The 60,948-nt window shown below is 38.4% G+C and overlaps 2 protein-coding genes and 1 non-coding gene across 4 annotated transcripts; 1 reads left to right on the forward strand and 2 right to left on the reverse strand.

Moving 5' to 3' along the window:
• Positions 1 to 3,557: 3,557 nt before the first annotated feature.
• Positions 3,558 to 3,749, reverse strand: LOC111565025 (U2 spliceosomal RNA). The gene has a single exon (XR_002745842.2). It is a non-coding gene; the product is annotated as a U2 spliceosomal RNA (small nuclear RNA).
• A 31,758-nt stretch (positions 3,750 to 35,507) lies between these two features.
• On the forward strand, positions 35,508 to 45,991 carry LOC118469405 (NLR family CARD domain-containing protein 3-like). 2 transcript variants are annotated; one of them, XM_055008297.1, is made up of 8 exons: positions 35,508 to 35,754; positions 36,692 to 36,754; positions 36,867 to 37,143; positions 39,332 to 39,498; positions 39,814 to 39,899; positions 41,128 to 41,410; positions 41,985 to 43,827; positions 43,905 to 45,991. In XM_055008297.1, exons 6-8 carry the CDS (start codon positions 41,137 to 41,139, stop codon positions 44,095 to 44,097), a joined length of 2,310 nt encoding a protein of 769 aa, XP_054864272.1. In that variant the 5' UTR covers positions 35,508 to 35,754; positions 36,692 to 36,754; positions 36,867 to 37,143; positions 39,332 to 39,498; positions 39,814 to 39,899; positions 41,128 to 41,136; the 3' UTR covers positions 44,098 to 45,991. The 2 variants fall into 2 exon arrangements, with proteins under 2 accessions (XP_054864272.1, XP_054864273.1); XM_055008298.1 differs by having other exon boundaries at positions 35,513 to 35,754; positions 41,985 to 44,025.
• Positions 45,992 to 49,947: 3,956 nt separating this feature from the next.
• LOC129348233 (uncharacterized) lies at positions 49,948 to 54,783 on the reverse strand. Its single transcript, XM_055008105.1, has 2 exons — positions 53,646 to 54,783; positions 49,948 to 52,139 (listed from the first exon to the last, which is right to left on the reverse strand). The coding sequence occupies exons 1-2, from the start codon at positions 54,781 to 54,783 to the stop codon at positions 50,416 to 50,418; spliced, it is 2,862 nt and encodes a 953-aa protein (XP_054864080.1). The 3' UTR covers positions 49,948 to 50,415.
• Between the last annotated feature and the right edge of the window lie 6,165 nt (positions 54,784 to 60,948).

Raw genomic sequence — 60,948 nt, forward strand, 5'->3', positions numbered from 1 at the left:
CACTCCCACTGGGAAGATCAGTGAAGGAAGGTCCACCCGGCTGGTCCAGAAGCTCCTGTCCAGCAGAGCAGCATCAGGATGGAGACGTAACCAGGTGAGTTAACTAGAGAACCGACACATTCACACTGACAACTTCCCTCCAGATCACACTTTATGTCTTCAACTTGGACTGGAGATCATTTGTTTGGAACTAAACTCTGCGGGGTTCTTCTGTAGTTGATCCTTTTAATGGAATCAGAGCTCAGCCTCCTGACGTCCACATCAGTCTCCTTCAGTATCCCAGCATCACCAACTCCCAGAACAATACAAGAATAATTCTCTTCATTTATGAATGGGGCAGTTTTCAAAATCCAAGTGACAAAGTCCTTCACAAGATCAGCAAAAGGAAACAGAACAATCACAAAATCATTAGAATTAGAAAAAAGATAAAAACTATTTGGTTCAATATGGTTCATTTATGTTGGTTCTTTTAAAAAGGAAGAATAAATTGATTTAGATGAAATATCACGATGTTCAGTTTAGATTTGAATAATTCTCCTGATGGAACTGAACATCACAGATGACAAGTTCAAGTCCCATAAGAAGGCTGAAAATCCAACAATTCCTTCTGTTTTTACAGGTTGTGACTCTGGTAAATGGTGTCATTTTTTAAAGACAACAGCTGGTGGGTTTTGGATTTCAAAGATTGAACCTAAGTGCTTTTCTTAAACAAACTACTGAGCTGCTGCACAGTGAAATCTTTGAGTGGAGCTCAGGATGAAGTTTTCACTTCTCATGCTTAAATGCAGAAATATTTGCAGTGGTGGTTTTACTGCAAGCATCTACTGATGTCACCAGTAAAGTGAATAAAAACAGTCAGTCTGTGAAAACAGGATTTATTTCACTTTACACCTCTAAGTGTCTGCAGTTAGTTTAGCTGAATCCATGCAAAGATGTTTCTATTTTTCTACATGACAGGAATTTCAGTGAAATATAAATAATAATAAACAACTGATCTGCCTCGTCACAGATCCCACTTTAACCCATGAAGAGCAAATAATATTAATATTTTATAAACAAAATATAAAGCGACGAAATAAACAACTAGTATGCAAAAAACAACCAGTGCATAAAAATACAACTTGTTTGAAAAAATAAACAACTAGTGTGACAAAATAAAGCCAGTGTGATAAAATAGCCAGTGTGATGAAATAAACAGCCAGCGCGACAAAATAAACAACCAGTGCGACGAAATAAACAGCCAGTGCGACAAAATAAACAACCAGTGTGACGAAATAAACAACCAGTGCGATAAAGTAAACAGCCAGTGCAACAAAATAAACAACCAGTATGATAACATAAACAGCTAGTGCAACGAAATAAACAACCAGTGCGATAAAATAAACAGCCAGTGTGATAAAATAAACAACCAGTGCTACTGGGTTAAAGCGCAAATAAAAACATGAAAAATATTTTGTAAAAGTGAGAGGTCGGTAGCAGCTTTAATTTTTTCTTACAACTTATCGGTGGCCCTCCCAAAATATCTGTTGTGCCCCCCCAACTAAAATTAATCTGGATCCACCCTGTCTATAGCATCAGATTATTTGTTTCTAAAAAATATTTCTCCACCGATATGCACAGTATTAAAAACATACGGAGCCAAAACTTACGTTAAACAACCAGTAAATGAACTGTATCCTATAAGATCAGCCTCTGATTGAAGGCTAGTAGAGCCTATATCTAGGAGTTCAGCGAGAGGCTCTCATGTAAGCTTGATTTTTTTTCTTCTTAATTCTTATTTTCATAACCAAGAAAAACCCAGTTCCAGGAAATTACTAGCTTTTGCTTAGTATTTTCTGACATGAAACATTTCAGCTTCAAACAGGAACCAAACCTCTCATGTTTTGTAAAAAGCTGTACACAACCACATTACAAGTGCTTCTTCATATCTTACCAGCAAACTGTCTGATTTGCGGCGGCCGGCGAACACGGACCCACAACCTCCTTCTCTGAGCTGATGCTGCTGCTCGTATTTGCTGTCGAATTGGGCTGAACAGACACAGATTTAGTTTTACTACAACTGTGAGGGATATAAATGACACAAATCTTCATTTTTCCACCACATCTCTTCCTGCTGACCTCTTTGTTCCTCTTCTGACAGCTCTACTCTGTCCTCCACCAGTTGAAGACTCCTCTTTTTAGTTGGAGCTTCAGCAGCGTCAGCAGCTTTCCTCTTCTCTCCTCACTGACTGCAGCCCTCTAAAGGGTCGCTGATGGTCTCTCACAGGACAAAGTTACAGGACAAGTGCTTGATTTGTTTGTGAGATTTGTTTCCACAAGTGTGGAGACACAGGGAGGCACAAAATCACCCATATGGGACAAGAACAATCACATAAAACCATATAAAATGACTGAAGTGGGTAAAATGTCCAACATGGAAAATTAGAATCCATGAACACATGCAAAATGACCAAAATGGAACTAAAAACAACATGGAAAGATAGAAAAGGATCAAACTGAGAAACAACATGGCCAAAATTAAACACAAAATGATCAAAATGGGATATAAAATAAACAAAATATACAACAAAAGTAACAAAGTAGAACAAAAAAGGTAATTAAGAGGTGCGAAATGGCCAAATATGAGCCACAAAATTATTAAAATGGACAAAAAAATCAAGAGGTAAATTAGCAGAATGAAACATGAATAGGCCAAAATGAAATACAGAGATGTTAAATGAGACAGAAATAGCCAATAAGTGAAACAAAATTAACTAAATAAAACAATAAACAACATAAATAGATGGAAAATAAAATAAACCACAAAATGACTCAAATAAAAACATCCTTAAAGACATACAATACAACACACTGAAGCTTCATCCAATCAGCCTGACACTGTGGGAGCCCAGTGATACTCAACAGCGGGCCACCCACAGGTCCGCAGGACGTCTAGCCACATTTTCTGGCCACTTCACTGAACTCAACTGAGTCAAGAAAGAACGTTTCAAATGTAGCTTTCACACAGGATAACTGCCGTGAGCAACGCTGTCCTCAAGGAACAACCACTGCTAGGGTACGGACAAGGAATTTGCAAGAATGATGCTTGCTTTGTTGTGCGCAACGTGACACCAGGCTGCCTTGTCCTGTACTGTGCTGCATTTGAGGAGCCATTTTTCACTTTCACCGGTCTCACCATTGTGTTTCCAGAATTGTGTGGCTGTGTGTGTTCTCAGTGCTGATGGTGGAACGGCCACGAGCCACCAAGCAGCTACTTTTGCACTTCCACCCATTGTGAGACCATAGTGTGACTGAAAGCTCACCGTTCGACCCTTCTGTTCTTTCTCCAACTCGCTGAAACCCGTGCAGAAAGATCTGACTTGGATAGTGTGACTGAAGACCTTTGCCGTCCGCAGCCAAGAGGAAAACCACTCTCTCTTCAAACTGAGTTGCATAAGCATGACGACGCCACAGAAGCAGCTGGTGCTGCTGGCTTTGTTTGACAGCTTTGGTGGTCACTGCCCAATCTGCCAGAGCGTTGTTATTAGCTTGTTTTACTTCCATTCTACAAGGCCAGAGAAGGATGCACCGTTCCTGGCAGCACTGCAGTACCAGGTCGATGCGTGGAGTGAAAGGAGCAAACCCCTCTTTCAGCTCCCAGTGCTAAAAATCCATTTAATATATAGTCCTCACATTGGAGGACGTATCAGATATTAAACTGATAAGAACAGATACTACACTTGATCTTAGCCAAAAGGCCGAGAAGCGATGAGCCCTGACCTTTTGCTGCCCGGGCCCAACCCCCTGGCGCAGTCCTCACTGACTCCGCCCACAAGCTCCACTGAGCACCACCCAAACCCCCGTCAAGCACAGATCCTCTGCTTTCAACAAATAGATACGACTCTGCCAGATATATATATTTATATAACGGGGTTACACCTTTTAAATGCATTAGCATGTAGATAACTTTAATTTTGCAGCTGGTAAAGCTGAGGCTGGCTTTAATTTGTATTTATTTTACATCTTGTGAATTTCCACTAGGGGAAAAAAATGCATCTAATAATACACCAGAACTTATATTTTGAATTATTAATCTGAATCTGTAAAGTAGCTCTTTAATACGTTATATAATAAACGTACAATGTCCTCTAAAATGTGCAGCTCAACTTGGTTTTGTGTAAACAACTTATTAACCAGGATGTAACTCTAAATGTAATCTGGAAATAATCTATAATGATGTTTTATTTATTATAATGAAGTTTTATTTTTGAGGAGGTCTTGATCCAGCCCAAGCTCTCTATGAAGACGAGAAAAAACTCCCCATGGAAGATGGGAAGAAACCTCGGGAAAGGCAATTCAAAGAGAGATCCCCTTTCCACGGACGGCTGGATGGAGGCTGCAGGAGAGAAGGAAGAAAAAACAACATGAGTTCTTGTGGTTTGACAGAAAACAGCATCAGAGCAGCATTAAGTGGAAAATGATAACAGTTGCTCTGACAGACTTTCAAGAAGTCCACAAGAGTTTGGGAAGATGATGGTACGACACATACGTTCAACGTCGGCGCGTATGTTAGGTTTGGAATGTTTCGTCAACTTCTCAAGTCTACCAGAGTCTGTGCAGACTTCAGAAGATGGAAATACATCTTGTATTTTTTTGAGAAAGCAAGTATGAGTCAGTGTGAAGTAAATTTAAATGAAGGGAAATTTTATCACGTTAAAAAATGCCGAAAGTTACGTTACATGGATTTCCTCGTACTCAGTGATGCAGACAACTGAAGTCGTACCGTCCTCTTCCAAAGATTTTTAAGAGTTTGTACAGACTTTGGGAGAGGACGATAGGATGTACACTTCCTGCGTCTACGAGTACAAATGAGTCCATGTAATGTAACGTTCGGCATTTTCCAAAGTCTACCAGAATTTGTGCAGACTTGGTAAGATGACAGTACGACGTATACCTTCAACACTGGTGAGTACTTAAGAATTCATAAATTTCATCACCTGCCAAAGTGTACAAGACTTTGAACAGACTTGGGAAGAAGACTTGTTCTTTCTGCATCGGCGAATACATGAGGGTCCAACTGAAACTTCGTGATCTCCTCAAGTCTGTGAGAGTTAATGCAGCCTTGGAGAGATGCGAGTCCCTAAATGTAGTCATTTTGAAGTCACCAGACTCTGTGCAGACTTGGGTCGATGACAGGTCGACGTGTATTTTAAAACTTTACTTTATACAAGTGAGTCTGCTTAACGTAAGTTCCTTCATTTTCCAAAGCCTGCATGAGTGGCTCAGACTTAGGAAGATGATGGTACCATGTATACTTCTAACATTCGTGAGGACGTGAGGTTTTGTAAACTTGTAATAAACAGTTCAGAATGTTCTACTGTGAGGTAAACTAAAACCTCAGAAACAGGATTCTCCCAACAGCCTACCTTGGCCTCCGCCTCCTCCAGCAAACCTCCGCTGCCCTCCGGAGGGAACCGGTCTCTCCAGAACCAGGATCAGCCTGAATCCACTTCCTGCCACTTCTATAAAGGCGCTTCCCATTCTGAAACATGAAACATAGTGGAGGGTGAAGTTCTGAAGCTCCACAGGAGAACGTTCCCACCACTCTGGATAACATTAGCTGCAGGTTTTAATCATGTTTTAGTCTAATGTTTAAACTACGTTTTACAAATATTTTCATTTTCAGAAATGTTCCTGTAAAGTTAATATGATTCTTTTAGCGTCAACATTCAGAAGATGTAGTCAGGAACACAGATTATGTTCTATGATTACAAAGTAGGAACGTTCTCAAAACAACATTTAAAGAGTGTTTTCCAATTGTGAGTGAGGCCTCTGGTGATTTTTATAAAATGTTCATCTAATATGATATATTAACAAAGGTGGAACGTTCTGGCCACAATGTGTTTCAGTCATGGAGATGTTGAGGAAAAGCATTATTGAGTTAATTTTTATTGTATAATAAATTTAATTTTATTAATTTTTATTATATTGTTAATTTCTGTTTATTTTTTTTGTTTTTATTGAATTGTTAATTTCTGTTTATTTTATTTGTTTTTATTGAATTGTTAATTTCGGTTTATTTTATTCATTTTATTGTACTGTTAATTTATATTTTATTTCTTTTTATTGTATTGCAAATTTTTATTTATTTGGTTCCTTTTAATTGTAGGGGTTGAAAGCCTTTGACGGATGAAAATTTTCGCATTTTTACTTAATACTTTATACTTTGCGAATCAGCAAGTACGCCGTGGTTTGAGATATAATTTCTACAAGTTCGAGACGGTTCGTGTCACATAAATTCCAACACTCTTTTATTAATTTCTATTGTATTCTTAATTTTTATTGTAATGTCAATTTTTATTGATTTTAATAATTTTTATTGTATTGTTTTTTATTTATTTTAATAATTTTTATTGTATTGTTAATTTTCATTATTTCATTAATTTTTATTGATTTTATTCATTTTTATTGTACTGTTAATTTTCATTATATTATTGTCAATTTCTGTTTATTTTAATGATTTTTATTGTATTGTAAATTTTTATTGACTTTATTCTTTTTTGTTGTATTGATAATTTTCATTATTTTTGTCATTTTTATTGTATTGTCAATTTGTGTTGATTTAAGCAATTTTTATTGTAGTGTTAATTTTCATTACTTCATTAATTTTTATTTATTTTATTTATTTTTATTGTAATAACTTTTATTTATTTTTATTGTATTATTAATTTTTTCAGTTTAATTTTTATTGTATTGGTAATTTTTTTTATTTTATTCATTTTTATTGTTTTGGTAATTTCCATTATTTCATTAATTTTATTGTATTGGTAATTTTATGTATTTTAGGTCCTTTTTATTGTATTGTCAATTATTGATTTAAAACAATTTTTATTTTATTGGTAATTGTTTATTTTATTTTTATTCATTTCATTGTATAAAAAAAGAATAAAAATGAATGAAATAATGAAAATTAACATTTCATTATTTCATTCATTTTTATTCTTTTTTTTCATTTTTATTGTAAATGTTAGTTTTCATTATTTGAGTAAATGTTTTATTGTATTGTAAAATTTTATGTATTTTAATCATTTTTGTATTGTTATTTTTATTGATTTTAGATAATTTTTATTGTATTGCTAATTTTCATTATTTCAGTAATTTTATTGTATTGTCAAGTATTTTTATTGAGTTTTAAGAATTTTTTTTGTATTGTTAATTTTCCCTTGATTTAATGATTTTTATTGTATTAGGTAATTTTATTATTTTTCGGAATTTTTATGGCATTTTCAAATTTTTATTGGTTTTAAACAATTTTTATTGTATTGTCAATGTTTATTGATTTTAATATTTTTTTTATTGTATTGTTAATTTTCATTAATCATGACTTTTTCTTGTATTATTATTTTTTCTATTTCATTCATTTTTATTGTATTGTTAATTTTCATTATTTGATGAATTGTTATTGTATTGTCAATTTTTATTGATTTTAATCATTTTTATTGTATTGTTAATTTTAATTATTTCATTCATTTTTATTGTATTGCTAATTTTCATTATTTCATTAATTTTTATTGTATTAGGTTTTATTTACTTTATTCATTTTTGTTGTGTTGTTAATTTCTAATTATTTTATTTATTTGTATTGTATTGATAATTTTTTGTTTAATTCATTTTTATTTTATTAAGTTTTATTTTATTGTATTATTAATTTCTCATAATTTCTTGTATTATATTGTTAATTTTATTTTTTATTTTATTTAGTCATTTTATTGTATTGTCAATTTTTTCTATTTTATTAATTTCTACTGTAATCAGTTTTATTTTATTCATTTTTATTGTAATTCTAAATTTTTATGTTATTTATATTTTATTATGTTTTATTTTTAATTGTATTATTAATTTCTAATTCTTACATTTATTTGTTATTGTTTTGGTAGTTTCATTTATTTTAGTCATTTTTTTGTATTGTCAATTTTTTTATTTTAATCATTTTTAGTGCATTGTTAATTTTTATTTATTTCATTCATTTTTATTGTATTGTTAATTTCTAATCATTTTATTATTTGTATTGTATTTACAATTTCTTTATTTAATTCATTTTATTTCATTAATTTTATTTATTTGTATTGTATCAATAATTTCTAATTATTTAATTTATTTTATTATCTGGTTAATTTCATTTTTTAATTTGATTTTATTGTATTGATAATTTTATTTATTTTAATAATTTTATTGTATTGTCAATTTTTATTGATTTTAATAATTTTTATTGTATTGTTAACTTTCATTATTTCATTAATTTTTATTGTATTAACAATTTTTATTTATTTTAATCATTTTTAGTGTATCGTTAAGTTTTATTTATTTCATTAATTATTATTGTATTGCTAATTTTCGTCATTTCATTAATTTTTTAATGTTTCCTTTTTGTAGTTATTAATTTCAAGTTTATTTTATTGATTTTAATTGTCTTGATACTTTTTTTAGTTTTATTCCATTTTTATTTTGTTAGGTTTTTATTTTAATTGTATTATTAATTTTAAATTTTTATTTTTATTTTATTATATTGTTTATTTTATTTTTTATTTTATTTAGTCATTTTTTATTGTATTGTCAATTTTTTATATTTTTATTAATTTTCTAGTTGTAATCAGTTTTTAATTTTGTCCATTTTTATTGTATTGTTTAATTTCTCATTCTGTTATTCATTGTTATTGTAATTCTAAATTTTTATTTTATTCATTTTATATTTTATTACATTTTATTTTTTGTATTATTAATTTCTAATTATTACATTTATTTTGTTATTGTTTTTGGTAGTTTTCATTTATTTTAGTCATTTTTATTGTATTGTCAATTTTTATTGATTTTAATCATTTTTAGTGCATAGTTAATTTTTAGTTATTTCGTTAATTTTTATTGTATTGTTAATTTCTAATCATTTTATTTATTTGTATTGTATTTACAATTTTTTTATTCAATTCATTTTTATTTCATTAAGTTTTATTTATTTGTATTGTATCAATCAATAATTTCTAATTTTTAAATTTATTTTATTATCTGGTTGATTTTATTTTTTAATTTAATTTTATTGTATTGATAATTTTATTTGTTTTAATAATTTTTATTGTATTGTCAATTTTTTATTGATTTTAATAATTTTTATTGTATTGTTAACTTTCATTATTTCACTAATTTTTATTGTATTATTTTTTCTGTTTTATTACTTTTTATTGTATTGTTAATTTTCATTATTTGATGAATTTTTATTGTATTAACAATTTTTATTTATTTTAATCATTTTTAGTGTATTGATAATTTTATTTATTTCATTCATTTTTATTGTATTGTTAATTTCTAATCATTTTATTTATTTGTATTGTATTTACAATTTTTTTATTTAATTCATTTTCATTTTATTACGCTTTATTTTATTTATTTTTATTGTATTATTAATTTCTAATTATTACATTTCTTTTGTATTTTTTGGTAATTTGATTTATTTTAGTCATTTTTATTGTATTGTCAATTTTCATAGAATTTAATCATTTTATTGTATGGTTAATTTTTATTTATTTCATTCATTTTTACTGTCGTTAATTTTTATTATTTCATTAATTTTTATTGTATTGTTAATTTTCATTCTTTCATAAATTTTTATTGTATTGTTAATTTGTACTTTTTTTATTCATTTTCATTGTATTGATAATGTTTTATTTCATTCATTTTTATTGTATTAAGTTTTATTTATTTTTATTGTATTATTAATTTCTAATTATTTCATTTATTTTCATTATATGTTATTTTCTTAATGTAATTTTATTGTATTGCTAATTTTTCTTTAGTCATTCTTATTGTATTGTCAGTTTTTATTGATTTTATTAATTTTTATTGCATTGTTAATTTTCATTATTTCATTCATTTTATCGTATTGTTCATTTCTAATTATTTTATTTATTTGTGTGGTATCGATAAATTTTTTTAATTTATTCATTTTTATTTTATTAAGTTTTATTTATTTCAGTTATTTTTATTGCATCATTAATTTCTAATTATTACATTTATTTTTATTGTTTGGTAATTTGATTTTTTTTTAGTCATTTTTATTGTATTGTCATTTTTTTATTTTGATAATTTTTATTGGAATTTTAGTTTTTTATTGATTTCATTCATTTTTATTGTATTGTTAATTTTCATTATTTCATTAATTTTTATTGTATTTTTTTTTTTTCCTTTTTAATTCATTTTTATTGTATTAGGTTTTATTTGTTTTATTCATTTTTACTGTATTGTTAATTTCTAATTATTTTATTTGTTTTTATTGTATTGATAATTCTTAAAAACTTATTCGTTTTTATTGTAGGTTTTATGTATTTTTTGTTTATTTTTATTGCATTATTAACTTCTAACTGATTTATTTAATTTCATTGTTTTTGTAATTTTTATTTTCAGTCATTTTTATTGTATTATTAATTTTCATTATTTCATTAATTTTATTGTATTACGTTTTATTTATTTTATTTCTGTTGCATGTTTAATTTATAATTATTTCATTTATTTTTACTGTATTGGTAATTTTTATTTATTTTAATCATTTTTATTGCATTGTCAATGTTTATTTATTTTAATCATTTTGATTGTATTGTCAATTTTTCTGTATTTTTTAATCATTTTTATTGTACTGTTAGTTTTCATTTATTTTATTCATTTTATTGGAACATCAGTTTTTATTTATTTTCATCATTTTCATTGTATTGTTAATTTTGATGTATTTTAGTTATTTTTATTGTATTGGTAATTTCTAGTTATTTTTTATTGTATTGTTCATTTTAATTTATTTTATTAATTCTGATTTCCGTCGAGTACGAACAAGTCTGCATGTTTTACTCATTTTCCGAAGTCTGTGAGACTCTGTGCAGACTTGGGAAATAACGGTGTATTTCCTGTAACAGCGAGTTTGTGAAGTTTCGTGTTTAGTAAGTTTTATCATCTTTGTATTCTCTACAACTGCCAGTACGCGGTGGTTTGATTGAGATTTTGTCATCTCTCCTTGACGAAATTAGTATACATTTTCTACTTTTTAAAAAAAAAATATGAAGGATAATTAAGGCTTTATCTGTCATGTGATGTTTGTGTTGTGTCTGAGTGGTGTTTCTATCTCAGCCATGGATGATGCAGAAGCTCCATCAGTTTGGGTCGACGTTCAGGGACCATCGTGAGGCACTTCTTTAAGAAATCCTGGCAATCTGCAGAGAAAGAAGCAGAGAAAGATGAATGATGGAAATGAGACTAAATGAAAAAAGCAACCTTAAACTGATGCAAAATGACTAAAATTAAGACAATAAAAATGACCAAAATGGTACAAAAAACAACATAAAGAGATGCAACATCACCTGAATTAGACATCAAATGACTAAAATTTTATGAAAATAACACAAAGAGATGCAAAATAACTAAAATTAAGACAAGAAAATGACCAAAATGGTACAAAAAACAACATGAAAAGATACAAAATGTTTAAAAACAGACCAAAAGATGTAAACTGACCAAAATTAAACACATAATGACACAAAATGAGCAAAATGAGTCTCAAAATGACCAAACTGATCCAGAAATCTTCACTTAAATTCACCAAGCTGTCTACATTTATTCTATTCAATACTATTTAATATCATTTACAGTCTGATTTAAACATTTTTTCTTAAAAACATGCTGAAATGAACAAAATTATCAAAATTTCTAGTAAGAACAACCCTAAAGACATAAACTGACCAAAATTAGTGACAAAATGAACCACAAACTGAACAATTTTAAACAAAAACAACCTTAAAAACAAACAACATCCAAAATAAACGACACAATAACCAAGATGGTACAAAAAACAACATAAAGAGATGAAAAATGACCTGAATTAGATTAAAAAATGACCAAACTTAGCCTCGAAATGAAAGAACTGATCTAGAAATCTTCACTTACATTCACCACTGTCCAAATTTATTCTACTCCATATTCTGAAGGTTTTACAGAGATGTTTGATCATAGATCATTTAAACTCTGATTTATACAACTTTCTTTCTCTAAAAACATACTGAAATGCACAAAATAAGACACAAAATGGAACAGAAAAACCTTAAACGGATGCAAAATGTCCAAAATGACGCACAAAATGATCTAAATGAGACACAAAATGATCTAAATGAGACGCAAAATGACCAAAATGGAACAAAAAACGTTTTAAAGACAGAAAAATGACAAGTAAAAATAATCCTAAAGACAAAAACAGAGCAAGGTTAGAGACAACATGATCAAAATGAGCCACAATGAGACACAAAATGAGCAAATGTTGGTTGTCAGTGTTGTGAAAACTTCAATGTAACATGTCAGTGTGTAGTTTGCTGATATTTGGGGCTGAGTTGCAGCTCGTTGTCTGGACTTCTGTCTTACCTGAATGTTTCCTATCTGGCTGAGGAGGCTTCATTTTTCTCTCACAGTCTTTCTTCATAATGTCTTCACAAGTTTCACACTTGAAATCTTGACCACAACTCTCCAATATCTCCAAGGTTTGTGTGTTCAACTGACTTTCTCAAGTCTTTCAATGTTTTTCTTCAGAATATGGAATGTGGTAACAGTTGTTAGGAGTTCTTCTCACTGACATCACAATGGACTTTTAAAAAAAATGCATTTACTGTCTTAGTACTTGTTCTCTGTGCAATGACAGCAAAGTTGAATCTAATCTAATCTAGAAAATGACCAAAAGGAGACACCAAATGGACAAAATTTTACAAAAAAACTGCCTTGAAGACAAAAATTAGCTAAAAAGCAACAAAGTGGAACACAAAGTGTCCATAAAGACTTGTAAAATGAGCACCAGAAAAGCACAAATTTGAAAAACAAAACAACAATAAAGAAATGCAAAATGAGACAGGAGTGGCAAATATCAGACACAAAGATGTCAAAAGTTTAACAAAAACAACCATAAATAGGTGCAACATAAACAAAGAGACACCAAATGACCAAAATGAGACACAAAATGTCCTAAGTGAGACAGAAAATGACATAAAATTATGAAAATGAGACACTAATGACCAACATAAGACACAAAAGCTACAAAATGAGACACAAAATGAGACTGAAAATGACCAAAAGGAGACAATAAATGACCAAAATGAGACAGGAAATGACCAATATGAGAGAGAAAGTGACCAGTATGAGACAGGAAATGGCTGAAATCAGACGTTTCCATGACGTTTCCTGGACAGTTCTTCATGCTTATGGCTCCTCCCACACATCTGCAAGTTCCTTGGAGAAACTAAACTGTGTTTCCTCATTGTTTGCTCCAAAATATTAAATCCTCTTCAGTGACATGAGTCTCTTGTAACAAAAACACATTGTGCCTGTAGTCCTTTGTAAAATAAAAATACAGCCTTTCTCTTAGTGCTGTCTTTAAGTCTCCTGGTATTGAAGGAAATAAAAGACAACTTTGAACATGTGAACATAATATTCAGTAACAATAAGTCACTTCACTAAGGCTGTGAGTTTGGATGAAGAAAGTAACTGTTATGTTGATCCCTGGAAATAAACTCTGAGTCTCATTTGGCTCTATTCAGTAACCAGAACACATATTTCCATGTCTTTTCATTTTCTATGGGAATATGTGGACTCCTTCTATGAAAGTTTGCTCTCTTCCCCTGATCTCTGGCTTCTTTTATCTTCGTCCACATCAGCTCCAGCGTTGCTCTGTCTTCTTTTCTTCAATCTTCTTCATCTTTTTTCCACATCTCACAGCCTTTTGACAGCATCCACATTTCATTTGTGCATCACGCTTCCCAAACTGAACCATGAGCTGCCTGCTGTGATTTTGCTCTTTCTTCCTGATGTGATGAACGCTGTCCACCATGTTTTGCTGTTCATGTTGACGGCTGGTTCATTGACGTTGTTGCAGAGTAGTCATGATCCATACATCCACAAAGGAAGAGAAAGTTACTCTCCTTTCTTTTAAAAGTCCTAGACTTCATTTTTTGGAGACTAAACTTCAGATGAAACAAACTATGAGGGACCGTTTGAAGATTTCAGGAAAGTGTTGCTGCTCAGAGATCCATCTAGCTGGAAGTCTCTCTCATCCAACTAACAAGTCAGGACTCTGTGGATTCAATCTGGGAAAAGTCATGATGTTGATCGACCACTAGATGGCAGCAGAGACTCAGACACAAATCTCTGTCCCTGCAACTGATCAATAATCAATAATAAAACTGATACATTATGAACCAATCAATAATCTGACCCTCATCAGACTGAATGTCCTCATTATGTGGTAGCTTTATCTCATATTTTACTCATTTCATACATATTTGTTTTAGTTTTTTTAATATTTTGGTCATTTTTTAAATATTTGTGGGAGTTTTATCTCATATTTTGGTCATTTTATACATATTTGTGGTAGTTTTATTGAATATTTTGGTCATTTTATATATATTTGTGGTGGTTTTATTGAATATTTTGGTCATTTTATACATATTTGTGATAGTTATATTGAATATTTTGGTCATTTTATACATATTTGTGGGAGTTTTATTGAATATTTTGGTCATTTTATACATATGTGTGGTAGTTTTATTGAATATTTTGGTCATTTTATACATATTTGTGGTAGTTTTATTGAATATTTTGGTCATTTTATACATATGTGTGGTAGTTTTATCTCATATTTTGCTCATTTTATACATAGTTGTGACAGTTTTATCTCATATTTTACTCATTTTATACATATTTGTGGTAGTTTTATTGAATATTTTGGTCAATTTATACATATTTGTGGTAGTTTTATTGAATATTTTGGTCATTTTATACATATGTGTGACAGTTTTATCTCATATTTTACTCATTTTGTACATATTTGTGGTAGTTTTATTGAATATTTTGGTCAATTTATACATATTTGTGTTAGTTTTATCTCATATTTTGGTCATTTTATACATATTTGTGTTAGTTTTATTGAATATTTTGGTCAATTTATACATATTTGTGGTAGTTTTATTGAATATTTTGGTCAATTTATACATATTTGTGTTAGTTTTATCTCATATTTTGGTCATTTTATACATATTTGTGTTAGTTTTATTGAATATTTTGGTCAATTTTTACATATTTGTGTTAGTTTTATTGAATATTTTGGTCATTTTATACATATGTGTGTTAGTTTTATTGAATATTTTGGTCATTTTATACATATGTGTGGTAGTTTTATCCCATATTTTCATCATTTTATACATATGTGTGGTAGTTTTATTGAATATTTTGGTCATTTTATACATATTTGTGTTAGTTTTATTGAATATTTTGGTCATTTTATACATATGTGTGGTAGTTTTATTGAATATTTTGGTCATTTTATACATATGTGTGGTAGTTTTATTGAATATTTTGGTCATTTTATACATATGTGTGGTAGTGCAAGGCCAGCTACAGGAAGCAAATGGAGGATTAGCTGCAGAATAACAACACTCCTCTCCAGATCTTTCTTCAGAGCAGGACAGAGACATAAAGGTGGAGCCTGAACCTGGAACAGAGACTGAACCAACAACTTAAACCTGTTTTTGTGTGTTAGGTTTGGCAGCTAGTTCCCTCTGTGAAGTGATGTTGTCAGATCAGGTAGAAATCTGTTTCCTGCTTCGTTGCCCTGACAACAGTGATGTCACCGTTCTACCTGTTCCTCAGGTTAGTTCTGCTTTTACCGTCTTCATGTCGCAGCTTCTTTTCTCCGTCTGAATGTGAGTAAAAGACACTTTAAACTGGTTTTTATCTTTTATATATCTATAGAACATAAAACTGATTGAATCATTCGTCATGTTTTAACTCAGAAACAACGTCATTGTGGAACAATTAAAACATTAAATAAGTCTTTTTTCCTAAAACTATGTTGGGGTGTTTCCAGCCATCAGGAGTTATCAAACTGATGCAAATAGTGCTGAAATCAATGTGTGTGTGTGTTGTTTTGGGTTTTTTTGTTTTTTTTACCATTTTGTGTCTTAATTTGTCTCATTTTTACCATTTTATGTCTTATTTTGTCTCATTTTTGTCATTTTGTGTCTTAATTTTTCAAATTTTTTTGTACCATTCAGTGTCTCCTGTGTGTCGTTTTATGTCCTAATGATTTCAATTTCTCTTTTTTCTGTAGCTTTGGCCTCAATTTGTCTCATTTTTACCATTTTGTGTCTTCATTTGTCTCATTTTTGTCATTTTGTTTCTTAATTTTCTCATTTTTGTCATTTTGTATCTTAATTTGTCTAATTTTTTTACCATTTTGTGTTGCCTTTGTGTCATTTATGTTATTTGTCTCATTTTTGTAGTTTTGTGTATGTTGTCCCGTTTATGTTGTTTTGTGTCTTAGTTTGTCTAATTTTTGGAATTTTGGATCACAATTTGTGCCATTTTTGTCATTTTGCATCTTCATTTGTGTCATTTTTCTAGTTTGGGGTCTCAGTGTTCAGCAGGTTTTACACTCTTTGAGGAGTTTATTCTAATTAACACTAAAACCCCTGAGTGTTGAGTATAAATAACACTAAGAGTGTAATTTCTTCCATAGAGTAAAAGTTGATGAACACTACTCAGTGTAGGGTTGTGTTCATCAAGTTTTACACTAAATACAATATTAGCCCTTACAGTTAAATTAACTCTGAAAATTCAACACTATCTTCAGTGTAACTTTAACACTGTGTGGGCTGGAACCACATGTTCACTGACTTAGTGTTGAAATGAACTCTTTGACTGTTATCTGTACTCTGGAAATTTTACTATGCAGGTTCTCAGTAGTAAAGACATTAAATGATCCTTAAAACAAAATTTACAAAGTGATGTTGTGGGTCTAGAGGCTCAAAGTGTTACGTTTTAACTCACTACAAACTGATCCATCAGGTAGAAATCAGTTTCCTGCTTCGTTGCCCTGACAACAGTGATGTCACAGCCCCACCTGTTCCTCAGGTTAGTTGAGTTTTACCTGGTGAGTCTTGGTGTCGCAGCTTGTTTTCTCTGTGTGAAGGAGAGTAAAAGACACTTTAAAGCAGGAGTCACCAACCTTTTTGAACCTGAGAGAAACTTTAAGGTTACTGAGTTGTACGAAGGACAACTAGTTTGATATAAACCTCCTCAATAGCAAACTTGCATCATCACCTTTTAATAATAATAATAATAATAATAATATGTAAAGAGACTGATCACATTTCTGTTAATTATTCCTTACAATAATGATTAACAATGATTTCCATAACAATGATGGTAGGAAACAGATATATAGAACTATGCAACATTATTTATTTCTGTTAATCTGTTCTGACATTTGAAAATCAGAGGAATCTCATCTCTGAATGTTTTTGTAAATATCTTTCTTGGCAGTTTTGTATGAATCAGCATATTTGCAGCATTTTGTTCAAAATCACACCAGTTAGATTTTTGTGTAAATTATCACTTCTAACATTTTTAAGAAATCATTAAATGTTTATCTTAAAATCATGCTTCATTTGTACAAACCACTACCTTTGCAACATTTCTGAACAATTCATGAACTCTGTTCCATGTTTGTACAAATTATCAGTTATGTCAGAAAAAAATCAAGTCTTTCACATTTTGAAATGAATCCTATTAAATTCATACTAATCACCAAATCTGTAGCATTTTTATCAGATCATAACAAATCACTACATGTTTCCAACAAATTATTTTTCACGTTTTTGTGTAATGACTCAGTGTTTTGAATGACAGCATTTGTCATCTCTTTGTGTGTCTGTAAATGTGTGTCAGTGGGAAGCCTGGTGTTGCATTGTGTTCATCAAAGGACTGTAATCTGCTGTAGAATCTGACACTGCAGCTCTGACAGAGTCTTTAGATGTGCATCAGTGAGGCCTGTTCTGTGTTTGTTCTTCATGAAGTTCATATGAGAGATAAGTTGAACCAAAAAGGCTGCTGTGCAAACACCACTGTACTTTTGTGTTTCCACAGCGCACCAGAAGTTTGGTGCAGACTGATGGGTTTTGAGGTGGAGGTCATTTCCAACGTTAGGACTTCCATCTCCACCTGTCCAGCATCCAGGCTGAATACAGCACTTAGATCAAGGCTGTCAAACTCACTTTAGTTCAGGGGACACATTCAAAAATAAGTTCACTTTCAGCAACATTCAGCCTCAGTTTATCATTTCCACATTATAACTTCCAGATCACAGAGTGTCGACAAAGGAACACAACATTTAGTCACCTGGAACTGAACCATAGAGGATTTTCCTTTATGATCAAAACTACAAAAGTCAGACAAAAAGAGACAAAAACAAGACAAAATATGACAAAAATGAGACGCAATATGACAAAAAATGAGACAAATGACATGAACAAGACAAAAAAGATACAAAAAATTAGACAAAAAAACTTTAAAGTGACAAAAATGGACAAATGACAAAAACAAAACAAAAAATGACAAGTGAGAAACAAAATGACACAAAAAGCAGACAAATGACAAAAAAGTTAAACAAAACAACAAATAAAGCAGAACACAAAATGACAAAAATAAGATAAAATATACAAGCAAGACAAAAAGGAAACAAAACGACAAAAACATGAGACAAAAGTCAGACAAAAAACAACAAAACAAGACAATATTACAAAAATGAGACGCAATATGATGGAAATGAGACACAAAACAACAAAAATGAAATAAACGACATGAAACGAAAGAAGAGACAAAAAATTAGACAAAAATTTTACAAAGCAACAAAAAATGGACTAACGAAAAAAATGAGACAAAAAATGACGAAATCGAGAACCAAAATAACAAAAACATGAAATGAACAACAAAAATCAGACCAAAAAAACAATAAAAATAAGAAAAACATTCTAAAAATGAGACACAAAACGATAAAAGAACCATGTGCAAACTAGTATTTTACTTTATGATCAAAATTACAAAAGTCAGACAAAAAGAGACAAAAACAAGACAAAATATGACAAAAATGAGACGCAATATTATGAAAATTAGACACAAAATGACAAAAAAATGAAATAAACGACATGAAATGAAACAAAGAGAGAAAAAATGGACAAAGACAAAAATGAGACAAAAAATGGACAAATGACAAAAATGAGACAAAAAATGACAAAAGCGAGAACCAAAACAACAAAAACATGAAATGAACAACAAGAATCAGACCAAAAAAACCAACTAAAACAATAAAAATATTCCAAAAATGAGACACAAAACGACAAAAGAACCAATCTAGTATTACACTTTATGATCAAAACAACTTGTCATGGTCTAGAAATCATTTTAAATTTATACTTTTACTAATTTTCAATCTGCAGTTAATGTCTTCTCTGATTGGACCCTCTGGAGGGCCAGTTTTGGTCCACGGGCCGCACGTTTGACATCCCTGACTTAGTTGCTCAGCAATGCATGTCATGTCTACTTGCATGAAACGATTTGAAAGGAATTCCACACATGGCTCAAGTTGATCAAAGTCACAAAACCTGTTCTCTAACTCTTGTCTCAGTCTGTTTGTGACTTGGAAGGACTTTTCCACTGCTGTGTCAAAAGCCCCAGATGCAGAATTATTGTCATTCAACGATGACTGTACGGAGGGAAAGTGCAGCACTTCTTTCCTCTGTAAATGCACAGAGAACATGTTCATCTTAGCTGTAAATGTGTTTACAGAATCATCATGTCAGTGACAGTCTTACCTTTACCTTGTAGCTCACAGTTCAGATGGTTCAGTTTCCCAGTGATGTCCATTAAAAATGCAAGGTCAAGAATCCACTCAGTGTCCTCAAGCAGCGAGATGTCTTCCCTTTGGACTGCATCAACTCTTTGATTTAGGCCAACAGTGACAAAAAATGCTGTAAAACTGGTCCCCTGCTGATCCATGGCGTTTCTGTGAGTAGTAACAGGTCACCATGTTCAGCTGACAGCTCCTCTAGCAGCACCTTCAATGTCCTGGTTGTTTGGCTTTGGAGACATTTATGATCTTCACCACAGGAATCATCACATGATCTGCTGGTGAATGCTGCAGTGGTAATGTAGGAATGTTGGGAAGTCTGGATCACCTCTGCATCGTACAATGAAGCCTGCATGGCGACCCGTCATGGAGGAGCCCCGTCCGTCGTCACTGAAACAAGTTTTTCTAATGCTACGTTTTATTCATGAAGAAACTTTTCACCGCGCTGTAGATGTCAGTTCCCCTTGTTGTTGTCTGCAGGGGCTAAAGTGTCAGGAGTTCTTCTTTAGTAGAGAAATCATCAAACACCATTCAGATGAACATCAACAGCTGAGCTGTACTGCTGCTGTCCACGGACTCGTAGCACTGAATGCTAAACCACCTGCACTTAGCCAGATCCCCGTCCAGCTGCTCTGTCAGGTTTTCACATACAGCAGACATTCTTCTAACCATCGTACTTGTCCCCAGTTGGACATGGGAGGGAGTGGAGATGGCATCTGGACCATTCTTATCATCTTTGAACACAGTGTTTGCAACTATCATCATTGCTTCTTTCAAGACCTTCCCGTCCGAAAAGACTTTGTTCTTTATCAAAAAATCTGCAGCTCTAAACGAAGCCTCAGTTGCTTTTTGTGATTTTATTGCTGGTCTCATGAAAATAGGGGGTTGTTTGCCCAAATCTGCCTTTAAGTCCCAGGCTTTTTCTGTCCGTAGTGCACTACCAGGTGGGTAGTTAGCATGGAAGCTTTGTGACGGGTCCAGTAGAGACTCTCCTCATTGAGCCGCTTTGCCGTCGCAATAGTCGCCTCACAAATGAGACACGCATTTATCTGTCACTGTCTTAAAAAGGAACTCTTCCTCCCAGTTATCATTAAAATAAGACAAGGTCAAAGCTCATTTACACCAAAGACATTTTTGTTTTTAAAAAATTATTTTAAATGTTTTCATTTAAAATCTGCATTACTGTTAGTATTTTTTATTCAAAAAGAACAGCGACTATATATATTTTAGAAGGAATATCATGGTGACTAGTGTTATTCTTAGAACATGTGTAGCGGCTACCTCTGCTTTAAAGGGTTTTCTAGCTGTTAGTTTAGTTCCAGCAGCAGAAATGTGGCTCCACAGCTCCGTGTTCGCTCCTTCATGGCACTAAAAAGTTGTCCGTTAGCGGCTAACATCTGTGATGTGTGTGAAGTTTGAGGAGAAACGTCCCTAAACTGATGTAGTTCAGATGTCTTCAGCTGTACAGCTCAGTTATCGTTAACCTGCCAAAGTGTGAGAAACAAACGATGTTTTAAGTCGTCGTTAAAGACCACAAACTGCCCCATTTAGCTAATGGAGGCTGCTGCTAAACCAACTGTTAGCTTGTTAGCTTGTTAGCTCATCTCTGTCAGGAAGCCATAGACAGCTCTGTGTTGGTGGGAATTAATTATAGCGAGGACATGAATTAAACTGAAGAGGACGTGTGTGTGTGTGTGTGTGTGTGTGTGTGTGTGTGTGTGTGTGTGTGTGTGTGTGTGTGTGTGTGTGTGTGTGTGTGTGTGTGTGTGTGTCTAAAAAGTGAACTATGTCCAGTTTATCAGATGTATCAGAGCCAATATTTTATTCTGGCAGCATTAATGTCAATATTCCAAATAGAGAAAACATTGACAGGTCAGTAGATTCATCAGTTTTTAGTTCTTTCTAAGGGAGTGGAAGCTAGAAGGAGCTGCAGGTGAATGATTTGTGCTAATCAGGTCCAATAAAGGATCTTTCTGATGTGTTTGAGGTGTTTCAGAGTGACGGCAGCCTGCAGACACAGAGGACCAGTGACGGAGAAGCAGCCCAGGATTTTCTATGTTTCTGCTCAAACCCAGACAGCAGAGATCTGTACTGGTGGGAAGAAGCTGAGTAAGTAGAACTTTGATTGATTGCAGTCTCTGAGGTTCCTCCTTCATCACCAACAAACACAAACATGAGGCTCAGTGTCTTTAAAAGCAAGTGTGCAGACAGAGAGAAGTTTTCTTCCAGAGGACACAGACATCTCATCAGACTGAGGACTGGACATTTCATGTGATCCTGTTTTATCCTCAACACCAAACTGGTGACTGAAATGTGCTGTTTAGTGAGACTCAGTTTGTTGTTTGGACTCAGTGGCGTCATTAGAGCCGGACATCCCAAGCTGTAGCCCCCAGTGTTTTCTGAAGAGCCCCGGATCTGGTTCATGGATCATTCCAGTCATTAAACTCCCCCAAAATCAGAGCAGAGCACTGATCCAGCTGGAGCTGATGTTGTGTGTCATGTGTTTTGTGTTGTTTTCTTGCTCTGCTTCATGTTCCAGACGGAGCGCTTGTTAGAAAACTGCTTGATCTGCTTTAGCTGGCAGGGTTTCTGCTTTTGGATCCTTCAGCCAATCACTGAGTGAGAGGAAATGTCAGGTGTGTGCATGATGTTGATTGTGCTTGTGAGAGGTGTGTTTAGTCCCTGGTTTGTGTTTCCAGTAGTTCAGCTGTTTGTCTTGTAGTTGTGTCCGTTGTCTGGGGTTTGGTGACGTCTCTTTGGATTGGAGTAGCGTCTCCTGTTAGGTTTGGCAGCTAGTTCCCTCTGTGAAGTCCTGTTGTCAGATCAGATACAAATCTGTTTCCTGCTTCGTTGCCCTGACAACAGTGACATCACGGCCCTACCTGTTCCTCAGGTGAGTTCCGTCTTTTACCGTCTTCGTGTCGCTGCTTCTTTTCTCCATCTGAATGTGAGTAAAAGACACTTTAAACTGGTTTTTATCTTTTATATTTGTATAGAACATCAAACTATTGAATCATTCGTCGTAGTTTAACTCAAAAACAACGTTGTTGTGGCACAATTAAAACAATAAATAAATCTTTATTCCCTGAAACCAAATCTTCAGACATGTTGGGGTGTTCCCAACCAGCAGGAGTTATCAAACTGATGCAAATAGTGCTGAAATCAATGTTTGTTTGATTTTTTTTTTTTTTTACCATTTTGTGTCTTGATTTGTCCCATTTTTGTCATTTTGTGTCTTAATTTGTCTCATTTTTGTCATTTTGTGTCTTAATTTGTCTCACTTTTGTCTTTTTGTGTCTTAATTTGTCTCACTTTTGTCTTTTTGTGTCTTAATTTGTCTTATTTTTGTCTTTTTGTGTCTTAATTTGTCTCATTTTTACCATTTTGTGTCTCAGTTTGTCTCATTTTTGTTATTTTGTGTCTTATTTGTCTCATTTGTACCATTGTGTGTCTTAATTTGTCTCATTTTTGTCATTTTGTGTCTTAATTTTTCTAATTTTGGCCATTTTGTGTCTTAATTTGTCTCATTTTCTGACCATTCAATGCCTCCTTTGTGTGTTTTATGTCCCATTTCTTTCAATTTCTTTCATTTTTTTCTGTCGTTTTGACCTCAATTTGTCTCATTTTTAGCCTTTTGTGTCTTAATTTTTCTCATTTTTGTCATTTTGTGTCTTAATTTGTCTCTTTTTTTAACATTCTATGTCTCCTCTGTGTTGATTTATGTCTTAATTCTTTCAATTTCTGTTATTTTAAGTCTTTCCTGTGGTTGTCTAATTTTGTCATTTTTAGTCATAATTTGTCTCATTTTTATCATTTTGTGTCTTTATTTATGTAATTTTTTTCTCATTTTGTGTCTTAATTCATCTTAATTTTACCGTTTTGTGTCTTAATTTTTCTAATTTTTACCATTTTGTGTCTTTATGTATCTCAATATTTTTCATTTTGTTGCTTATTTTGTCTCGTCATTTTGTTTCTTAATTTGTCTCTTTTTTGTCATTTTGTGTCGTAATTTGTCTAATTTTTTACCCTTCTATGTCTCCTTTGTGTCTTTTATGTCCTAATTCTTTCAATTTCTTTCTTTTTTCTGTCATTTTGAGCTCAATTTGTCAGATTTTTAACATTTTGTGTCTTAATTTGTCTAATTTTTGTCATTTTGTGTCTTAATTTGTCTAATTTTTGTTTTGTGTTTTAATTTGTCTAATTTATGTCATTTTGTGACTTAATTTGTCTCATTTTTTTTACCATTTTGTGTCTTAATTTGTCTCTTTTTCATTTTGTGTCTTAATTTTTCTCATTGTTGTTATTTTGTGTCTGAATTTGTTCCATTTTTGTCATTTTGTGTCTTAATTTGTCTCATTTTTTACCATTCTATGTCTCCTTTGCCATTTTATGTCCTAATTCTTTCAATATCTGCCACTTTCCATCTTTTCTTCCTGTAGTTTTGGCCTCAATTTGTCTCATTTTTATCATCTTGTGTCTTAATTTTTCTAATTTTTGTTGTTTTGTGTCTTAATTTGTCCCATTTTTGTCATTTTGTGTTTTGTCTCATTTTTTTCATTTTGTGTCTTAATTTGTGTCATTTTTCTAGTTTGGGGTCTCAGTGTTCAGCAGGTTTTACACTCTGAGGAATTAATTCTAAATAACACTAAAAACCCCTGAGTGTTCAGTGTAAATAACAGTACGAGTGTAATTTCTCTCAGAGTAAAACTTGATGAACACTACTCAGTGTAGGGGAGTGTTCATCAAGTTTTTCACTAAATGCTCTGAGAGTTAAATTAACTCTGAAAATTGAACATTATCTTCAGTGTAACTTTAACACTGTGTGGGCTGGAACCACATGTTCACTGACTTAGTGTTGAAATGAATTCTTTGACTGTTATCTGTACTCTGGAAATTTTACTGTGCAGGTTCTCAGTTGTAAAGACATTAAATGATCCTTAAAACAAAATTTACAAAGTGATGTTGTGGGTCTAGAGGCTAAAAGTGTTACATTTACCAAACTGTGTGTAATTATGAGAGTCAAAAATATGAATGAAGGAATGAAATGGGAAAGAATGTGTGAAACTCTTCAAAGTTTCATTGGATTCATCTCATCTAAAGGACATTTTCATGAATGTGGAAAAATGACAGGAAGTGGTTTAAAGCAAAGACCCAGAAAAAATCAGAAAGTGTGATAAAATCCAAGAAGAGACTAAAGGAGAGCAGAACACTAAACTATTGAGCTTCCACATTGAAATGAGGAGTGGATTAAAGTCCACAGCAGCAGACAAAGAAGAAGATGAAGCCAGAGAAGGTTTGGATTCCTCAGGTGACATGTAGAGTGTAGATTCCCTCTCTGACTGTAGTTCCTGGAAAACAGCTTCTCAGGACATTTAGTGTTGAAATGGACTCATCAGTTCTGGGATTGATTCTTCTTTATTCTTCCTTCTGGATTTTGTCCTAAAAGCTTCATATTTATAGAATTAGAAAGAAATGGAAAATGTTTCCAAACACACATTTTCACTATGTCACGTTTTAACTCACCACAAACGGATTGATCGGGTAGAAATCTGTTTCCTGCTTCGTTGCCCTGACAACAGTGATGTCATGGTCCTACCTGTTCCTCAAGTTAGTTCTGCTTTAACCGTCTTCGTGTTGCAGCTTCTTTTCTCCGTCTGAATGTGAGTAAAAGACACTTTAAACTGTTTTTTATCTTTTATATATCTATTGAACATAAAACTGAATCATTTGTCGTATTTTAACTCAAAAACAACATTGTTGTGACACAATTAAAATGTGAAATGAATCTTTTTTTTCCCCTTAAAACCAAATCTTCAGTCATGTTGGGGTGTTTCCAACCAGCAGCAGTTATCAAACTGATGCTGAAATCAATGTGTTTTATCAGTAAATATCATTTGTATTTGTCAGGCAGTTCTAAACATGAGTTGTTCTTATTAGCAGAACTTCAGTGCAACAGTTTTAGGATGGAAATGCTTTGAACATTTGATTTTTCAACAACACGTAGAACAAGAACATTGTGTGGACCAAACAGAGGTGGAGAAAAGTTTTGGGACTCCCCATGCATTTGTGAAATACTGCATTAAGAATCCCTCTGAGGTCTTCAAGTGTAATTTCTTTTAGTTCAGTCACAGCCAGAATATTAAACACATCCTAAAAAAGACATTAAAAACTGAAAACTGATTTGGTTCCATAAAAATACAGAAGAAATGTTGAGTTTTGGGTCATTTTGGTTCCAGTGATCCACTAGAAGATTCTGTGCTCAGATGAGTCGAAAGCTTGTCCAAAATAACTCAAAACTACTCCAAAGTGAGTTTAAAAAGTTCCAAAATGACTCAAAATTTGTCCAAAATGACTTTAAACTGCCTGAACGTGATCCGGAATTAGTTTGAAATTCATCCAAAATTACTCAAAATTATTCAAGATTTGTAAAAATAGCTCAAAATTAGTTAAAACTAGTTAAAATATGTCCAACAATTCTTAAAGTTTTTCCAAAATTACGTAAAACTTCTGCAAAAATGATTCAAACTGTTCAAATGTACTTAAGATTCATCCAACAAGAGGTAAATAGGTCAAAAATGACTACAAATCTGAATAAAATGACTAGAAATTCATCTAAAATATCTCAAAGTTTGTCCAAAATGACTTAAATTTGTCCATGTTTGTGGGTATTTGTCCACAAATACTTTGAATTGTTTGAACGTGATCTGGAATGAGTCAGAAATTGCCTAAAATTACTCAAAATTATTCAAGATTTGTTTACAATAGCTCAAAATTAGTTAAAACTAGCTAAAATATGTCAACAAATTCTTGAAGTTTGTCCAAAAGTACTTAAAACTTGTGCAAAAATGACTCAAACTGTTCACATTTACTTAAAATTCATCCAAAAAGAGTTAAATTGGACAAGATAAGAAGAGAAATATGATTAAAATGAATAGAAATTCATCTAAAATGTCCCAGAATTTGTCCAAAATGACTTTAAACTGTCTGAATGAGATCTGGAATTAGTTTGAAATTCATCCAAAATTACTCAAAATTATTCAAAATTTGTCAAAATAGCCCAAAATTAGTTAAAACTAGTTACACTATGTCCAACGGTTGCTATAATTTTTCCAAAATTACTTAAAACTTGTGCAACAATGACTCAAACTGTTCAAATTTACTTAAAATTCATCCAAAAAGAGTTAAAATTGTCAAAAATGACTACAAATCTGAATAAAATGACTAGAAATTCATCTAAAACAGGAGTCCCCAAACTTTTTCCTGTGAGGGCCACATAACTTTTCCATTCTCTGATGGGGGGTCAGTTTGTAAAAGAAAAAATGTGACGATCACAGGGGTCAGGAAATAAATAACACTATTAATGAAATAAATAACACTATTAATGAAATAAATAACACTATTTATGAAATAAATAATAACCAAATAACCCTCTCTGGGATCTTCACAGAAAAAAGTCAGGAAATAAATAACACTATTTATGAAATAAATAATAACCAAATAACCCTCAGCTGGAGGGCTGCCAGCTTCTCGCACATTTCAAAGTTTGCGTAAACTCCAGGAATAAAAATGAGCAGCTGCACTGTTTCCTGCACGTCTGTGCTCTCATCCAGTGCTAATGAAAAAAAGTCCAATTCTTTGGTCTTCTGCTGCAGCTGGGCAAATACATTACCCCCGATTTCTTCAATGCATCTGGTGATTGTACTCGCCGACAGACTCACGGCATTAAAGACATCTTTCTTCTCGGGACACACCTCCTCCACAACAGCATACAAACATTTCTTGACAAATTCTCCATCAGTGAAAGGTTTACCGCTGCTTGCTATCAGTTGAGCAACCAGGAAGCTGGTCCGAACGGATGACTGGTTCAGCTGAGCTTGGCGTACAAATGTATTCTGCTGAGCTAACAGTCCACTTTTTAGCTTTGAGAGTTTGTCTGCTCGCATTTGACCTTGCAAGCTTTCATACTTGTCTTTGTGACGGGATTCATAGTGTCGGCACAGACTGTATTCTTTGAACACCCACCGCCTCTTGACAGATGAGACAAACAGCCTTTTCTTTGCATTTAACAAAAAATAATCGTTTGTCCACTGCAGGTTAAATACCCTGCATTCTGAATCAGTTTTTCTCTTACGTAACCTTTTCGCCATTATTCCGTTTTATTTGACAGGGGCGAGTCTAGGATTTTTTTTCTGAGGGGGGTTTCAGTATGGGGCACAGACTGCAGAAGGGTGGAATAGAATGTCACGTTCTATGCATGTATTAAAAAAAAAATCGCAATGCACCTCTGGTATTGTTCAGGGGGCCGGGCCAAATATGGAGGCGGGCCGTATCCGGCCCGCGGGCCGTAGTTTGGGGACCACTGGTTTAGATGGAAATGGGCTGGAAGAAGCGTGTCCCTTTAACCAAATCGTTTCCTAGCCAGTATTTCTGAGCCATCCAGATTCTCAGCTGAGGAAAAAGTTGTTTCTGTAAACATGTTGAGCTTCATGTGACTAAAACCACTGGATGAAGTCGTGTAGTTCCAGTATCACACACTGTATGGGAACTGTCGAATCCTAAGGCCAGTAACCTCCTAAATCAATCAAATAAATTAATTAACTATCAGAGGATTACTGGACCAGCTCTCCATCTAACGGGTCCGGTTCCCGTAGCCCATATGGTACAACCCAGATGAGATCTGAGGAACGTTTTTAAGCTGGTAAGCGAGAAAATTCGCCTAGCTTCTAACTGCCTCCATCCAGACGCCTATCCTGCTTCCTCTGATAACTAACTCAACTGAGTAGCCACTTTCGAATGGTCAAATTAATTACCAGTCACGTCTGTTAACGGCAGCTTTTCTCTCATCGGATTCTGCACTTGGTAAGTTGCTAGGTTTAAATTTAGAGGTTTAGGAATGGATAACCCCAAGGATAAGTTTAAAAAAGGCCACCCCCGGCCCCAACGACTAGGTAATCTGACAGAACCAGTTTTAGATGTAATGCACACAATAACCTGACTTTTTACAAACTGAGAAGATATATGTGGTTAATTCATCATCATGATAAAAATAAATAGAATTTCCAATCTGTTAACTTTAATTGCAGGATAAATGTTTTATTATAATTTCAGCAAGGGCGTAGCATAAGCTCCTAAATCACAACACTCAATCAAACATTAATATTCTTCCAATTGCTTAACATGACTCATAAGTGGAACTATGCTTTCATATAAGAGAAGTAATAATCACCCAAACTATGTAATTTGGAGGGGGAGAGCAGACGGTGTGGCCACACCTGCTGCTCACCTGAAGACCGATGCCCCGCTGGGGCTCTGCTCCAGGGAGGAGGTGGAGGGGGTTCAGTCCAGATTTAGATCTGCTTGTATCCATTTTTGTTCTTTGGGCCAGTACAAACTTTGTTAATCCATTCTGGTGTTAATCCTTTGGAAATAGTAGAGTTCAGTAATGTTCCTTCAGTCAGCGTTATTTTTAGATCACAGTCTTTCATAATCCTCAAACAGTGCAGAAAGAGCACTCCTTCAGTCCATAATTCCAATAGAACAGTTATTCCTTTGCAGATCATGTTGAATCCCCGTCCGAGTTACGTGGTAAAATCCCCTTTGCTCAGAGCATTTCTACCCTGGCTTGCAACGAGTGACCACCTCGCAACGACTCCCAACTCGTGTCTCGATCCAGTGCAATTTGTACAACAACTGAACCTTTTGCATATGCAAGAACTGCACACTTAATTAACATACATGATGACAGCATTCATCCCCCTCCTTACTCGTGCACTGCTTCCATCCACTGACCTCGTGGCCTCTGCGTGCTCTGGAGGAACTAAAACCATCTATTCTGGACTGTTCCACCAGCTCCCCCCCAACTCATCCTAAGACCCCTCCATGTTTGAGGAACTGAAACTAACTGTTTGGACCCTTCCACTCAGTCTCACCTCTCTATTAATGTATTTGTTCCATCTGCAGCTCAGAGCAGGCCTCCGGTTAGGAAACAGATGTCAGACTCACAAAAATCCTTGACGTCTGTTTCGAGCTTAACAACCTTTACTGTGAACACTTGACCCCAGTTCACCTTAGGTCTTGACTTCTCACTTCATTACTAAGTTAAAAACCTTAGTTTAACAGTAATCAAAACTCCTTCTAAAACATCTCAGTTTCAGAGTAATCAAAACTCTTAAAAGCATTTCCATTTAATAAAGCATTAGTTCCTCATATTTGTCATATCTATCAAAAACATCAGTTTCCCTGGTAACCAAAACATCACTTTTCACAGAGTTGCTGTTCTGACTTAGTTACTTCTTAAACAAAGATTATAAAAATAGGTATTTGTGTTAGCTTTAACACATTTATTAGGTTATAGCATGAATCAGTTATAAATCACAGGTTATAATATCACAATGTTATAGACCATCAGGAGCAAACAAGATGGCGCCAGCACTGTGCATGGCGATGCGTCTGTCTGCTTCTTTTATGCTACTTTTTCTGTTTAGCTTTTATATTTATGATGTATCAGCGCTTCTTATGTATGATCGCCAGACACTTTTAAACATCAAAGCGTCTCATGAACTTTTTCTAAACCGTGGGGACAACCGACAACATTCTAGCCCCCCTCCACCGCCTCTCCTGTCCATTCCGGCGTCTTTGCTGAGGACACCTTGTGTGACTCCCAGGAGGAAGCGTCCCAGGAGAAGAGGGAAACGCTCTGGGACACTTGTGCGAGCCAGGGCTTACCTGCGTTTGCCCCGAGGACAAGTTTCTGGATCTTGCTCGCCTCGAATACTCTCCCTGCTCTGGCCCCCAGGGCACACCGCGCGCTGTGTCATCCCGGTCCCTCCCGGAGGCTCTCCAGCGGCGGATCAGCTGTTCCTCCTGTTGACCACCTCCAGACGGCGTTGGAACCGTGGACGTGGTGTTAATCCTGGGAATCTCCGCACGCTAAAACGTGCCCAAGCTACAGATCGCCAGGATGTTTGTCTTCGTATGGCTCTATACAACGTGTGCTCTCTCAACAAGAAGACGTTTGTGTTGAATGACTTTATCTCATCAAGGCACTTGGACCTTTTCTTTGTAACTGAGACGTGGCTTCAGGATGGTGAGTTTGTGGCCTTTTCTGAACTATTACCTCCTGGATATACCTTCTTTAGCTCTCCTCGAGGCTCGAGAGGTGGAGGTTTAGCTACAGTTTTTCGGGAGAGTTTTCAATGTCGCCAGCTAACACAGGGCGTGTTTTCCAGCTTTGAGCTACAGTTATTTGAACTACAGTCTGATGTCCCAGTACTGTGTGCATTAATATACCGCCCGCCTGTATATCCTAGAGCCTTTATAGAAGAGCTCCCAGAACTTGTGACGTGGATCGCCCTGAACTACGACGGTTTCCTGATTCTTGGGGATCTTAACATGCATGTATGCTGCAAATCCAAGCCTTTGGTGAATGAGATTTTAGACATTGTCGACTCTTTTAATCTCACTCAATGGGTACACGACCGGACACATCGGGAGGGCCATATACTTGACTTAATCCTGTCCCATGGCTTGGATATGTGCATAAATGAAATATCAGAAACCACCGTTTCCGACCACTTCCCCGTGTTGTTCACGGTTACGCTTCCATGCCCGCTCCAGTCTCGCGCTCACGCGCGACCTCGGCGCGTAATCAGCCCTTCCACCGCGGCACAATTCTCAGCCGTCTTTCTTAATTCGGGCTTAGTAGACTTCCCTTTGGAGTGTGTTGAGGACTTATACAGTCGTTTTGAATTGATCTGTTTAAATATCTTGGACTCTATTGCTCCTCTGCGCGTCAGGAACCCCAAACGCGACAGTGAACCTTGGTTAAACGAGACCACGCGCGCCCTCAGGCGTCAGTGTAGGCGTGCTGAAAGACAATGGAAAAAGGACGGTCTACTTGTTTCCTTACAGGCTCTGAGACGCTCTTATGCAACATATCAGCTGGCTGTCAAGACGGCCAAATCGCATTATATGTCAAACATTGTTTCATGTAACAGCCACAAACCTCATGTGCTTTTTAATATGCTGAACAGCATTATTAACCCCCGGGTTAGTGGCATTACTGCCTCTTCTACCACTTTGTCTGAAACATTTCTAAAGTTTTTTGTTGATAAGGTTGCTGCTGTAAGGTCATCTGTGTCATTGCCTTCTCATCCTGTTTCTGCTGTTAGCTCTACCTGTTCTGTGTTTTTGGAAGCATTTGAGCCTGTAACTCTAAGTGAGTTGACACAGGTAGTTAAAGGTCTGAGACCCTCCTTTTGCCCTACTGATTGTGTACCCCCAAAATTGTTGAAAGAGGTTTTTGATTTTGTTGGGCCAGTTGTTTTGTCCTTGATCAATATGTCACTGGCCTCTGGGTGTGTCCCATCTGTTTTTAAACATGCCATAGTGCAGCCTCTTCTTAAAAAGCATAACCTGGATCCAAATGAATTAGCAAACTACAGGCCAATATCTAAGCTTCCTTTCCTGTCAAAAGTTTTAGAGAAGGTGGTTTATGACCAGTTACAGTCCCACTTGGCTTGTAATGATCTCTATGAAAAATTCCAGTCCGGTTTTAAACAAAAACATAGCACAGAAACAGCACTGTTGCGTGTTTTTAATGACCTTCTTTTAACAGTGGATAGTGGAAACTCTGCTGCTCTATTGCTTTTAGACATGTCCTCAGCCTTCGACACAGTAGATCATAGAGTGTTACTGTCCCGTCTGGAATCTATTATTGGTATTAAGGGTCCAGCACTAGAGTGGTTCCATTCATATTTATTGAACAGATCATTTTCTGTTCACATTGGTCCCCACCAGTCCAAATCTGCTCCTCTCAGCAGTGGTGTGCCTCAGGGTTCCATTTTGGGCCCGATTTTATTTGCTATTTATTTGCTGCCCCTGGGATCTATTTTAAGGAGGTACAACATTTCATTTCATTGTTTTGCAGATGATTTACAAATATATGTCCCATTGAGACCAAACTCTACATCCATTGAATCTCTGCAAAATTGTCTGAGAGAAATGAAGGATTGGTTGGCTCTAAATTCCCTGTGCCTAAATCAACAAAAAACTGAAATTGTTGTTTTTAGTGACTTGTCTCTTCTAGAGGGTGTGGATAGTGCACTTGGTCCTTTGTCCTCTTTCAGTAGACCATTTGTGAAAGATCTTGGTGTGTACTTAGATTCTGGCTTTACTCTGGAAAAACAGATCAATACCGTAGTCAAAAACAGTTTTTTTCAGCTACGTCTGCTTGCGAAAGTCAAATCATACTTGCCTCCAAGAGACTTTGAGAGAGTGATGCACATGTTTATTACAGTACGCTTGGACTACTGTAATTCTCTTTATGTTGGTTTGGGCCAAGCCTCAATTCACAGGCTACAGATGGTCCAAAACGCTGCTGCCCGTTTACTGACTGGAACCAAACGGTACCAACACATCACTCCAGTCTTGTCATCGTTGCACTGGCTCCCAGTTCGCCAGAGAATTGATTTTAAAATTGCTCTCATGGTTTTCAAATGTCTAAATGGCCTGGCGCCTTCTTATTTGTGTAACCTACTGTCCATTCGTAAACCTGCGAGAACTCTGAGGTCCTCATCCCAGCTACTCTTGGATGTTCCCAGGACCAAATTTAAGAAAAGCAGAGGTCAGCGAGCCTTTTCTTTTGTCGGTCCCACTCTGTGGAATAGTTTACCTCCACGTCAGAGCTGCTGAGTCACTTGAGCACTTTAAATCTCTTGTTAAGACGCACCTTTTCTCCCTGGCTTTTCAATCATCAGATGTGCTGAATATGTTATTTTATTTGCATAGTATAATTTATGTTTTTATTCTATTTTTATGACTTTGCTAATTTTAAAGTTATGTGTCATCTTTTAGTGTATTTGATTGTTGTGAAGCACTTTGGGCTTTTTAGTTGTAAATGTGCTATATAAATAAAGTTGACATTGACATTGACATTGACAATGTTCCCTTATTTAGCTGTTATTCTGCCAGAGTCTCCCCCTTGTGGCTGATTCTGGGATCTCATACCTCCATGTTTCTCAACACCCCCTACTATGAGATCACAGTCGGCCCTTAAAAATGACTGATTCTGGGATCCCATATCTCCGTGCTTCACAACAGAACCTACATGTATGTGGTGGGTGATGCAGAAAATGCATAAATGTGTTTTAATGTCTGGTCTGTTTCCTCTGCTGGTACTGCAGCTGATAGAACACAGACTGGAACATTGATTATTTATTGGTATTTATTACACACAATATTCAATCAGTCACATTCATTTCATTTGAATTTGGACACAAATTAAAGAGATTTCCTGCATTGTGGGATGGTGTCAGACCTAAATGCTCTTCAATACATTATCATGTTTAAACGTATGAAGTTTAAAGTTTCATAGTTTTATTGTTATTATTGTTTATTGTTCAGTAAAACAAGTTTATTACACACTTTGTTTACATTACAGATCTTCAAGCTAAAAATGTGAGATCACATGTTGTTGTTCCAGCATCTATAAAACACAGGTTTCCTGCTTTGTTGCCCTGACAACAGTGATGTCACGGCCCTTCCTGTTCTCCATTTCAGTTCCTCTAACCGTCTTTTACCGTCTTCGTGTCGCAGCTTCTTTTCTCCATCTGAATTTGAGTAAAAGGCACTTTTAGCTGGTTTTTATCTTTTATATATCTATTGAAAATAAAACTGAATCATCCATCATATTTTAACTCAAAAACAATGTTGTTGTGGCACAATAAACATTAAATCAATCTTCTTTCCCTAAAGCCAAACCTTAAAACGTGTTGGGGTGTTCCCAACCAGCAGCAGTTATCAAACTGATGCTGAAATCAATGTGTTTTATCAGTAAATATCATTTGTGTTTGTCAGGCAGTTCTAAACATGAGTTGTTCTTATTAGCTGTCAATCACAACCTGTGATCTGGGGTCCGTTTCACGAAGCAGGTTCAACAAACTCTGAGTTTAACCCTGAACTCTGAGTTGATCTACTCTGAGATAGAAAACTCTGAGTTTTCGGTTTCACAACGGCTGATTTGAGTTGGTTTAATCAACTCGGAGTAGTTTCACCCGGAGTTAAGCGCGTGGACCACGACTCTGAAAAGCCAGTATCAATGGAGCGCCGATTCGACGAGTCACCATGTCAACGGGGAAGCGGAGGACTACACCGTTTGAATTGGAAATCTTAATGCGCTTATATAGCGAGTTTGAACACGTTTTTAGAAAGAAGTGCAGCACCTGCAGCTGCAAAAGAGAGGGAGACGGTGTGGGAGAACATTGCTGCCCGGGTCAATGTGTAAGTTTAAATCACAATAATATTACAGGGAAAAACTGAATAGTAGACTATTAAGTTATTTCATTTAGGTGCAATCCCGCGGGGGTGAAGCGCATGTGGCAGCAGCTGAAGATGAAATATAAAAACATTGTTCAAACAAGTAAGAAGTCGGCATAATCTCATGGAGCTTCCTCATTTGATCATGTTTTACATTGTAAAGTAGCCTAAATATTAGGTGGCTGTTTGACTGTGCAGTGGTTTTATCCCACACATAGCCTAAATGTCTGCATCCATATCATGTTCTGTTAAATAATTAAGCCTATTTAAACTAACACAGACTTCTACTCAGCCAACAATATTTATTTTATTTATATATATATATATATATATATATATATATATATATATATATAGATGGTGTTATCTGCCTGGTGGAGCCCCTTCACACCACAACAGACCTTGTAACTGTAAGTAGATGTGGCACTATGTGTTTAAGTTATGCGTTAAAATAGTTGCCCCCCCATTTACTTTTATCTAAGGTGGAGAACTACAAGATTAACTACTGTTTTGCTGTATATTGTCCACTATTATAAGGGTTACAGTGTGTTTTGTGGTAAGATGCAATACTCTTTTACGCCAGCAGAGGGCGCTTGGTGTTTTGGGGATCAGTAGCTGACGCCGTAGAAGAAGTCTAGTCAATACGGTGATCTGAGTAACGTAACTGCACCAAGCTCCTGTAGTCATGTTAATTTTGCATCTTTTTGCAGGTAAGCTGGTTTGTAGCAAAACACAAGTTATATCAAACAGTGGTAGTGTTCCTTAAGTACCTTAGCGAGTAACGTGTGATAAGCTAATGCGTGTTTTAAAAGGTTTATGAGTTAAAAACGAGTCAGCCAACACGTGTTTCTGAAATGGCGGACGTGGGTCATGGATGATTGTAGTAATAAACCAAAAGACAGTGGAGATTTGTACAAGGAAAAGGTCACAACCTAAGTGTCCAGAAATGCACAAAAGTAATGTACAAGCATGAGTTTATGTAAAAAGACATGTAAAACGAACTTCTGAAGGTTTTTGGTCTTAAGCGCATGAACTGTGTGTCAAGCTAAGTAAGAGTTCTCGTGTGGACCTATTCCAGTGCAAATGATGTAGTTGAGCTAAGACAGAGGAGTATGTATCGTCACACGTGGTACATTAGCTAAAGCTGTAAGTGATTTAAATGTGGAAATGAGTTACAGGTACAATGGTTATTAATAAGTTACAGTAATGGTAAAAACAAGATCCATACAGTTCATAAAAGTAATTCATAGGTGATTAAGCTGCAGTTAAAACATGGTAAAGGCAGTGGTTAAAAGACAATAAAAGGTTTTCTGAGTTCATAAAGATATCTTTGTAAAATGTAAAATTGTACAACTTGTGCCAGTCATATGTGATTCTGAAATATTGTGTTTACAGTACTAGTATTTGTTCGGTAGTACTTGTAAATGTAATGTAGAAGAAGTCTAGTCAATACGGTGATCTGAGTAACGTAACTGCACCAAGCTCCTGTAGTCATGTTAATTTTGCATCTTTTTGCAGTTCCTGCAAAATAAATGTGTTGCACCAAGGAAGAGTTGGCCCATCTTTCTCAGCCGTGTAACATAGACAATACTCCAAAGATTTAGCCAGATGGTAGTTTAAGTCCACTGAAACATATCACTCATCTAGGATGAAGAGGATGAAACTGTGTCTGTTGCCTTTACAGAGGGGGATCCAGAAAGGCATCTAGAGGTATGTTACTGATAGTTCTCTTCCCATTCACATTTCTGAACATTCTGGTGGAATATAGAGTGTGGCATTTAGCCTACACTGAAGTATTGCACATTCTCATCCTTTTTAACAGAGCATGGCTGGACAGCAGCAGGATGCTTCCTCAACTTCCACTGCACAGATTGACACAGTGAGATGGATGTTCAGTAAACACCAGAGGTTCATTCTGTGGAATTCATGTGCAACTGTATAATTTAATGTCCTCTATGTATTCCCAGTTACCAGTAAAACAAATATACAAAATCCACTTGCTGAGAAAAATACAAAAAACAGATAAAGAAATGCAGTACTTGGACCACCAGATTAAGAAGGCAGATCTGGAAATTGAAATACTGGAGCACAAGTTAGAGGTGGGTGCAGGTCACAGGTGAATTATGTTAACTACTGGAACATGAACTAAACCAGCTCTTTTATTTGTAGGAAATAAAGAAGACCAAATGAAATGTGTATCATGTCTTTATTTCACTGCTGTGGTGGTGATGATGGTGACTTAAACTCTAAAGTGATTATGGCATATGGTGTCTCTGACTGCTCTGCTGTCCTGGACAGCTGGCAGGTGGATGAGGTCATCATCTGGGTCTTCAGTTTGTAGGGCAGGGTGTTGCTCTCCTCTAATAGTGGTAATATTATGAAGAACAACACATGCCACAATAATATCACAGGCCTCTCAGGAGTCACCCTGAGGTGATGTAGACACTGGAAACAGGCTTTCAGCAGGTCTATGGTCATCTCCACCCAGGCTCTCATCCTGCAGTGAGCCTGGTTGAAGTTCTGTTGGGGGCCTGGTTCAGGGTCAGGGTATGAGGTCATCAGCCTGGGTTGGCATGGTAACCCCTGTCACCCAGCAGAAGGCCATCAAACTCTCCTGTAATGTATAGTGGATACATTAGAGTATATTAAAGGAGGGAGACAAGTGAATTATATTGTGAAAATCTTTAGGCTGTTTACCACGTTGCAGTCTGTTGCTCAGGTTAGACTCATGATAAATCCTCCAGTCATGAACAGACCCAGACCACTTGGCCTCCACATTAGAAATGATGTATGCAGCATCACATATGATCTTGACAGTTCAGAGAATGACTGATGTTGAACTATGATGCAGTCTTTAACATTTTGAAACCATAGTCAATCTACCTGTAACCTACATGCACATTTATGCTGTGAATGGACTTCCTGTTCACATAATCAGCTTCATTATGTGAGGGAGCTGTGATGGGGATGTGTGTTCCATCTATGCAGCCAATCACACTGAGAAATCCTAAAAGAAATTAAAATTACTAATCCCAGTCTGAGGTTGCAGCACAATGTCATTAACAGAATATGATTTAAATTAATTTAACAGATCTCTACATCATTCACCTGCAATCCTGTGGAACTCCTCCTTGATGGCTCTGACAGGTTTATTTCCAGGGAAAACCACAAAGATGGTAAAAGTCGTTTCAGGGCCAGACACACTTTTCTGACCATCCTGCATACAGTTGTCTTACTGAAGTGTTCTGCATCTCTGACATTATATACAAAACATCCATTTGCAAAGAACCGCAGTGCAACACACAATATCTGCTGGGATGTGAGAGAATGACTGCGGTTGGTAAAGTTGTAAATGTAAGGACGGAGTAGGTTGTGGATGTAGGTTATGGATTGTGAGGTGAAACGGTACCGTTCAAAAAGATAACTGTCCGGAAATGCCAAAACATCTATGCGCGGTCTGATAACAATCTCCCGACGAATATTTAATTCTCAGCGCAGTAATTCTGCTCCTTCATCCACTGGATCGTTAATAAAAGGACGTCATTTTGACACACGGCAGAACTAGACTTCGCCAAAACTCGCCAGCTGAATGAATGAATGAGGAAATGAAATGGCGTGTGTGGCTGAAAGAGGACTGAGAGAAACTCGAGGTTTACTGAGAAAAACCTGGTCCCGACCAGGTTAGAGTCAGAGAGTCTGTTACTATGGTAACTGACCGAGAGTTTAAGTTACCCCTCTTTGTGAAACAGGCTAGAGTTACCCCTCTGTCTCTGGTTTGAGTTACCTCCCTTTGTGAAACGGAAAACTCTGAGTTTCCCTCATTTCAGGGTTAACAAACTCAGAGTTTTCACTAAACCTGCTTCGTGAAACGGACCCCTGATCTGTCCAGCAGAGGGGAAAAGATTTAAACTGAAATAAAGTTCACCTGATACACTTTGAAGAAACCAAATGCTAGAAATTTTCAGATGTTTCTTCAATGTAGCATTAAATGAGATTGAGAGCAGACATGTCTCTTTCTGCGCTGTTGAGGGAAATGTGCATTAGTGTGATCTCTGCTGATGTTGGTTCTGTCCCAGTGATTCCATTCTAGGGAAAGTTAACTGTCAGGGATTTACAGCCTGATGGGAGTTTCTGCTTTCATGAACCACAGGGTTTGTAGAAGTTGTGTTGGATGTTGAGTGACATGAAAAAGGTTGAATGTTGAAATAATCCGTCACATGAAATGAGTGGGAATCAGCCTGTAAAATGTGCTCTTATTGTGAAACTCTGCCTGCTGCTTCCTCATAGGTGGAGTCCTGACTGGTTCCAGGAAACAGATCACCTGTCTGAGCGTCCATATCACAAGGATGGGTGTAAAGCTAACTGCTAGGCTAGCGCTCACAGTTAGCCTCCCTTATCAGTCTGAACGTGGCTGTCGAGCACACCAGCTCATGTGATTTATATTCGTCAAACAGGTACGAGAATAGCTGTTCTTATGTGACTTATTTTGTTCTGTAATGTGTTAGATGAAACAGATAAGTCTCTGGATGCTTTTTTATTTATTTTGCTACTAAAATACTTTATTTGAGATTATTTTTCTAAGTATTATATTTGCATTAATATTTGTTTGTCTTGATTTATTTTGATCAATATGTTGTATAATTGTTTCTTTTGTGAGACATTGGTTATTTTCTTATTATTTTTTTACATGTATATTTTTATATGGCCAGAGAGAGGAGATTCACCGCTGAGAGCCACCAGCTCATGTGTGATTATTTTTATTCTAACAGAGTCGTAACCTGCATGGTCAGAAAATAAAAGTGATCCAGAGAACAGACCTGGTCCTGAGAATCACTTTATTTCACAAGACAAAGCAGTGAGTGAAAACCACACGGGTTACATAAGACACACCATAAATTAATACCAAAATAATCAACTAAATTAAGCACATGAATATAATTATACACACATCTAATGTTACACAGTCATTGGTGCAAAGAGCCAATAAAAGCCATCATTGATCTGATCAGTAGACTGACTGTAAATCTGATCAATCAACAATCAGCTGAAAGGTTTTGGTGTTTCATCACTTCCTGTTTTAGGATTCGATGCCTCTGCAAAGACATACAGAACTATGAAATGTCTCTGAAATCACTTGCAGCTGTAAAAACTCTGATCTTCCCGTCTCACTATCTGCACACTGAGCTCTGCAGCATCTTCAGGAAGGATGGAGATGTTTCCAGAGAGCTGATTGGTCAGTAGGAGGTGTTTTAGTTGATCTGTTATCTGGTTCAGCATCAGTTACCATGGTGATGGACCTGCTAAGAAGTGAACCAGCATCCTGAAAAGTCCTGAAAACCAGAGTTAAAGCTGAAGTTCCCTCCATGAGCTCAGATCCTGCTTGGTAGTCCAGACCTCAGAGCTGTTTTCATGCTTCAGCCTCCATTTGACATCAAGTCTCATGGAAATCAGCATCAGTTTGCTGCTGCTGCGTAGAAATCAGCTGATCACAAGAGTCCGTCTAAAAGGACAGAAACAGACTGAAAACACTGATAAATAGTCAAATAGAGCAGAAAGAAATCCAAGAGAACAGCTTTTATTACTGTCAGGAGAAATGTTGTGAGAAGAATCCTCACAGAAGTTTGTGTTTTGTTGAAAAGTTGAAGAATGAAATGTATGTGGATCCATGAGAGACATTTCTTGCAGTAATGAGCTGTTTAGTAGCAGTCAGTGTTTGGTCTGGACTCTGAACAGGCTCAGTATAAAAGTATAAAACCCTGATATGAGGCTCTGATCCTGGACTCCAGTCTGACTCTGATCCTGGACTTGTTCTGTGAAGGATCAGAGTTCATGTTGATTTGGAGCCTCTGTTGGTCAAAGTGTAATAATGTGGGATCATCTTTGTGTTGTGGTCCAGTGACTGCAGAGTGACTTCCATGAGTAATATTTAACAGACAGCAGTGAGCGCCCCCTGCTGGTTCCCCTCAGTGTTGCTGTCAGTGATCCTGTAGGATTAACTGCAGTCCTGCTGCTACACAACAACCTCCACCACACCAACAACACAACTGTTCATTAACTGCTGACATATTCTTTGACTTTATCAGGGAGACACGATGACGTCAGAGGTGCTCTTGAACATCCTGGATGATCTGGATGATGATCAGCTGTCTACATTCCAGTGGTTCCTGCAGAAACCCAACAATGTTCAAGGCCTCCCAGCCATCACAAAGAGCCGACTACAGACACTAGACAGGTGTAAAACTGTGGATGTGATGGTGGAGACTTATGGACTTCAGAGAGCTGTGCTGGTGACCAGGGTGGTTTTAGAGAAGATCTCCAGGAATGATCTGCTGCAGAGGTTTCCTGCCAGCAGCTCAGGACCAGAAGGTCAGTCACAAGACAAGAACAACGTGATATCATTATTATCATTATTTAAATTTATACCTGTTCTATATAACTGTATATTATATCGTATTTCGGTTTGCTTGTTCCATATTCAATGTTTAAGCAAAACTTATTTGAGTCCATATGAAAAGGTTCATTGTTATATTTGGAGGAAGATTTTTTCAGTGAATATCGATGCTGGCCCGAGACTTTGTCCAAGTTTCAAATTTTGGTCCACTGTATATTTGAGTTGGACACCCCTTGTCTAAAACGTCTTGCCCTAATAGGAACTCTAAGAACAGTTTAAATTGTCCTTGAGGTAACCCACCTACCTTCAGACTGCCTCCATAGTTAACCATCTGGGTAGCCCTTTAGCTGAGTTGCTCTGTCAGTTAAGAAGAAGTTTATAAAAATCTCACAGACACAATTGCCCAACTTTTTATTGCCATCAGATGTTATAGGTGGTTAATTAAAAGTCCAGCCTCTTTGTAGTTGCTTAGTTGCTTGTGTTTTTCCAACAACAACAGAGGTTTCTGTAGACACACACCTCACACTGTTCCCTTCATGTTTGACACAGATGAGACTGTTCCGGTACCAGAACCACGTCCCATCAGATATTACCAACAGAAGCTTCAGTCAAACTTCCAGGACACGTTTAAGGTTACAACAGAGGGGTGGGCAGCAGATGAGGAGCTTCTGGTTAATATCTACACAGAGCTATACATCACAGCTGGCCGGAACGTGCACGTCAACACACAGCATGAGGTCCTACAGATTGACAAGGTGTGGAAGCCATCAGACACAGAGACACAGATCCAACCCAGAGACATTTTCAAGCATCCTTCTGGAAAAGACATACCCATCAGAACAGTGCTGACCAATGGGATTGCAGGGATTGGAAAAACATTCCTTGTGCACACGTTTGTGTTGGACTGGGCCGAAGAAAGAACCAATCAAGACGTGCATCTTATTTTCCCGTTCACTTTCCGTACCCTGAATTCGCTGCAGGGAAAAGAGTTTGGTTTGGCAGAGCTCATTCATGACTGTATCCCAGAAACTAAAGACGTCACAGTGGAGGCTCTGAATTACATCTTTACAGCTCTGCAGTCATCAGGAACCAGCAGCTACAAGAAGAGCAGATTCAAACTGCTGTTTGTGTTTGATGGACTGGACGAGAATCGCCTTCGTTTGGACTTTGATGTCAACAACATTCCCTCCGTGGACGTAACAAAGCCAACTAAAATAGAAGTCCTGCTGAGGGGACTGATCAGTGGAAAACTGTTGCGCTCAGCTCGCCTCTGGATAACCACACGACCTGCAGCAGCCAATCAGATCCCTCAAAACCTCATTAATACTACAACAGAGGTCAGAGGGTTCACCGACCCACAGAAGGAGGAGTACTTCAGGAAGAGATCCAGAAATGAGGAGCAGACCAGCAGCATCATCTCCCACATGAAGAAGTCACGAAGCCTCCACATCATGTGCCACATCCCAGTGTTCTGCTGGATCACTGCTACAGTTCTGGAGGAGCTGCTGGAAACCAGAGAGGAAGGAGATCTGCCCAGAACCCTGACTGAGATGTACACAGAGTTTCTAAGATTTCAGATTGATCACACAAAAGCAAAGTATGGTCCAAAGAAACGCATTCAGTACATTAAGTCATTAGCTAAACTGGCTTTTGAACAGCTGCAAAAGGGCAACCTGATCTTCTATGAGAAAGATCTGAGAGAAAGTGGCATCGATGTGAGTGAAGCCTCAGTGTACTCAGGAGTGTTCACAGAGATCTTCAAAGAAGAGCGAAGACGGAAACAGAAAGACAAGATGTTCAGCTTCGTCCATCTGAGTGTTCAGGAGTTTCTGGCTGCTCTTTATGTCCATCTGACTTTCATCAACTCTGGAATCAGCCTGGTGGAAGAACAACAAACAACATCCCGTTGGTCTGAAATGTTCCAAGGTTATTCAACAGTTTTCTACCAGACAGTGGTGGACGAGGCCTTACTGAGTCCAAACGGACACCTGGACTTGTTCCTGCGCTTCCTCCTGGGTCTGTCACTGCCGACCAATCAGAATCTCCTACCAGGCCTGCTGACACAGACAGGAAGTAGCTCACAGACCAATCAGAAAACAATGGAGTACATCAAGAAGAAGATCAGTGAGAATGTGTCTGCAGAGAGAAGCATCAATCTGTTCCACTGTCTGAATGAACTGAACGATGTTTCTCTAGTGGAGGAGGTCCAACAGTCCCTGAGATCAGGACGTCTGTCCACAGATGAACTGTCTCCTGCTCAGTGGTCAGCTCTGGACTTCATCTTACAGTCATCAGGAGAACATTTGGACGTGTTTGACCTGAAGAAATACTCTGCTTCAGAGAAGGTTCTTCTGAGGCTGCTGCCAGTGGTCAAAGCCTCCAAGAAAGTTGTGTAAGTAGTTGGAGACTGAAGATACTTTTTCATTTTGCTACTGTTTCATCAGTATAATCTGCTTTTTGTCTCTTCAGACTGAGTGGCTGTAATCTGTCAGAGAGAAGCTGTGGAGCTCTGTCCTCAGTCCTCAGCTCCCAGTCCTCCAGTGTGACAGAGCTGGACCTGAATAACAACAACCTGCAGGATTCAGGAGTGGAGAGTCTTTCTGCTGGACTGGAGAGTCCACACTGTAAACTGGAAGCTCTCAGGTCAGGACTCACACTTTGAAACTGTGATTTCTATCAGTGGATAAACAGCTAACCTGAGTAGAATCATTTCTGCTGATGGGATTCATCAAATGATCTTTTACTGAACTTGTGCAGGACTTTAGGAGGAGTTTATTTTTTTCCGCGATTAAATTCCCTAATCATTGTTGAGATTGCTGATTTGCTTGAGACACATGAAACGTGCAGCAAAACGTAGCTGACAGACAAAGAAGAAAAGAAAGAGTGAGAAACATCCATCCAAGTGTTGTCCGTCAGGTTTGTGTTGTTTTGTGTGTGCAGGCTGTCAGGCTGTCTGGTCACAGAGGAAGGTTGTGCTTCTCTGGCCTCAGCTCTGAGCTTCAAGACCTCAAATCTGAGAGAGCTGGACCTGAGCTACAACCATCCAGGAAACTCAGGAGAGAAGATGCTGAGGGCTAAAGTGGAGGATCCAGACTGTAGTCTGGAAACTCTCAGGTACAGACAGACAGACACTCTTAGAAAACTATCATCCTAGTGTTGCAGACCAATCTGCCCCTTTCCATCGGTAGGTTTCAGGGTGTGTGAGACGTCAGAGGAAGTGCTGCAGTGGTAGGAAGGAAGAAGAACAGTGAAGCTGAAGAAGGGTGATGTGTACAGTGCAGCTGCAGTCACAGCACATGTTATGGTCCAAACAGAGAAGTAGATCCAAGTGTGTTCTGGAGAAGCTGAGTGTGTGTACAGTGTGCTGCAGAGGTTGAATAAAGTTCTTGGTTCTCCACCGCAGAGTTGGTCCGGACTCTGAATACAATTTGTTACCAACAGCGAGCCACACTAAGCTAAGTGAGCTAGCATTTACCCGAGGCTGTTAAACTATGGTTCACAAGCCGACGAAACCGGGTCGTTAACACTGGCTTAGCAGAAAGACTGAAAACAGAGGATCTGTCAGCCTCGCTTAGCAGAAAGACTGGAAGCAGAGGAAACTGTTAGCCTAGCTTAAGACAAAGACTGCAAGCAGGTTAAACTGTTAGCCTAGCTTGGCACAAAGTCTGGAAGCAGGCTAACTGTTAGCCTGGCTATGCACAACGACAGAAACCAAGGGAAACTGTTAGCCTAGCTTCGCACAAAGACAGGACGCAGAGTGAACTGTTAGCCTAGCTCAGCACAAAGACTGTAATCAGTAGAAAACTGTTAGCCTAGCTTAGCACAAAGACAGGAAGCAGGGTAAACTGTTAACAAGAAAATCTTGCACTTTTGGCTTATTCCGATGCAGACTGGGCAGCTGACCAAAATGACTGGCGCAGTGTGGCTGGTTACTGCTTTACTTTGTCTGAGAGTGGGCCTATTATTTCCTGGAAGTCAAAGAAACAGCCCACAGTAGCTTTATCCACATGTGAAGCTGAATACATGGCTTTGTCAGCTAGCGCACAGGAGAGTCTATACCTTGTACATTTGTTGGCAGGAATGGACAATGAGACGAACTATACTCCTGTTACTGTTTTTGAAGACAATCAAGGTGCTATTGCCCTTTCAAAGAACCCGGTATGTCACCAACGTTGCAAGCACATTGATATTCGATATCATTTTGTCAGATCTGTTGTTGGTGATGGCAAAATTACTCTTCAATACTGTCCTACAGATAGAATGGTGGCAGACATTTTTACGAAACCTGTAACTAAAATAAGAATGGATAAATTTGTACCTTTTCTATTTGGTGTATGAAGATGTGGTATTGTAAATGGAATTTGTATTGTATATGGATTTGATGCACTGTGGTGTACCCTAGTCAGTTAAGGAACAAGTGGGGGTGTTGTGATGTTGATCTGTTTGTCCTCAATTGACCTACTTTTGGATGTGGGCGGGGCTACACACTGGCGTGCAATGTTCAATAAATGGCTGCAGCTCATTCACAAAAATCGTAGCATGCAGGCCGAAAGTAATGTCGACTGAGTGTGATGTTTTTCCTCTGTTTTACCGGCTACTCCAGCTCTTACACAAGGTATGGCTGCACCGACACTACCTTAGCTCAATAACAGGAGGCAGAGTAAAATGTTAGCCTAGCTTAGCTCAAAAACAGGAAGCAGGGTAAACTGTTAGCCTAGCTTAACTCAAAGACAGGAAGCAGGGTAAACTATAAGCCTAGCTTAGCTCAAAGACAGGAAGCAGGGTAAACTGTTAGCCTAGCTTAGCTCAAAGACAGGAAGCAGGGTAAACTGTTAGCCTAGCTTAGCTCAAAGACAGGAAGCAGGGTAAACTGTTAGCCTAGCTCCATGAAAAGAGGAAGCATAAGTGAGTAAAGATGAATAATGAGTGTAAACTGAGCTGGAACGTGACGAGCACAGGACAGGACTTTAGAGATGCTGCATTCAGGTGTCTGTGTCTCCATGTTGGACTGGTCCTTTATCAGTGGAACAGTGTGAGAGCCATGTAACGTCCATGTGTGCTGCTGAAAGAGTCGCTGCTGCTCTGACCGTCCTCCTCCTTTCAGGGTGACGCCTGCTGGAGTCCGATGGTTGACACCAGGTCTGAGGAAGTGTAAGTGTGTTTTAATGGATTGATGGAAACAAAGCAGCACATTCAAGCATCTTCAAAGTGTCACATCTCTGAGGTCATCATCAAAGGTTTAATACTGATCACATGATCCATCAATAACTGCAACTGTGTTGTGTTTGTTCTCTCCATCAGATTCCTGTCAACTCACAGTCGACACAAACACAGTAAACAGAAAACTCAAACTGTCTGACAACAACAGGAAGGTGACATTTGTGGAGGAGGATCAGTCATATCCTGATCATCCAGACAGGTTTGACCGGTATCAGCTGCTGTGTAGAACTGGTCTGACTGGTCGCTGTAACTGGGAGGTGGAGTGGAGAGGAAAGGTTGAAATATCAGTGAGTTACAGAGGAATCAGAAGGAAAGGAAACAATACTGACTGTTGGTTTGGACTTAATGATCAGTCCTGGAGTCTGTTCTGCTCTAATGGTGGTGGTTACTCTGTCTATCACAATAACAGTCAAACATCCATCAGGTCCTCCTCAGTTTCTCACAGAGTTTCAGTTTATGTGGACGTTCCTGCTGGAACTCTGTCCTTCTACAGAGTCTCCTCTGACTCTCTGATCCACCTCCACACCTTCAACACCACATTCACTCAACCTCTCTATCCTGGATTTGGGGTCTGGTATCCTGGTTCCTCAGTGTTTCTGTGCTGAGTTGAGTCTCCAGAGTCTCCTCCTGGTAGAGAAACAGTGTTGAACAGATAGTTGAGTCTCTCCATGACTCTGTCCCTCAGAAACATGTTTTCACATTCATGGATTAAATGTGTTTCTTTGTGAAATCCTTCTAAATGATTCCTTGTAAACTTGTTCCTCTTCAAAGATGGAAGTTGTGATTATTCCAGGAGCCAAATGTGGTGTTTGTGTCTTTTTCCAGTCAAATGTTGAGAGTGAAAATCAGGATGTGGTGTTCCTCTGATGCTCACTTGAACTAAAAGCATTTGAGCTGCACAAAGTGTGAAATGAGAGAGGAAGCAGTGAATCTACAAACTGCTGACAAACTTTCACACATTATTGTCCAGTGAAAATCAGGTTTTTGTGCAGCCAGACTTGATCCTGATTTGAGTGTTTCAGTCCTGTTCTAGTGATGAAATGAGAACTTCCTTCATCTTGTGTGTGATGGAGAAGAATAAAGGGCTGTGGCTAAAAATCCTGACTCTGAGTTCTTCATTACAAACATACATTATATCAGCTGTTTAATATTCATCTGCTTTATTCTACTCTACATGGAACAGGGTTGTAAAAAATCCATTTAAATTCCAAAAACAAATCCCATCTCAATGTGACTAAAAGGTTCCTCTCTCTGATTGGATCATTGGATCAACTTTGAACTATTTCCAGTGAAACAACAGAGAAGCTCAGAGAATCTCTTCTCATCAATCAGAGCCTTTTAGACAAAACATCATCAACAACCTGAAGTTTATCAAGAAAATTCAATTCAATTTCAGCAACATTCAGCCTCAGTTTATCATTTCCACATTACAACTTCCAGATCACAGTGTTGACAAAGGAACACAACATTTAGTCATTTGGAACTGAACTGTAGAGGATTTACTGGAGGATCAAAACCACAAAAGTCAGACAAAAAAGTGACATAAGACAAGAAAAAAAGGACAGCATATTACAAACGTGAGACAAATGACACAAAACACAACAAAAAAGTGACAAAAACGATTAAAAAAAGACAAATCGACACAAATGACACATAAAACAACAAAGCAAAACACAAAATGACAAAAAGTCAAAACCACAAAATCAGACAAAAAAAGCAACCCGAAACCCTCTAAGAGCCATTTGGACCCGTTTCCCACAGAAAAGAAAACACCAGGAGCCACAAAACCCTTTAGACATTTAAAATAAAGATGACACTGTATATATTGTTTTTTCTTTAACCTTTATTCTCTGTATAAAAACTATAGTGTGTTGTATTCATGAAATCAATAAACTGCTACAGAGAAAATGAAATGACATGAACTCTATGAATATCTGCAAAATAAGAGGCCATTAAAACATTTATTAGGGACTTTAACGCCTTAATTTCGATTGATTAATTAATTACAGAAGAAACAGCGATAACACTGATGAACACTCCAGCCCAGTAGGTGGCGCTAATGAACTCATGAAGAAGATCCACAGGAAGCACTGAGTGATGTCAGAAGGTTTGGTGAACAGTGAAGGAAGACAAGAAAATATTGATATTTGACAAAAATGTGTCATTTTATACATACTTGTGGTAGTTTTATTTCATATTTTAGTCATTTTATACCCATTTGTGGTAGTTTTATCTCATATTTTGTTTGTTCCCCCGGACGACCTGCTGCTCTGTGGGGAGAGTTCTTCAACTGTGTGGTTCTCGAGTGGATCTCAGCATCACAGCAAAGAAGATGTCTGTCAGAAGAACCTCCCTGCTCTTCACAAACCCAACACAACTACACAGTCTGAGGTGAGCATTTCAGCACTTCCTGTCTCTTGTTGTCTTTCACTGACTTTTACTTTGGTCCACTTTAAATCTTCAGTCACTGATGGTGGCTCTTTGGTTTTTCTCTTTGGTTTTCAGTTTTTCCAGTGCCATGGTCTTGGTCCTGTTTCAGTGGGTCAGAAGAAGTAAACTGATGTGTCCTTTGACTGTTGAAGATCTTTGTCTTGTGGCTCAGAAAGATCAAGCATCAGAGAGAGAGTTGTTGAAGGTTGTCAGTAGTTTATCTTCCCTGCTGAGATCCTGTTCAGTCAGACAGTTGGTCCTCACTGAGTCCTGCATCCCTGTTCAGTGTCTCATTCCACTGCTGCTCCACCATGGTCCTCCAACCATCAAGTAGATATCCTTCCTCAACCTTATCAACAAAGCATAGAACACTTTAACAGATAGACTCATTATTGTGCTGAAATCTGCAGACTGAGTCCTGGTCCATGAAGTCCAGGACCAGGACTTGACGTTGTCCTTGTTGAGTTTGGTTTCTGGAGACCTGACCTCCTGCTGCCTGAACTGGGAGCTTCTTCACTATCTGCTGCAGCAGTCTCCAGCTCAGACCATCACTGTGAACCTGAGGAAGAACCTCTTCTTCCAGGAGAGCACCGCTAGTCTGCTTCCCTTTCTGGGCAGGATTGTGTTTATCAAATCAAATCAAATCAAACTTTATTTATATAGCACTTTTCATACAGTTAAAAATGCAACGCAAAGTGCTTTACAACATTAAAAACGTTAAAAACAAGAAAACCCGTCCCTCCCTCCCTCCCTCCATATATACATATATGCACACAACTGCAGGAGCACACACACGTACGCACGTCCACACGTCCACACACACATACATACACACAGACACACACATACATACACAGACACACACACGCCCACAGACACACACATACATACACAGACACACACACGCCCACAGACACACACTCCCACCACTGACAGTAGGGAGACATGGCATGGCACTAACGATTGTGGAAAACGCCTCCAATTGGGGTCGTCCACACTGGGAGGAGTCACAGGCCATGACCACTGGGGGCGCTGGCACCCAGACCCCCCGACCCCGACAGACAGGGGGACTCCCACACCGAGGTGGGGAGCCCCCCCCAACCAGCTGGGCTGAAGGGACCCATGGACAGCACCCCCAGTGGGAGACCAGATACAGCCCCCAGTGTGGAGGACCCCCCCTGAGGAAACACTGGAGTTAAATGACTAAAAATTTAAAACTACAAGATAGAATAAAAGACCTATAACATAAGTAAAAAGGTGAAAGGTTAAAAAAAGTAAAAGAACATACGAAAATAAATACAAAATGATAAGAACATGAAGATTTAAGAGGTTAGTTAAAAGCCTGATTAAAAAGGTGAGTCTTTAACCTTCTTTTAAAAATATCGACGGTCTCTGCAGTCCTGAGGTTCTCCGGCAGGCTGTTCCACAGACGGGGGCCATAGTGGCTAAACGCCGCCTCACCGTGGGTTTTTGTCCTGGCTTGTGGTATGGATAAAAGGCCACTGCCAGAGGACCTCAGGATCCGCGAGGGTCGATAAGTTAAAAGGAGATCAGATAAATAAGAAGGCGCAAGGCCGTTAAGACATTTAAAAACTAATAAAAGAACCTTAAAATCGATCCTGAAGCGGACGGGGAGCCAATGCAGCAACTTTAAAACTGGTGTAATGTGTTCCCGCCCTCTGGTCCTCGTCAGCACGCGTGTGGCTGAGTTTTGCAATAATTGTAGATTTAAAATACTCTTTTTAGGAAGACCAGAGAGCAGGGCATTACAATAGTCTAAACGAGAAGAGATAAAAGCATGCATTAGCACCTCCATGCTGGCCTGAGAGAGAAACGGGCGGACTCTGGCTATGCTCTTCAGATGATAAAAACCTATTCTTGTTATATTCTTAATATGTGGCATAAAATTCAGCTCAGAGTCGAAAATCACGCCCAGGTTTTTTACAAAGTTTGCTGGTTTAAAATCTTGTAGTTTAGATAAAAGTTTCTCTCTCTGGCCTTCAGGACCTATGACTAAAACTTCAGTTTTGTCCTGGTTGAGCTGTAGGAAGTTCACTGCCATCCATGACTTAATGTCTAAAATACAGTTTAAAAGGGAATCTATTGGCCCTGTGTCATCAGGAGACACGGCAATGTACAGCTGTGTATCGTCAGCGTAGCTATGGAAACTGATGCCGTGTCTCCTGATGACGTCCCCAAGAGGAAGCATATAAAGATTAAAAAGAATGGGACCTAAAATTGACCCTTGGGGAACCCCACACTTAATTTCATGGGTTCCTGAGGAACACGTATCCATGCTTACATAAAAGCAACGGTCTGTGAGGTAGGAATCAAACCAGTTAAAAACAGTACCAGAGAGGCCGACCAGGTGTTTGAGTCTGTTCAACAAAATATGATGGTCTACTGTATCAAAAGCAGCACTTAGATCCAGTAGAACCAACACTGTGAGTTTTTTATTATCCAGATTCCACCTGATGTCATTTAAAATCTTTAAAAGTGCTGTCTCTGTACTGTGGTTCATTCTAAAACCAGACTGATGTTTTTCTAAAATGTTAATTCTGTTTAAAAAGTCACTGACTTGGTTAAAAGCCAGTTTTTCTAAAATTTTACTTAAAAATGGTAAGTTGGATACAGGACGGTAGTTATTGAGAACATTGGGATCTAAATTGCTCTTCTTCAGAAGGGGCTTCACCACCGCCGTTTTAAAGGCAGTGGGGAAGACACCCGTCTGAACAGAGCAATTTATAATGTTTAGAAATTGTTCCTCAAAGAATCCATAAAATGATTTTAAGAGAGGTGTGGGAATTGGATCTAAAAGGCAGGTTGTTGGGTTCACTTGGAAGAAAACTCGACCAAGCGTCCTTGCATCAACCAGGGCAAAACTCTCCAGCGTTTCCTCAGGTAAGGACAGCAGATCCGGTGTGTTCACAGGTAAAACTTGTAGGGATAAAAGGCTGGATCTGATGTCCTTGATTTTGGTTCTGAAGTGGTCTGCAAAGTTCTCACAGAGGGCGTCAGATGGCGTCTTAAAAGCTTTATTAAAATTAGTGCCTGCTAAAACATTAAAGGTGGAGAAGAGGAACCGGGGGTTGTTTTTATGGTCTGTGATAAGCTGTGCGAAATGGGAAGTTCTTGCCTGTTTGATTGCATTATTGTAGGTTTTGAGTTGTTGGCGTAAGATCTCGTAATGAACTGTTAATTTTGATTTCCTCCATCTCCTTTCAGCACTCCTGCAGTTTCTTTTTAATTGATTGATTTCATCATTTTTTCTCCACGTGGGTATAGGTTTTCTTCTGATTGTTTTAGTTAAAAGTGGAGCTACTGAGTCCAGGGTTGACTTCAGTCTACTGTTAAAATTATCAACGATAAAATCACATGGTGCAGGTAAAATTTCGGCAGGAGTGCTTTGTAAAATCTCAATAAAATTTGCAGCCACTTCAGAAGTTAGGTAGCGTTTCCTCACCATTCTCACCGGGGCCTCCCGCTGGTTAAAACTGGTGATATTAAAAAACACACAGTAATGGTCAGACACAGCCAGGTCCACAACAGAGGACACACCAATGGACAGGCCATGGGTTAGAACCAGGTCCAGGGTGTGTCCCCTGCTGTGAGTCGGCTGTGTGACATGTTGCTTAAAATCAAGGCAACTTAAAAGATTTAAAAAGTCTCTGGACATTGGGTCCGAGGTGTTATCGATGTGTAGATTAAAATCACCAGTTATTAAAACTCTGTTGTATTTGGTGTGAATGATTGATAAAAGTTCTGAAAATTCACTGATAAAAAGGCTGGAGTGATGGGGTGGTCTGTACACTGTTAAACAGAGGATCTGAGTGCTGCTAAAAACAAAGGCATGATGCTCAAATGATGAGTAACTGTTAAAAGATACTTCAGTTGGGGTGAGAGCGTTTCTAGTGATGGAGGCAGTTCCGCCTCCTCTTCTACTCTGTCTGGTGGAGAATAAAAAGTTAAAATTCGGTGGGGAAGCCTCGGTGAGAACAGCAGGTGCATCAGTGCCAAGCCATGTCTCTGTCAGGAGAAGACTATCCAGTTTATTATCTAAAATCAGGTCGTTAATAATAAAAGTTTTGTTTAAAAGAGAGCGCACGTTCAGCACGGCCATGTTGATGCTCGTGCTAAACGTGCGCTCCTCCTGGCGTTGTAAAGGAATCAAAGTTCTTGGTCTAAAAACAGTCCGGGTTCTGTGTGATCTGTTAAAAACTACAGTTGGGATGTTATGGGTGATGTTGTCCCGTGTCTCCGTGGGCAGAGGGGAGGTGTGTGATGAGTGGGCGTGTCCTGTGGGCAGTCAGTCAGCAGGTGTTGATTGAACCGCGTAGTGTATGTTTGCTGTTAAAACCGAGCTGCCCAGTGTGCTCGGATGCAGTCCGTCGTGTTGATAAAATCCAGGGCGGTTCCAGAAGAGATTAAAATTGTCAATAAAGTTCAGTTTGTGAGCTGTGCATGTGTGCTGGAGCCAGGTGCTCAAACTGAGGAGTCTAGAAAAGCGCTCGGCACCGTGTGACAGAGTCGGAATTGGTCCGCTGATGAAGACTGACTTACCACAGCTTTCCATAAGTCTAAAGAGGTCCATAAAATCCTGTTTCATCAGCTCAGACTGTCGCCGGGTCGTGTCGTTTGTTCCTATATGAATTATCACACGGCACACTGAGGATGGGATGGACTGTAGCAGCTCAGGAAGTTTGTCCAGGAGTCCAGCAGCGGTGGCGCCAGGAAAACACCGAGTGGTGGCGTTGAAGAAACGGATGTTTCTGACGATGCTGTCGCCGATGATGAGAGTTGTGGGACTAAACAGAGGACGAGGTGGCCGGTGGGACAGGCCAGCAACGCCTCCATCTGGAGCTGGGGAACGCTTCGCTGACACCTTCGGGCTACGGGCAGGGAGAGGAGCCGGAGCTGGGCGTGTGTCCGTCCGCTGTAGCGCTGAGGCGGGCCGCTCAGCGGGAGGGGAGGCGGAGGTCCTTGTGCCGGCTGCAGTGCCAGATCTGGTGGAGGTGAGCTCCGTGGGCTCCGGATGGTGATGACCGTTATGGTAGGCAGCCGACTCAGCTCCGGGACGACGATCCAGGGCCGTGGCAGGGCAGTGGAGGCTCCCGGAACGCCTCCGCACAGCCTCCTCGAGGAGCCTCCGGCGTGAAGCAGAGGTCGAGGCCCGGGATGACAGCTGCTGATACGGGACTGCAACCGGCGGGGACGCCGATCCGGCGGAGTGTGCAGCCGTCTCGGTGTCCAGCAGCGGAGGGGGAGCTGCCGGGCCGTTGGAGCAGGAAGCCGCTGGAACGCCGTTGGCCGCTGGTGCGGAGAAAACTGCTGGCCTTTCTTCAATCTGCGACAGGGCCATGAAGCGGTTCGAGAGGGAGAGTGGAGGCGAGACGGCTCTGACTGGGGTCTTCTGCCTGCCCCGGATCACTACCTCTGTCCACGATCGCTGGCGGTTGGGTGTAGAGCAGGACGAGGGTCGTGGACAAGAGGGATCCCAGGGTGCTGTGTCCTGGAAGGCCGCAGAGAGAGAGGCAATCCTCATGGACTGCTCGTGGGTCACCTCCATAGTCCTGGCCAGCAGAGCGTCTTTGTCCCTCAGCTCAGCTGAGAGACGGCGAACATCTTCCAGCAGGTTAGCTATCTTTTCATTCGCCATTCTAAGTTGTGGGTCTTCCCCAGGGTACACAGAGGTAGCCATGTCGCGCTGAGCTGTCGCACGGAAGTGACGTCACGAAACCAATAACTCTTAAAAGGTGGTGGCTTTGGATTTCTGACCTCTTACCAGGATCACAGTTGGTCTTCTTTAATGATTTCTCTGTCAACTGATGTGCCTCATCTTTCATCAGCACTTTGTGAGCTCTTTAAACAAAGTGTCCTTGTAAATGCTCTGGATGCTTTCAGGCCCAGTCCCAGCTTGGTGATGACTTCCATCAGAGAGCTGTGTAGAGCTCACGCCAGTCACATGGTCCCCAGTTTGCTGAGGTCATTGGATCATGTGATCAAGCTGAGCTGCAGAGAGCTGGACTCAGTGGACTCTGCTGCTCTGCTCTTCACCCTCAGACACAGTGATGGAGTTAAAGTGGACCTCCGGTGGACCTCCATCCCAGAGGAGGGAACACGGTCCATCCTCTCTACGCTGGACAGAGTTTCTCAGCTCAGGTCAGATATTAGTGCTGGTTTCCAGCCCATCATTGCTGTCCAACACACAGGACAGGATCCAGCTGTCCTCTGCCTCAGTATTAATGCACCACTGATCATTCTGTCTTCACTTATTTCATTCTGCAGCACTTTCTACCATCACAACTGTTTTTATCTAGATTATTTTCATCTCATCTCTCTGTGTCAGATTTACATATTTACAAGTATTTTCTAGAATTCATGCCTTTAAATGTCTTAGATGGAACTCTACACTCTACATCTGACCTTTGACTGCTTATTTCACTTCTGATGTCTCTTCTTGCACATAGAAAACTAAACATGGACGTTTGAACAAGGTTTTAAAGTGATTTTTACTAGTGGGGGTCTTTAGAAAGATTTCAGATCCTTGCAGTAAACTGCTTTACAATCAAAGCAGCTGCATGACTGTAGCAGCATTTTACTGTCATCATGTGCAGAGTCTCAATGTCTGTCATTTGACTTCTGGACCATTTTAAAGCTTCATTCCATGCAGAAATAGAAGAGCAGATGAACTTTGGTTGTAAGTGAATAAAAAGACACGGTGACACCTTTTTACCTGCAGGATCACTTGCTGGGCTGCTTTTAATCAGCTGCTCCAGCAGCGAATGAAAAGAACATTTGGAAGTCTGAGCTTCACTTCTTTACTAAGGTGACCGATGGTAATCAGGTCTGCAGCCTCGAGGGAACCACCTAGGAGGGGCCTCCCCCGGTGCATAATGTCCGGGTTGTGGAAGATCGGCTGTGCCAGCACCTGAGCCTTGGTGTTGACTTGGGCCTTCACCAGTGGTCGTCCCAACCCCCACGCCTCCATGACCTCCCTGTAAAAACTGTCTAGCTGGGCATAGCGAGTATGTGGAGCTATCTGACACAGTTGAAAATTCCCTAAACTGCTGATTTCTTTAAGCTGTTGTGTGAAAAAATCTTTCCAATCTGCTCTATTGTTTTTGTCTAAGTGCTTAATAATGATTTTGTTTCTAAGTGCTATTTTTTTTGTGTGAATGTCTGTTAAGTTTAAGCCTCCTTTCTTGTAGTCGTCTATTATTGTTCTTTGTGCTACCAGGTTACTTTTGCCTTTCCATAAAAATGTAGTTAATAGATTATTGATTTTTGCCAGTACTGCATTGGGGAGGTCATGGACAGCCAATGTGTGTGTTAACTTTGACAAAATGAGGGAGTTGGTCACGACCACCTTGCCCCTCAGGGTCAGCACCCACATCTTCCACAACCCGAACTGACCTGAGAGTTTGGCCAGCAGCCCCTCCCAGGATTTGTCCCTCGCTGCCGCAGCATCGCTGCCAATGTAAACCCCCAGAACCTTGACGCTCTCCTGGGCCTCTTCAAATCCCCAAATGTTTGGCGGCCGAGCCACCGAGCCACAAAACATGATTTGTGACTTTTCTGTGTTCACCCGTGCTCCCGATGCTCTACAAAAAGTGTCCAGGTGCGTGATTACACTGTCCACCTGTTCTGAGTTCTTGAGAAATAAGTTTGTGTCGTCAGCAAATTGTACTATTTTAATATGTCTTTGTGCTGGTGTTGTGATCCCCGTTATGTGCCTGTCTGTGATAATCAGCTGGGCCAGTGGCTCGGCCGCCAAACTGTACAAAAGCGCAGAGAGAGGACAGCCCTGCCTGATTGAGCGTTGTAGTTGAATTGGTTTCGTTAAGAACCCATTGCATTTTATTTGACTGTGTGCATTGTTGTATAATAATTGTAACCAGCCCATGTACCTGTTCCTAAACCCCAGTGTGCTCATTAACCTCCATAAAAAATTGTGTTCTACTCTGTCGAATGCTTTGTTGAAATCTACAGTTATGTAAATCCCCCCCTCCTGTTGTAACTGCTGCACCCCATGTTTAACTGTTAGTATTGTGTCTGAAATTTCTCTTCCTGGTATGCTGTATGACTGTGTGTCTCCTACTATGTGATGTATGACGTTTTTCAACCTGTTTGCTAATATTTTTGCTAGTATTTTGTAGTCTGTATTGAGTAGACTGATCGGTCTGTAGTTCTTCAGGCAGGATCTGTCCCCCCTCTGTTTGTACACCAGACTTACCAATCCTAGCGTCAAGGTTCTGGGGGTTGACCTCTGCTCCTCCATACTTTGGTAGAGGGAGAGGAGGACTGGGGCCAGCAGGTCTCTGAAAGAGATGTAAAAGTCAGCAGTGATACCGTCCGAGCCAGGGCTTTTGTTCCTTCCAAGTCCACCGATGGCTGCCTCCACCTCTCCTAAAACCATGGGGGAGTCACACCATTCAGCCTCCTCAGGAGGAAGTCGGCTGCTCAGGGTCCCAAGAGCTTCCTCAAGAGCTTCCTCATTCACACCCTCACTGGCAAAGAGTTCCTTATAAAAATCCTGCACCTCACTCAGAATCCCTTCAGTTTCACTAACCTTTTCCCCTTTGCTGTTTATTAGTTCGTGGATGTAGCACTTTACTTGTTTTCTTTTTTCCAAGCCTAGAAAATAACCTGTGCACCTTTCCCCTTCAATGGCATATTTTGCTTTGCTTCTAATTATTGCCCCTTTACATTTTTTCATTTCAATTTTTTCTAGTTCTTTCTTTAAGCATAAATAGTTTGTTATATTGTGATCTGCATTTTCATCTATTTTTTCCAGTTCAGTGTTGATTTGTTGTCTTATTCTGTCTTCCTCCTTATTCTCTTCCCACCTTTTCTGTTTAATTTATACAGTTTTTTTTTAATTCTTTCCTTCACTCCCTCCCACCATGAAAATGTGTCTTCTGTATATCTGATTTCATCTGTTATATTTGTTAGCATCCTCCTCATTTTTGCTGTAAATTTTGGGTCTTCCAACAGACTGTTGTTCAGACACCAGGAGCCTCCATTCCTGGCCCTCCCTTGTCCACCCATTTCCACCTCCATGTATGAATGATCTGACCATGAGTTGTTCTTGTACCAGACCCCACTTACAGTTTTGGTTATTTCAGGTGAAGTCAGACATAGATCAATTCTTGTTTGTTTTAGTTTCCCTTCCACTACCTGCTGCCTTGAATACTGCAATTTAAATGGGTTTAGGTTTCTCCAGATATCTATGAGATTATTACGTTCCATCAATTTGTTCAACTCAGTCCTGCTTGTATCATTTTTGTATGTGTTATTTTTTGCACTGTCTAGTTTTGTTAAACAAATGTTAAAATCTCCCACTATTAAACAGTTTGTTTTATTAGTCACCCATTTATTTAAACCCCTGACAAAATCTTTCCTCTCCCCTTCTATATTGGGACAGTGTATGTTAATTAATCGATAGTTTTCATTATTATGTTGAAAATCTATTATTATTATTCTCCCCACCTTTTCCTTGTATATTAATTTAACTGTTTCTTTCAGCTGCTCTGGGACGAGAATTGCTACCCCTCTGGCTGTGCCTGTCCCATTAGATGTATATATTCCACCCTTCCATTCTTTCTGCACTTTCTCCACTAGCCCCTCATCCCACTTGGTTTCTTGCAGGCACATGATTTTTCCTCTCCCCTCCTTAAGCACATCTGCTCGCTTGACTTCTGTGCGGAGCCCACATGCATTGAAAGATATGAGCTGCAGCATAAGGAGTGGACAGAGAACGGGGATGAGTTTACTGGCCATGTCACAACCGTTTTTTACTCTTTGGTTTCTTAACTGTCTTCCGCTGCCTGGATTCATTTTGCCGTTTTCTTAACTGGGTTACTTCCAAGAGGTCCATTTCCGAGTCAGAGGATGACAGCTGCATGACCGGGTTCCGCTCAGCTCCACCTTGGCCCGGCGGAATTTGAGACTGTGACTCGGGGACAGTGTCATCAGGCATTTCTGCCATCTCATCCACTCCATTCAGAGCACACTGGGGCTCCTCAGAGGCCAGTTTCTCCACCGCCTCCTCCCGGTTCAGGCTGTCCGGCTGAGCGTCCCTCGCTCTTGCAGGACCGGGAACCTCCACGCCTCCGTAGCCCATCACACCGGTGAGTGTCATACCCAGTTGCTCTCGCTCTTGGCTGTTCAGTCCCTCTTCCTCCTGGTCACTCACACACATTCCTCCATCCTCCGACTCAGAAACGGAGTTCTCTGTAACATCATTTTCACTTTTGTTGCATATACAATTTGCAAGTTGGTTATGACACAGCTCGCATCGCCTCACCCTCGTTCTCATGTCACACTCCTTAGCGTAATGACCCTGCTCCCCACACACATGACATTTAAAATCAGGACACTCTCTGAGGATGTGGCCCGGCTGAATACACAATCTACACACCTTTACCTGTCTATCATGTATCACACGTACATATTCTGGTCCTGTTACGGTCATAAATTTAGCTGAATATGGTAGAGACTGCACATAATCAGTGAATTTAACTTTAACAAACCTTGTCCCATCTGCTATGTTTGTGCCAGGCCACATCCTCCTCTTTATCGGTGATACAGCTGTCACCCCCCAGCCGACCAGTTTGTCAATGATTTCCTCATCAGTGATGTATGCTGGCAGTGCAAGGAACGAAACAACTAGCTCGTCATTTGTTAGCTCTTTAGCCATAACAACAGTTGATCCAATCTTAAACCCGTCCAACAGCCGCTTGAATCCTGCTTCACTGGTCATCGTCACTTCATATTTGGATGCAGATAGTTGCCTGCATGCCATCAGTCCACCACACAGCTCTCGGATAATCCTAAGCAGCTCCATTACAGTCACCTTCTCTTCTCCAATCAGTTCAATTTGACAAGTCAGTTTTTTGTTGTAAATCATCATCTTCTCCTGCTGTCGTCTCTGTTCTCCTGCTTTCACGTCTGTCACCACAGCTGCCGCCAGCCTCTCTCCCTCCTTCATTCCTTCTTTTTCTACAAATCTTCTTGTAGTCGTCTGCCATTCCGTGTTCTTTACCCGTTCAATCTTGCCGTTCTCTGCTTCAGTGTCCATTCGTCCGAGTCCTTTCTCCTGAGCCGTTTCATTCGTATTATCCTTAGCCGTGCTGTCATTCCTCCCCACCACCATGTTCACCCTTTGACGTGTCGCGCTCTCAAAGTCCATCAAAAAACAAAAATCAACTCAAAAACGTAACCCCCAAACAGTGTTCCCACTGCTGGGGGTTGTTAAAAAACCCAATTTGTGTCTCAAAAACGCTCCAAATCACCGCAGTGACAATTTCCCACAGAACAATTGTTTGGCTTTCCTCACTGGTCTCTCTTACTTCCTGGTTGGACTGCACATGCACACACAGGCTGGTATGGCCGTAAGCGACAGCAGTACTCGCTTACGGGCCTTTTCTACGTGTCCATCATCACCATCCCCTGAGTCCTGATGTCCATGTGAACGTGACAAGAAGCTCTCAACACGCTCACACACTTTGTCCACCATGGCAGTAAAGAGCCGCCGTTACACAACAAGGTATTGATTGTAGCATCACCTTCAGCCCAACATGAAAACGTTTGTGACACAGAAACACGTCAGCGACGATAAATCACCTCACATCACACCATCATCACCATCCCGAGTCCTGATGTCCATGTGAACGTGACAAGAAGGTGCACTCCTGAATAATAGTGAAAATCATCATCACCAGAAATGTCAGTAGTCATTGCTTATTCATAAGAGAAGAAAAAATCAATACCTGTGGAGGCTGCTGCTGGATCCACAAGTGTAGCAAACTGCCACTGAACTGTGTTTTTCTTTATCTTGCATTCTGTCCACCAAGCATCTGAT

Source organism: Amphiprion ocellaris, chromosome 24 (assembly GCF_022539595.1).
Source record: "Amphiprion ocellaris isolate individual 3 ecotype Okinawa chromosome 24, ASM2253959v1, whole genome shotgun sequence".
Lineage (NCBI taxonomy): Eukaryota > Metazoa > Chordata > Actinopteri > Pomacentridae > Amphiprion > Amphiprion ocellaris.

What these genes read in the sequence shown, in the direction of transcription:
- LOC118469405 (XM_055008297.1), top strand. Translation starts at nt 41,137, where the DNA reads ATGACGTCAGAGGTGCTCTTGAACATCCTGGATGATCTGGATGATGAT. An exon ending in CAGCAGCTCAGGACCAGAAG is followed by an intron (nt 41,411 to 41,984) that starts GTCAGTCACAAG and finishes TGTTTGACACAG; the next exon opens with ATGAGACTGTTCCGGTACCA. An exon ending in AAAGCCTCCAAGAAAGTTGT is followed by an intron (nt 43,828 to 43,904) that starts GTAAGTAGTTGG and finishes TTGTCTCTTCAG; the next exon opens with ACTGAGTGGCTGTAATCTGT.
- LOC129348233 (XM_055008105.1), bottom strand. Translation starts at nt 54,783, where the DNA reads ATGGCTACCTCTGTGTACCCTGGGGAAGACCCACAACTTAGAATGGCG. An exon ending in TAGACTTATGGAAAGCTGTG is followed by an intron (nt 52,140 to 53,645) that starts GTAAGTCAGTCT and finishes TTAATGTTTTAG; the next exon opens with CAGGCACTAATTTTAATAAA.